Source organism: Dermacentor variabilis, unplaced genomic scaffold (assembly GCF_050947875.1).
Source record: "Dermacentor variabilis isolate Ectoservices unplaced genomic scaffold, ASM5094787v1 scaffold_12, whole genome shotgun sequence".
Taxonomy (NCBI): domain Eukaryota; kingdom Metazoa; phylum Arthropoda; class Arachnida; order Ixodida; family Ixodidae; genus Dermacentor; species Dermacentor variabilis.
In genome coordinates this window covers 5,680,722-5,752,810 of record NW_027460280.1, presented here as the reverse complement: position 1 = coordinate 5,752,810, position 72,089 = coordinate 5,680,722, and positions in this window count along the sequence as shown.

Genomic DNA, 72,089 nt, shown 5'->3' with positions numbered 1-72,089 from the left:
ACCCCAGGTAGCACACAAAGTCTTCAAAAGGCCGTAATAATGGATTCAACGTCTCAAACAGATTTTTGACCAAACTCGACGCATTAAAAACGTCGCATGCAGGATAGCTTAAAAACGAGGGGCTAATAAGTTTCCAAACGTTTCATAAGTCTGGCTGTATCCTTTCAGTTAGCTTGCTGGGTTTCCGACGGCGCCTTTCTTGGCGGGAGAATTCTCCATTTATTAAGCGGCACTCGCGTCAATTGCTGCTGTATTCACCCTGCATGAACATGAGTTTGGCTAGGAAAAAAAGAAGCCTTTTATGGTGTTGAGCTCACGCCAGAAGAGACGAACGATTGCAAACGGAGTTGACACCGCAACAGGACACGAAGGAATGGCGCGCGAGTGCAGTAACATTGACGCCGCTCTTTGTGGCGCGGACAACGGCTCCACATCGGCTTCGGAGGAGCGCTGCCAGTCAGTAGACCATGCAGGTGTTAGTGCTGGTTCTGACAGCGCATCCTCTACTTCAATAGCTTTGGCTTTTTCATCAACTTTATCATCATTAAATTCTTTCTGACGATTTCTTTCAGTGCCCCCCAGTAATTTTTTTGTCATGACCACTAGTGCAAATGTGAAGCGATCGATATGTCACTCTCACCGTTCTGCAAATGTATTCATACCGGACACTATAGTAGAATGCACGTAGGCACTGAAGGATACGCAGCCAAATTCAAAGAGCTGCTACACACTGAGCGCAGTGCCCAACCGAATTGATTTGTTTACTTTTTACGCGTTGTTTTTTCAGTTTTTTACACAATGAGATGTATTTTACCGATGGAATGTTAATCTTTCCCCTGTTCCATTTTGTAACCATTTTCATGCGGTGTATTTATAAGGCTCCATTCTATATTACGCACGAATAAAGGGATCGAGCTAAAGAGCGAACATGAATTTCGATGGCACCGAAGGAATGCATCGCTACTTCTGTTACTGTAGGAACGGTGCTCTGCAGAAAGCGTTGCGGTGAACTCTACTGTAAGCACAATGTATACAAAAACAATGTGCAGCAACCACCGTCGATGAATCTCAGTACAAGAGAATAGCTCGAACGAGAGAGCGGGCGAAATATAGTTGGCGAGAGAGCAAAAGAACGAACGAACGTGTTCCTTGGAAATCCAGTACTTACGACTGATCACTGACCTCTTAAAAACCATAAAAATAGCCGGAGACAAGCTTTTCGCTTTATTATTGATGGGACTCAACGGTATGGTCTCGGCACGCATGGTCAGACGGGCCGATCGTCTAACGACAATCATGCGGCACCGATGGTGTCCCGAATGCAAGGCCTGCGAAGTGCAAAACGAGAACGGCCAGCTCGCTGCTCTCGTTTGAGTCGGAGCGGCATATCGAGCAAGCGAGCCAACGCGCGAAAGAACAACGGAAGAGAGGGCGGCGTCTGGCTCTGCGCGACATGATTCACAGTCGATACACAGAAACGCACAACGCGCACGACATGCCGTCGCGTACACCAAGCGCTCGCACCGCGGTGGTGCAACAGCCCGTCAACAGAATCCAATCTTGCAGAAGGTGGCGATAAGATATATACCGTCGTCATACCGGTCACATGACCAAGCGTGAGGCGAAGGCGGCCGTATGGAACCGGTCTGTGTATAGTTACGCAATTGTGCTTGTTTGGGCAGTGGTGTGTTTGTTTCTCACTGTTTTCGGTCAAGTTGTCCTTTGTCAAGTAAGTATTGTACTTTCTCGTCTTACTTGGCACTGCATGTGCAACGATTTGTTTGTATGATATTAATTTGGAGAGCAGCTGAGTTTTTTATTCGAGAGCGCCGAGAGGAGGGCACTAATTTGCTATTCAAGCTCATTGTCATGTTGCTATGACTATATGAGGGCCATTTCAGTGACGTTGAAATTAAGGCGTTAAGAGCAGTATTAAGGTGAAAGTTAGGGATGAAATGTTGCTTTTGGGTGCCTGGCATCGAAATCGGTCGTCATGCTTGAAACTAGCAAATTTGGAAGGATGTGAAGAAAGACGGGAATGCCAATTCTGCGCACTTTGCCAATATCCTTTAGACACCAGTCACTGTGGTATTTCACTCTTCTGTTTAGCAAGAATGTTGCAGACAAGAGAACTGACAAACGGGCTCTATGTTAATGTTCATCACGAGTGCGGTAGCGCAAGACATGAGGTGAAGTGCCCGTCGTACTTCCGTGCCCAGGCCTACAGCGCCCTCAGATTATTGTGTGAACCACACCAGGTTGTTGCGGTTCAGCTTTGATTGTATTTTGGCCCCTTTTATCCCACGCGACTTAAGAGGAACATTGTGTCCAATATGAGACGGCCGAAGTCGATTTTCTTCGGCGCCTCGGAATGCTAGCAATATCTGTCGCAGCTTCTAAAGCTTTGTCCTTGTAATAGTTTCTGCAGTTCGTGATCCGATACCTCATATACTGTGTATAAGTCATCCCCTTGCGTAAAATATCCTGTTACTCCAGGTAGTCACTATTTTTTGCTGTTTGGACTGGTGGCGGTCTCCGCGTTGCGCCGCCTCGAACTCGGCAGACGATGAGGTCGTGCGTGTGTCATGTATACGCGCGGAGTTTCGGAAGCGCTCGCGCGGTTTTTTCTGTTTGTGCGCTATTCCTGCACTTTGTGCAACAGGGCATCCGCTGTTCTTGATCCTTGTGCAACAAACTTTCCCAGCCTACGTCAAACGGGGAAACCTCTTAGGCATTTAAGGATGTTGGTTCACTAAGAAAGTTGATGGGTAAAAATACATACCACTTGCTGCTTAGAGTTTATGTAATATTGCCATGTAATCCCGCAGAGAGCTCGATCTCCACATGCCAGTTACCAGCACTCTCGTTAGTGCGCTGGTTTCTGGCTTGGTGAGCGTGCTCTGCCTTCTCTCGCCGATCGGTGCTGGTATACGTGGCAAGCAACTGTCTCCGAAATTCCTCCCATGAAGTTAGCGCCGCTTCATGAGTCACATATCATGTCCTCACTGACTCTTCTAACGCGAAGTACACGTTGCGAAGCTTCCTTGCTTTGTCCCAGCCGCTGAAATCTGCGACTCGCTCTAAGTGTTCTCACCAGTCATCCACATCTTCGAACGTATGGCCGTGGGAGGACTCGGGCTTGCGTGGTGGGTACACGATGAGCTGAGACTATGCCACCGGGCTGGTCGTTGTTGTACCGTCGCTGGTAACTGTTGCCTGCACTGCTGCAGCAACAGGCAATCAGAGCTTGGGCGGGTCGCCTCGAAGGCAGCGGCTTGTGCGCTGGTGTACTGGAGACAGTTCTCTGGATTCCAATCCCTGAAAGTCGGTGCTCCACTCTCTTGCGAACTGGGGACTCAAAATAATACCCCGCACCTCCACCAGAAATGTAGCACTCTTCAATGAAGTACACTAAACAAATTGGTTTATTGCGGACGAATTTGTGCACGGAAACTCCGGCCTAAATCATTTCACGCAATTAGCAAGCAGAGTTAACAGGAGCCTATCAACAGTGAACCGTGTCTCCACACCGAACACACTTTCACGCGCCCTGAAGAGCAGGAGCTACGCCGTGACTTCTCATTAGACAGGGGGACTCGAGCGCTGCCGTGTGCTGCTGCACCAGGGACACGCGCTGTCTCGCCATCCGCGAGCGGTTGCTGGCGCTTTTCTAATGACGATGCGATGAGTAATGCCTAGGGGCTTCATCGATGAGGCCCTTGGAAGGGTACCGCATGAGAATGCTTGTAACCGGTGTGTGGAGAGCTGTCTGCGGCAGCATGGGTTATTTGCACAGGAATTTCAGCCTTCTATTGTGGAATATATTTGTGCATGATTAATTGCATGTATTTGTCCCTACCTGGAGGTCTTAGTTGAAAATGTGATTACAAGGTGACAGTGTGCCAATAAGTGTAGCCATATCGGACTAACGCCTGGTAACTTAGCGTGGTGTCTTGAATGGTAGGAAGCAGGTGACAGGTGACACAAAATCCACTGGCATCAACACAGTGTGCCTGGTAAAAGGGCGGGAAAATACGTGGATATACAATGCGGGACATTCCCGCATCTGCTTTTAAGGGCGTCCTTCAAAACGTTTACGAAATGGAAGCAACCAGACCGCTAGCACAGGAAAAGCGAGTGAACGCAATTTACATTGCCATTACATAGTTAAAATACATACTATACTTAATATGGAATCTACATATTAGGTGCCAATTTCATTGAAAAGCTTGTTCAAAAGAATGTGCGCAGTACCTTTTTATAGTTTGCCTTGGTTATGTTCATTTTCATGGTCTGGATACAGTGTTGTAGTTGCATATTTTGTGCTAATGCCACTTTCTTGAGTAATAAATTTAGCATCTTTCACATTGTAGCTTAAGTGTGCTGCTATATGTTTCATTAGAAGCTGCAAAATTTGAGTGTGAGGCATGCCCACGTATCTGGCAAGCACACCAAGTGGGAACATTTAAAGTTCAGGGCCACCAAGTGAAGAATCAACGCATACATATGTCAGAGATGGCATGTGGGCAAGTCGTCCTGGTCAAGCCACTGCATCTGCATTCAAAACATTTCAACAACCAGCGTAGTGCAAAATTTCGTGTCCACTTCGACGAAATGGAGCACCAGTTCAAATATCTGGGCATACCTGTCCAGGGCCGCAAGTGTGTCTACATTGAAGACATTTCAAGTACCAGCATGTACGTCAGTGCCATGGCCAGCGGAACTGTAGCGTACCAAGCGTTGTTCCCCCAAGCTGTTCATCAATGGAACTCTGCTTGGACTCTGTGCCAAATATTTTTGGATGTGAAAGTGAGGGTGAACTGGTAAAGCATTGGCTCGGGGCTACATGAGTGAAAGGTCTTTCTCATTCAGAGTGCTTTTTACAGCGAAGCTGTTAGCCCCTAATTAGTCGTCATTTTTTGTGTCTGTGTCCGTTACCGAAAATGTGGACCGATCGCGGCGGCAGTGCAGGGCCAGAAGCGATGTCTTGTACCCCGTAAATCAGAGGCTTCACTAAAGTGTCGCGTAATCAGTAGCGACGGCGATCCACTTGTTCCCTCCAGTCGTTGTCGAAAAGGGGCCAATAAGGTCAAGGCCTACGCGAAAGAACGGTCCAGAGGGAACTTCAATGAGATGGAGTCGTCTGACAGGTGCCAGGGGAGGTTTCTTCCGGCGCTGACACAATTCGGAAGTTGCGACATAACGACGCACAGAGCGGTAGAGACCCGGTCAGAAGAACCGGCGTCGTACGCGGTGTCCAAGGTGTCCCGCCGTCGTTGCAATGCGAAATTGTTCGAGAACGACGGGTCGCAGATGACGAGGAAGGACAAGCAGCAATGCAGGGCCGTCAGGGTTGATATCGCGGCGATGGAGTATGCCGTCATGCAGCACGAACATGCGGCACGGGCCGTCGGTGCTGCCAGATTTCCTCCTGCGATGATGGAATATAAGGATGCGTCGCCATCAAGCAGGTCACCGGATCGCGCGCAACAGGATTGGGACGATCCACGGGGTGACGCGAGAGGCAGGCAGCGTCCTTGTGCAGGCTTCCAGAGTTATAGTCGAAAACAAATGAAAATTCCTGGAGCCGCAAGGCCCAGTGACCAAACCGTCCTCTGGGGTCTCGGAGGGAAGACTGCCAGTGGAGGGCGTGGTGGTCTGTAACGACTGAAGTAGTGCGGCCGTACAAATATGGCCGGAACTTGGCGACAGCCCTAACTAAAGCTAAGCACTCCCGCTCGGTCATGGAGTAATTTCTCTCAGCAGGTGACAGCAGGCGGCTGGCGTAAGCCTTCACGCACTCAGCACCATTCTGCTGTTGGGCGAGAACAGTGCCGATGCCGTGGCCGCTTGAGTCAGTGTGGACTTCGGTCGGTGCAGATGGATCAAAGTGGGCAAGTATGGGAGGGCTGGTCAGAAACCCGTTGAGAGCGGCGAATGCGTGAGCTTGCTCAGGGCCCCACGAGAACGGCGTGTTCTTCTTTAGAAGATGTGTGAAAGGCCGAGCAACGTCGGCGAAGTTTTTGACGAAACGGCGAAAGTAAGAACGCAGGCCGACGAAGCAGCGCACGTTAGAAGCAGAACGTGGCACAAGGAAACTGCGTACGGCGCGAACTTTTTCCGGATCTGGTTGGACACCCGATACGTCAGCGAGGTGTCCCAACACAGTAATCTGACAGGGACTGAAGTGACACTTCGTGGACTTCAATTGGAGGCCGGCTTTTTCGGAAGACCGCAAGAATGGCAGCGAGTGCGGTAAGGTGGCTGCCGAATGTGGGAGAAAAAACGATAACTTCGTCAAGGTAACAGAGACAGCTGGTCAATTTGTAGCCACGCAGAAGAGATTCCATCATACGTTCAACTGTCGCAGGAGTTTTGCATAGGCCAAAGGGCATGACTTTGAACTGATATAAGCCATCCGGCGTGATGAAGGCCGTCTTCTCGCGGACCATTTTATCAACTAAAATCTGCCAGTAGCCGGATCGAAGATCGATGGACGAGAAGTATTTAGCTCCGTGCAAGCAGTCCAAGGCGTCATCGGTGCGTGATAGTGGGTAGACGTCGTTCGGGATGATCTCGTTTAAATGGCGATAATTGACGCAAGAACGCCAGGTACCATTTTTTTTTCACAAGGACTACAGGTGAAGCAAAAGTGCTGGCTGATGGCTCGATTACCCTTTTGCGGAGCATTTTGTCCACTTCTGATTGGATGACTCGACGTGCAGCATGATGCGCGATAGGGACGCCAACGAACAGCATTCGTGTCTCCAGTGTTGACACGGTGGTGAGCAACATATGTTTTTTCCGAAGGCTTGTCGCTGAAATCAAAGATGTGAAGGTACGATTTGAGGAGGGGACGTATGTCTGTGGCCTTTGCATTGGTGAGGTCAGGTGCAATCATCTTCGCCAAGTCATCGGTCAGGGAACCAGAGCTGTGAGCTGCAATTGGTGCTAAGAAACCGCTCTCAGCATTCAGACTTTCAATGTGAGATTCGGAAGTATTAGAAACGCTGGCCAAGAACATGCCGTCTGTAAGCTCTTGAGGGCATGGGCTGAAATTCAGAAGCGGAAGAACGATGTTGTTATTAGTAATAGTCACCAGCGTATGCGGAAGAGCAACGTTCCGATTCGGAAGCACGTCGATGATGGGGCGAAGGACATTTTCACCGTCGGGAATCTGGCTGTGCGGTCAAAGCGACGTAAGTGACTGTCCCACGTGACAAACGTACATGATGGAGCGAACACAAGTACGGTGGAGCGGTGCTCGGAGCATCGGCGACTTGAGGCAGTTCCAACTGAAGAACGCCGGTTGCGCAGTCGATGAGAGCGGAATGATGGGATAAAAAGCCTAATCCAAGGATAATGTCGTGAGGGCAGTTGTCGATCACAGCAAAGAGAACAGGAGTAGAGCGGCGGGCTATACTCATGCGCGCAGTACACATTCCAAGTACAACCAGCACGCCGTCGTCGGCCACACGAGGCACTCGGGCAGCTGCTGGGGTGAGGACCTTCTTTAAACGTCTACGTAGGCTAGCACTCATCGCGGATACATGGGCCCCAGTGTCGTTGAGTAATTGGACAGGTAAGCCGTCTATTTTAACTTCAATTACACTTCTCTTTGTGTGCACAGACAGAGGATTTGCTGCAGTAGTAGGCACCGCAGCGCCACCTCCCAGGGCTGCATTTCTTAGTTTTCCGAAAGGGTGCGGCAAAAAGCCACAGGGGACGAAAGGTGACGTGGCTGCGGCGAACGGGGAGATCGGCGACGTGTTTGCGGTAAGCGATACTGGTGTCCGCGCGGCGATGGTGAGCGACTGTACCGCGTGTTCCTAGCAGAGTTGTTGGCGCTGTTAGACTCGGCGGTGGGCGAAACATTCCGGGCATTTCCATTAAAACGGCTCAGGTTGGCCGGCATGCGAGGTGTTGAGGGCCACGAGATGCGACAGTAGCTGGCGACATGACCAATGCGGTGACAGGTGAAACATATCGGCTGGTCGTCCGTGGTTCTCCACTCATTCGGGTTACGATAACGCGGAGAGACGCGTCGGGGTGCAGCGAAAATAGTAGAAGGGCGTTAGTTGGCTCTGGGGTTGGTTATAGCACAGAGAGAATGTAGGGCAATGTTTTTAAGTTCCTGTCGAACGATGGTTTGCACGAGGGGTAGCATAGGGGTAGCATCAGGGCTATGCAAACAGAAAGCTGCGGGCGCCATCGCGTCCAGTACACGTCGAATGATTCGCACCATGTCTTCTGATGACGACGCATGCGGCTGTGCAGGCTGATCTTCACACGTCGACGTTACGGCAGTATTGGGAAGTCTGGTGAACGGGTAATGGGTGCAGGACTGGTCGGCTTTCAGCCTGCTCGAATTGTCGGCACTCTTTGATGATAGTATAAACTGTAGAGCAGCTTTTGCACATGAGAAGATAAAAGGCGTCGTCGACAATTCCCTTGAGCACGTGCCCCGCCTTCTAGGCTTCGGTCTTGTCGGGATCGGCCTTACTACAAAGCGCCAGCACGTCCTGTATATACGAAACATATGACTCTGTAGGGGATTGGGCACGAGAGGCCAGTTCCTGCTTTGCGGCAATTATACGGCCAGCTGGTTTGCCAAACGACTCTGTTAACTTTTCTTGGCACTGGTCACAGCTGGTCAGCTCCTCTTCATGATTTTCGAACCACGCCTTTGCCGTGCCTCTTAGGTAGAACAACTGGTTAGCTTGCGTGAGCGTAGTGTCCCATCTGTTGATTCCCCTCACTCGTTCGTACATAGCCACCCACTCTTCAACGTCGGCGCCATCAGTCCCGCAGAAAGTTCCAGGATCCTTGGGTTGCGCAAGCACAACCCAAGGGGACAGCGTCGTAGCGGGTGATGGTGACGTTGGAGGTGGCAACGACGTTGATCCCGAGTGCTCACCGTCATTCATGGTGAGGGCGGGGATGCGACGTCCACTGCGGAGCTCCGTTTCCGGCCGTGGTACCCTGCACCTCCACCAATATGTTACGGGAATGTTGGGAGTATAGACTGACTATATTTACAGTATATATACAAGCAAAATCAATGTGGTCAAGATGGCTGACCAGCCACAACACGCAGCAGCCAGCATCTGTCGATCCTCTTCTTCCTCTCTTTCTTCTGTGATCCTTCCGTAACAGTATAAACGCATTCGTATTTATTATGACCATTGCTCCCTTGGTTACTGAAGAGCCAGCTTGCTGTGCCTTCCAGTTAACTTCTAGGTTCACAACATTCAATTATGGGGTTTTACGTGCCAAAACCTCTGTCTGATTATGAGGCACGCCATGGTGGGCGACTCCGGAAATTTGTACCATCTGGGGTTTTTAACGTGCACCTAAATCGAAGTAGATTGGTGTCTTCGCATTTAGCTACCATCGCAATGCGGCCGCCGCAGCCGGGAAATTTCGAGGTTTATACAATTTTGTAATAATAAGGCTGGCACATTCATTTCTCGTGTACAAGAGTACTATGATAATTATAGTTATGTATAGCGTTACTCAGTCTTATCTTACTCTGTATTACAGGGCTGCTCACTTGTTACACATATTTCCTTATTTGAGTATTCTTTATGAGCATTCATGAAATTGTTTGTTAGTTTCAAGGCTCTTTTAATTCTCTCACCATTACTATATTTTATGTACTGTGCAGGTAATATTTTCAAGCTTAACATGTTCCCGTTGTTTCGTTTTTATCACAGCATTGCTTTTTGATCGTATGTGTCGTTATTCCTTTTTGTGTTCTTTTCAGTGTCCTCGATTATTGGTATCAGAGCTAGTAGGCAGATACCATGCGAATAAAGCTCGCATTTTCATTCTGCTTCTTGCAGTTGCTGTGATGTCAATATTAAATAACTCTAGTCTGTTCATCTGCTAGCATGTGCTCTTTACTGTGCAAAATAAGAAACTTTAGCAGACTTCGCATTCTTGCTGCTCGTCATTGTATGCGTACTTACGAATTTCGTTTATGCATGTTCTAGCCATTGTTGATCAATTTTTAGTTCATTAAGAATTGTTTGTGTTAGCTTCAGTGACTCTTGGTGTACTTTTAATTCGATTTACCTTGCATTTCTCTATATTTTGCACAAACCTTGCATAGGTACTATTTTTACAATCAAGTGTTGGTTTGTGATATTCTACTTTCATGTGCTCTTGGCACAAAAATCATGGCCTTACCGATTGTCAAGACGCGCCCATTTCTTAGCGGGATGTCATTCCATTTTGTTTATAAACATCATTGCTGCATACCAAAAGCGGCATCGTGAGTTCATTTTCACGGACATGTGCCTTTTCAGGTGCCTTGGTCAAGGATGCGTCGCCCTCGGTAGGCAACAGTACTTGGCACTGCACCAGGAGCTCAGTAGCACTAGACACAAACGCTTCAACTGATTTGTAAACCGTGAAAACGAGCTTCAGATTATCGTAAACATTTCAAGCCTAGAACTATACCAGCTTTTAGATAACGTCTTAAAAGCGGTTAGAAATCATATATGTATAGCCCTGGCAACGCGATTATTTGTGTCTTTCCCAACTCGATTCCTAGACCAGCTTTTCGAACACATTTTAAAGAGCTGTTCTAGATCGTCTGAAGAAAGTAATTAAGCCGGACATTAGCAAGAATATATGACACTTTACCAACGAAGTTGTCTTGCTTGTCTCTTCATTAAACCGTTTCTTTGGTCTCGCATAAACGATATAAAAACGTTATGTATCTCTTTTGTGCTACCTGGGACACGTGGGATCCAGTGTCGACGAGTGCTTGGACAGGTGCGCCGTCTATTGTAACGTCAATTACACTGCTCTTTGCGGGCACAGGCAGAGGATTTGCTGCAGTTATAGGCAATGTAGCACCACCTGCGAAGGCTGCATTCCTTAATTTTCCGAAAGGGTGCGGCCGAAAGGCAAAGGGGATGAAAGGCGCCTCTACAAAAAAATTTATTGTGTTTTGTTAGAAAGTCTTTTGAATTTGTCCTATACAACTCTATTGTGTTTATTTTGATTGCCTATAGAGTTTTTCTATGGAGTTAGAATAGTTATTTCGCCGCCGCATTCCTATAGCAACTGTAAAGACATTACTATAGAATCGCTGAATGGACTTGCTTTTAAGATCCTAAAGACAAATTTCTGTACAACATTTCTGTCAAGTTGCTCTAGTGATGCTAAAGACAAACTTCTATGGCATGTTTCTGTCGAGTTTCTTTGGAGATGCTAAAGACAAATTTATGTGGAACATTTCTATCGAGTTGCTTTAGAGAGGCTCAAGACAAATTTATATAGAATATTTCTATCGAGTTGCTTTAGAGATGCTAAAGAGAAACTTCTGTAGAACATTTCTATCGAGTTGCTTTAGAGATGCTAGACAAATTTCTATAGAATATTTCTATGGTCTTGCTTTGAAGACGCTAAAGACAAATTTCTACAGAACGCATCTGTTGAGTTCCTTTAGAGATGCTAAAGACAAATTTCTATAGAATATTTCCATGCAGTTGCTTTCGAGTCCCTACTCACAAATGGCTATAGAAGTTAGGCCGATGTGTGTAAAGTACTTGCAAGTTACCAAAGCTCTAGAGAACTGTACTGTAGGAAATAAGGACTATAGTAAATGCCGTGGCAAAAATATTCGTATTACAACTACAAAGTATTCAGTTTGAAATGTTTATTGCACTTCAGACTACATACATGCTTCATATATGACGATGAGCAAAACGTGAACAAAGTGAATGCAGGAACCAACGTTTCGACAAGTGGACTTGTCTTCTGCAAGGCGCCGTAAGCTTTCCTCGCCACAGTATATATAGGTGGGGTTCTTCTAAATAGGAGAGGGTGTGAGGCGGGATGGTGCGGAAACGAGGGAAGCTGTGTTAGCGTGTCGAATTGAGAGTAAAGGAATTCTGTGCGCAAGGCCAAAGCCAGGGCCACCTCCCCCCACCCCCCCACCCCGGTCTGTCAACGCACGCGTGTTAGCCGGCGTGTCAAGGGCGTCTGACACGCCGGCTGAAAAAAAGAGGAATGGAAAAAAAGAAGGGGGGGGGGTTAAGTATGGACAGCTGGGCTAGTTGGTTATGATTAGCATTATGAAACATAGTTCCAGCGTACATTTGGACACGGACGAGGAGAGAAAGGATACGCCAAGAAATCAAACTAAGTGTTGTTGCCTATAGCTTGAAGTTTAGCATAGCTAATAGATTCTAAAGCTCCCTTTGAAACGTTTATGCCTATTGGTTGCAATGTCTTGAACTTATGGATAAGGTATGATTCTCTGTATTTTATTTCTTGTTCAGAACGGAAATTTGACTGTAAGATGTAGAGTTTAAGTTCATCAAAGTGATGTGATTGGATGTGATTTATTTGCTTGAATGTTCCTTCTGTAAGAAACAATATAGCCAAGAATTTGTCTTCCCTTACCTGGTAAAGGACGCTGCACAAGTAGTCGAGTACTTGTCAAGACAGACAAAAGCAGAATTAGAGGCCTTTTCTGTAGATCTGAAAGATCTATATTATAGCATGCCAAAAGCAGAATTGCTTCAGTGCGTCCAGGAAGGCATTGACAGTTTCGGCTCCCTGGCTTTTCAGAACGAAACTGGTATTCCGGAAGACAAATTGTTTGCTATGCTAGAACATTACCTGGCTTCCACCTATATTGAATGGGACAGTCGTTTGTACCTGCAAAAGAGCGGCGTCTGCATAGGGTCGTGTTTAGCTCCGATCCTGAGTGACTTATTTTTAGCTCGTGCTGGCAGAACCATTTCTAGCAGTCTCGAGGGTAGTAGCGTAGTCAAAGTTTTTAGATTTGTTGACGACTTCCTAATTTTGGTAGATAAAAATTGCAGTGACGCCGACTTGGTCGTTAGTCAAACATTGACAACCTTCAGGCAGACTTTATGCCCCATTGAAGTGACCCACGAACTTTCGGTAGATTCCTCCATCAGGTTTTTAGATCTTAGATTGTTTTTAGCAAGTAACCACGTCTGTTGGCAGTATGAACCTCGGGCTACTAAACCTCTGCTGCCTTTTATTTCCTCTCACTCTTAGCTAGTTAAACGCAGCATTGCCAACATGTGCCTGCTGAATGTTTTTAAGAAGTCCTGTCCACATCGAGCTGCGGCGAGTTTTCTTAAGCAGATTGACCGCCTGGAAGAGGCAGGCTACCCGCAACCTGTTATAGTGTCCGTAGCGGAAACAATCCTGAAGAAGTCGCGAATCCGCCAACCGGACCAGGAGTCACCCCGCGAAAAAGAAAAAGTTGCTGTCATACCCTACATACACCGCATCTCACATAATTTGAAAAAGATTGAAAAGCGAGCTAACGTAAATGTCGTGTTTTCTGCCCCGTGCAAGCTCTCTAAGCTCTGTCGAATGACCAACCCTCATTCCCGCAAGGCACCGGCCTGTGATACAAAACACGATAACAAATACGTAGATTCTCAGGCAGGAGTTGTTTATGAGATTCCTTTAGATTGTGGTAAAAAGTACGTGGGCCAAACAGAGCAGTGCCTGAATGACAGGCTGAGGCAACACAATAACAAAGTGAATAATGGGAGGGAGGGCCACCTGGCAATTCATTGTAGAAATTGCAGATGTAAGCCAGACTTCCACGCCTGCGCTGTGGTTGCCAGAAGCCGTGACAAATGGGTTAGGTTAATAATTGAGGCCAAAAGAATCATTGAAGCAGCTGATAACTGCGTAAGTGTTGCATCCATATCACTGTCACGCAAAGAACTGCTTTACCTGAACGCGAATGCGCCCTGAGAAACTGTGATTGCGCTCCTAGTATAAATCGGTGGCGTTTTATCCTGATTAAACATTGTTGGAAGTGGCGCCCTGTGTGTGTGTGTGTTTCTTCTTTGTCCTCCGTCATTTTAGCGCCTTCACTTCAGAAATCATGCTTAACCAACACGCCCAACTATCCATCCTAACGTTGGCTCCTGCATTCACCTTGTTCACGTTTTGCTAATCGTCTTGAATTTCCATCTCCCGCATTCCCCGTGTTTTCCCTGGATGCTTCATATATGTTACATACGCGCTTCAGACTAGAACATGCAGCACACAAACTGTAGCTGCCATCATGCTTCTCGGGTCAAGCTGGTGGTGCTCACGCATGAAACATGAGGTAAAAAAATGAGTGGCAGACTTGATTACAGTTGATACCTGGCAATAACACGCTTCACTATTACAAGTAACCTTACCGTTAAGACTGCAAAATGACTGTCTGTTCCAGCAGTGCACATTAAATGGTTGGATACTAAAGCCTGAAAATAGACTGATATGAATGTGCACTGCAATGTTGTGTCAGGCTGACGAAACAACACCGCATTTAAGTCTGTTTAAGTGCAAAAAAACACCTGCAGTCCCTGCATAAATGTGCCAAATAATGGGCTTCATAGATAAGTACACCATCACCATCACTGCCAATGAAAAAAAAAGTATGTGCAAACGACAACAGCCCAGTCACGCATTATTATCATTTTGCAATGACAAAACATTCCCGTTTATAACATAAGCAAATAAGAACACCCATGAGCTAAGAGTCCTATACAGATGTCACACTACACATAGCAAACAAATTTTTTCAAACGAAGGGAATGACCTACGGGCTTCTATCGTTGAGCGGTAGACAAAATTAACATTCTATTCGCTGTTAGCCCTAATTGGTATTTACTATGCTTCATATGCCAGTAATAAATTCCTGACGTGGAGCTTGTTATTGAGCAATCATGATAATGCATGTAAGTATCCACTGCATGGGGACCAGTAATGTTTCAGGGTTGTTCTCCCAACTTGTGTTGGATAACTGCCAATTTGTGGTATTTGGAACACAGTCGCAGTGTCACTGTCAGATACAATGGGCAGTGTATATTTGTGCTTCTTGAATTATCGAAACAAACAGTTTCTAATCTAGTACGGCCATAGAATAAAGAACCAACTTAAAGAAGGGAAACTGTACCTTTCGCAGTGGTTCGAAAATAAGCAGCGGCAGCGCGTGGAACTTACTTAGGTGGACGCCAGATGACGTAGCTCAATCCGGAAGCGGAAGCGCACTTTTCTTAAGAGCAAAATCCAATATGGCCGTTTTTTGTCGGTCGCGTACGCCATAGAGTTTCCTACAAAATTACTAGAGGGAACTCTGGCGCTGCAGTCGTTGTCCTACCATGGGAATGATGGGAAGTACATGGATTTGTCTGATCTTCGTGCTTGTGGATTCAGACGTTCTTGTGGCTTTGTATATTACGCTATATAAGTCTTATTGTCGTATATTTCAGCGCAATCTATATTCTTCGAAGTGTAGAAGACGCCGGGGAACGCGTACAATTGCTATTAATTGCAATGATTGAGCTTGTTTATGTGCCCAAATCGAAACGCACCAAGCGTCTCAAAGCACTGGCATGCCCGCGATAAATTCATAAGTGCGTTTCATTCGCTTGTCGATACATGCATCCGTGGCTTAATGGTTTCAATATCAGGCTTCTGTACTAGAGTCCCTGTGTTCGAATCCTGCAGTCGGGCAATTTTAATGATGTTTATTTAATTATTTATTACGCAATAAACTGTTGAAAATGACGAGTTTACTAAGTCTCAAAGCCGTTTGAAGCCAAAAAGGACGAAGTTTAGGCAAATCCATGTACTTCCCATAATTCCCATGCTGGGACAACCGCTCCCATTGTAGCTCACGTAGACACTAGCGCCAGAGTTCCCTCTAGTAATTTTGTAGGAAACTCTATGGCGTACGCCATAGAGTTTCCTACAAAAATTACTTGGGGGAACTCTGGCGCTGCAGTCGTTGTCCTACCATGGGAATGATGGGAAGTACATGGATTTGTCTGATCTTCGTGCTTGTTGATTCAGACGTTCTTGTGGCTTTGTAGATTACGCTGTATAAATCTTATTATCGCATATTTCAGCGCAGTCTATATTCTTCGAAGTGCAGAAGACGCCGGGAACGCGTAAAATTGCTGTGAATTGCAACGATTGAGCTTGTCCAAGTGGCCAAATCGAAACGCGCCAAGCGTCTCAAGGCACTGCTATGCCCGCGATAAATTCATAAGGCCGTTTCATTCGCTTGTCGATACATGCGTCCGTGGCTTAATGGTTTCAATCTCGGGCTTCTGTGCGAGAGTTCCTGTGTCCGTGGGGCAATTTTAATGATGTTTATTTAATTATTTATTACGCAATAGACTGTTGAAAATAACGAGTTCATCATCATCATCATCATCATCATCATCAGCCTAGTTACGCCCACTGCAGGGCAAAGGCCTCTCCCATGCTTCTCCAACAACCCCGGTCATGTACTAATTGTGGCCATGCCGTCCCTGCAAACTTCTTAATCTCATCCGCCCACCTAACTTTCTGCCGCCCCCTGCTACGCTTCCCTTCCCTTGGGACCCAGTCCGTAACCCTTAATGACCATCGGTTATCTTCCCTCCTCATTACATGTCCTGCCCATGCCCATTTCTTTTTCTTGATTTCAACTAAGATGTCATTAACTCGCGTTTGTTCCCTCACCCAATCTGCTCTTTTCTTATCCCTTAACGTTACACCTATCATTCTTCTTTCCATAGCTCGTTGTGTCGTCCTCAATTTGAGTAGAACCCTTTTAGTAAGCCTCCAGGTTTCTGCCCCGTAGGTGAGTACTGGTAAGACACAGCTATTATATACTTTTCTCTTGAGGGATAATGGCAACCTGCTGTTCATGATTTGGGAATGCCTGCCAAACGCACCCCAGCCCATTCTTATTCTTCTGATTATTTCCGTCTCATGATCCGGATCCGCCGTCACTACCTGCCCTAAGTAGATGTATTCCCTTACGACTTCCAGTGCCTCGCTGCCTATTGTAAATTGCGTTCACGAAGTCACAAAGCCGTGTTTGAAGCCAAAAGGACGAAGTTTAGGCAAATCCATGTACTTCCCATAATTCCCATGCTGGGACAACCGCTCCCATTGCAGCTCCCGTAGACACTAGCGACAGAGTTCCCTCTAGTAATTTTTGTAGGAAACTCTATGGCGTTTGCTGGTACGCGCCGTGCTTGCCCTGCCGGCTATGCAGCATGCCTCAATGCCTTCGCTGTCGCGTAGCTGGTGCGTTCTAATTGCCAAGAGCCTCTACTGACGCCCATACAAACAAGCCACAAGTGAGTGAACAGAACGTGCGACTTTATTGGCAGAAGACAAGCAGTGTACATTCTCGTGCAATAGCAGAAATAAAATTTGCGTGTCGAGATGCGCCTAAATCATTGACGCGAGCTCATAAACGGCTCACCGTCGTCGTCGCACGTGGTGGTCAGGTTAACGAGCGACAACCAGCGGCGCAAACAGATTGCACAGAGTGTACCACCTGTTTGCAGCGACAGTCGCCGTTAAATATGCCTAAATTGCATTGCGAAGCAATCGGGTGACGCAGGCATCTGCTGCCGCAGCCTACACCGCGACATGGACTACCCCGGATTTTAGCCGTTCACTCCGTTCCAACCTGCACGTTTCTTTTCTTTCGGGGGCCGCTAATGTGTGGCTCACACTTGATGTCTCACATTATCTCAATATGGACAAGTCGCTTTCGTGGGCATCGCCTTCATCAGCTACTTTTGGGGGCCTTTGCAACCATCTGGCTATCAACTTCATAGGCATCGGACTATGTAAGCACGTATGCTGGTCTCTGTTCATGCTTAATCCCGGCCGAGAAAGGCCAGAGGCACAATTTGCCCATTGCTGCAGCAGGAAAGGGCGAACGGGGAGCACGAATCACGGTGCATGAAAATTGGGAGTCTATGTCGCTGTGCAGGCTGCAGAAGCGAATTTCTTCGAGAGACTGCTTCCCAGTGCAATCGACCAGGCCGCAATATTCGAAAAACGTAACACTGCGACCGTAACCAAGTGACATAACAGCAAAATTAAACAGCAATCAATCACCACATAAGGTTCAGACAATACGTTATATATTGGCTACGAACCATATGACAACAGTGAGCATTCACATACACGGGTCTCTTACGGTACATTCAGCGGCCTACCTACAGGCGTAATGCTTGCCTTCATCGCACGTGGTGGTCTAGTAACGAGCGACAACCACCAGCAGAAACAGATTGGACAGAATGTCCCACCTGTTTGCAGCGACAGTCGCTGTTAAAGATGAGCAACTTGCAGTGCGAAGCAATCGGGTGACGCAGGCATCTGCTGCTGCAGCCTACGCAGCGACATGGACTACCCATCATTTTAGCATTGACTCCTTTCCTACCTGTACTTTCTTTTCTTTCGGAGGCCGCTAATGTGTGGCTCACACTTGGTGTCCCACATTGTCTCAATATGGACAAGTCGCGTTCGTGGGCATCACCTTCATCAGCCACTTTTGCGGGCCTTTCCACCCAACTTCATACATGTCCGACCGTGTAAGCACGTATGCTGGTCTCCGTTCATGCCTAATCGCAGCCGAGAAAGGCCAGAGGCACAATTTGCCCATGGCTGCAGCAGGAAAGGGTGAACTGGGAGCACAAATCATGGTGTGTGTAAAGTGGGAATCTATGTCGCTGTGCAGACTGCAGGAGCAAATGCTTACTTCGAGAGACTGCTTCCCAGCGCAACTGACCAGGCCGCAATATTCGAAAAACATAACGCTGCGACCGTAACCAAGTGACATAGCAGCAAAATTAAACAGCAAGCAGACACCGCATGAGGTTCAGACAATACATTATACATTGGCTACGAACTATCTTACAGGCATAATGCTTGCCTTTGTCGTATGTGGTGGTCTGGTAACGAGCGACAACCAGCAGTACAAACAGATTGGACAAAGCCTCGCACCTGTTTGAACCAACAGTTGCCGTTGAAGATGAGCAACTTCCATTGCATAGCAATCAGGTGACGCAGGCATCTGCTGCCGCAACCAACACAGCGACATGGACTACCCGGCATTTTACCGTTAACTCCTTTCCAACCTGCACATTTATTTTCTTTCGAGTGCCGCTAATGTGTGGCTCACACTTTCTGCCCCACATTGTCTCAGTGTGGACAAGTCGTTTTTGTGGGCATCACCTCCGGCAGTCATTCTTGTGGGCCTTTCCACCCATACGGCTATCAACTTCATACACTTCGAACCATGTAAGCACATATGCTGGTCTCCGTTTTGAGCAAATCATGGCCGAGGTAGGCCACAAGCACAACTTGCCCATGGCTGCAGCAGGGCAGAACGAACGGGGAGCACCAGTTATGGTGTGTGTATACTGGGAGTCTATGCCGCTTTGCGGGCTGCAGGAGCAAATGCTTACTCGAGGGACTGCTTACCAATACAACTGACCACGCCCCCACATCCGAGAAACGTAACACAGTTACCACAACCACGTGTGACAGCAAAACCACATTCTGCAATCAATCACTTCAGTGTAGCTTGCGCAAAGACCCAGGCTATCGAGGAAGAAGAGCAATCATCAACGAGACTAGGAATATGGAAAATGAGAAAGCTTGCATTCAAGAGAGAAGCCACTCTGCTCTGCAAGCATTGAAGGCTAAAAACATCAAGAAAAGTAAAATGGTGCATAGGTTAATGCAAGACACATGCCGATGCTGCATCAGCTATTTCAGGAGAGGAATTGTGCATGACAACATACACTAGAAGATACTGCTACAGATATGTTAGGCTACTAGACAGTGACTGGTATTAAGTATCAGCGAAGAATCGGTTCACCTTTATGTTTGCATGAGGATGAATGATCTCTAATAAAAATGGGCAATGAAAAAGCTTGCATTTATAGAAGAAAAATTACACGTGGCACAAATGGAATTGACATGGCTAGGAAGCTGATTAAGGGCAAACTGACGGAACTCAATCTTTTGGCCAGCGTCGTCCGTGCTTGGTCAGATGTTGCAGGTGCATTTGAAGACGAATAATTTCTAGAAAGTACTTTTTGAGTTACCTGGATGACTCAGCCAAATGTTCGTGCTGGTGGAATGGTGGCTGAAGCTCTTTTCAGTCTTGACACAGTCCTCTGCAGACTTGATATCTCATCAATATTCTTCTGCATGCGCTTCTTTGTTCTTGGTGTAAAAGCCTTGCAAATGCGGCTCCAGCCCCTTCCTGTTGGCGCAGATAGGAGCTCCTGTGATGACCAAGATGTGCTTGGCATAGACTCTGTTGGGGCAGAACGGTGACACATGAGATACAGCACAGATACAGCACAGATACAGCACAACTCATGTGTGTTTTCTTTTATGTTCGAACCAATTATACTGAACCATAAATATGAACAAACATTCATATCTGCTGCAAACAGCAAGCCAATACACCATATAACAAACATATTTATTTCTGAACCATGTGTTGTTTACCTTGAAGTAGCCAACGTCCACACAATGACCTTGTTGTAGCAGGCAGCAGCTTCTGTTTAGTGCGTGGAGTGTGTTGCTTTATACTGGTGCCGTCCTCATTGCTGCATGTCTGGAACAGAAATTTTGACTGAATCAGAAATTGAAAAAGCAAAATTTTACAATACGAAATGCAAAAAGCTGTGACATATATATTGTAATGGTTTGCTACTACAGAACACATGCAAATGTACACTGTCTATTCTAGGGTGCTGAAGCAGCGTGTTAAATAAATATTGCTATTGTCCATAAAATTGATGTCTGCCTAACTACAATGCATGTCAACAGCTTAAGTATTATTAAGATCACAAATGAGAACATTTGTGCGTACATTTATACACTAGAAGAGATCACACTGCTGGTTCCACAAGCAAATGCATGAAAGTCATGAAGCTATTAGAACTGATGCATTATTTTTCTGCACGAACGTGATGCACCGCTTCACTACTGCAAAAATAAATGCTCTACGGTAGACCAAACTCAACAGCAAGAACATTTGGAACCAACAAGTACTAAATATGGGTGAATTATCTTGCTTGCAACTGTTCAATACATTAAATTCTGTACTTTCACTTCATTTTACCAAAGGATTACTCGGTTTTGTGGGCGAAAGAGGTTGCCGGTGGACTTGAAAAAAAAGTTTAAAATATATATTGATAAGGCTCTCAGTCACCTAGGGCCACGGCTACAATAAGTTGAAAAATGAGACGCGCGTTCCGATATCGCTCTTTCTTTCCTTGTTGTGTAGAACGACCGCCTCGCAAGTAAAGGTTTATTTAGGAAACAGCAACTGAGATCCTGACTGCCCATATGTAATGCAGGATCTAGTTCGTTAGCTTGTGCCCGCCTGGAAGGTAATGAGACGGATGTTATATTACGAATCAAGCAGCGGTGTTAAACGACTCACCGTTATTGCCGTTGTCAGCCGCAGCAAAATCCAGCTCCCGTTTCGATGCAGACGTGTTCCGAACGGCTCACGACCGAAACCGAACTTCCGGGTTACATGTCCGCTTGCAAACACGTAACTTCACCCCAAGTTAAATAACGCGAGACATCGAAGCGCAAGAAACTAGCTTTAGAAGCAAAGAAGCAACCAGTCTTGAGTGAACGAACGAATGAATCCGTGCCGCCGTGCACTCGAAAATACCGGTAAAAGTTTTAAATCCAGGCCAGAGGTCACGTGAAAGATCGATGAAGCTGAACGCTATGTGCGTTTATAGTGACGAAGAAAGAATAAACTTACTAACAAAGAGTACAATATCTAATTAGCAATGATAATTTTGCCCCGTTTTTTATGTAACAAAAATGCTTCGGTAATTGTAAGAGAAAGTTTGTAAGATAAAATTGCGCTTATTACGACACCTCTACCGGGAAATATTGGAACTAACATAGGCATCCCGAAGTGATTCTATTACGCTAGTTTTGTTAGCAGCGGCGCGTGGTCGATTATTTCGCCCTCTGTGGCCATTTGTTGAACTTGAGAGTGTGCTACCCCTGGTACGGGTATGTACATTGATGTGTACCCTAAACGCAATGATAAGACTTCCCAATTGTAATTGAAAAGGTAATTTAGCTTTAATTAAAAAGGCAACTTCTTGCGACATAGCATTTGAAAAACACAAAACAAAAATTGTACTCAAGAATTACGTAAATTTGAAAATTGATTGCATAATTGCTTATAGGTCAAGCAGAAGGTTTGGCAAGAAATAAGGTGCCTGAAACTAGTTGCAGCGAACAATTTTTTTACTACTGGAGCTTGCGGAGAACTCAGTAGATTGTGACCCACTGTTATTATGTGGTATTTCTCAGTGATCTTTTTGGTCAGTTGGTTGCCGTAGGTGAACATATCAGATTAACAGTCTAAATCCGGCGCACAGCCCCAGTACCATCGGTGCATGGTCAAGTGGGAAGAGCATACTGGTCCCTTGAGTTAATTATGGTGCTGTCCTAGGCACATGTTGAGGCATCGGCCAGTTTGCCGCATGTGCATTTGACCAAATATACACATGGTCGCAGTGACAGACTACACTACCCCTGACAGACACAAGACAAATTTAGGGGTAGGCTTAAAAAAATTAAATTCTGTGGTTTTACGTGTCAAAACCATGTTCTGATTATGAGGCATGCCGTAGTTGGGGACTCCGGAAATTTGGATCATCTGGGGTTCTTTGACGTGCCCCTAAATCTAGGTACATGGGTGTTTGGCGCATTTCGCCCGCATCAAAATGCCACCCCTGTGGCCGGAACTCGATCCCGCGACTTCGTGCTTAACAACCTAACACCATGGCCACTAAACAACCGCGGCGGGTTCAGTGGTATCATTAAGTAAGCCTTCCTTGTCAGGATGTCTATATATCCAGTGAAAAAGAAAGTATTCAGAATATGCATGACACTGTGCAAGTGAATTGAGAAAGGCAAGCAGGCAAGGGAGGCGTGCTCGGTGAAAGATACCACCAAATTTGTCCAGTGTGTGTCATAACGAGTGTACTGTATCCCTTTCACACGTGGTCAAACATACATAGGGCAAACTGGCCGGTGCCTTGTCATGTGCCTAAGAGATCACCATATTTCATTCAAAAGACCAGTATGGTCGCGCAACTTGGCCGTACATTTCCAGAACGAGGCTTCATGTTTTGTTACAATCGTTCATCTGTTTTCATCCAGCGTAAAAATTGACAAGTTAAATCGATGAGGCATACCACATATATAGCAAGGCATGTGGGCGAGCCCCCGTATTTAATGCAACAAAAAAGGCATCCTGTGTAGGTCACAAGGGATCCAAGTCAGTCTGTGCCTATTTACTACTGAAGTATGTGCAGCATAGAAAATACTGACCTTCATATTAATTTCCAAGAAATTCAAGCTCATCAAATGTGTATTTGCCAGTGGCTGTTATTATGGGAACAAGACAAAAGTAAAAGAAATAAACATGTCAATGATAAAAAATGGTGTGCACACTACATGCTTAGACCTGAGACACATAATAACCCTCTACACTGCGAATTCTTAGAAGCACAAAAAACAGCATGAGTTTGCAGCACAAACAGAACAGAAATACGTAAATAAAATATACAGCATAGGAAGTAGTTTTCAATGAATAAAATCATAACAAAAAGTGATAGATATACTATGTACAAAGCAAAAGTAAAATTTAACTTGCAGCCAAGCAAATTATGCAAGAAAAATACTAAACATCAGTTAAGGTTAGGTATAGTTTTGTAATGTGTTGATAAACTTCACCATGATTGATACCAAGCCAACTTTTCGGAACATCTACATTTCATACACACCTGACACGGCCATCCAGACCACATGCGATGCTGCTGCAGCCTTATATCCACCGGGTCTGCATTCCTCGGGGTCCTCGATCTTGTGGTTTATGTTGAGGGTCACGGTCTAACACAACAAAATGACTTCTTTGTTAGCTTATAGTAGTGACACAATAATGCTGTCATATCATGAACACATGCAAGCAGCACCTAAAGAGTCACGAAAACAATGTTTGAACTAATGTGGCGAGAGAGAAAAAGGTTGAAGTCATCGAATGTCATGATAATGGGGACTTCATAAAAGCGATATTTTGGACACGCCGCCCCAGCACATGAATATGTTATCTTGTTTTTTCCATTACTTTCTACACTCATGTTTCGTTAAGCCAAAGTTATGTCAACCCATGTTGTCCTGAAAATGAAGCTGTAGTAGTAGCAAGCTGTGATTAGCTTACATTTTATCCCTAGAACTGTTCATTAACCGAAAACCTCGTAAGCAGAGATTGTGCACAACGTCGAAGCATTTATAAGCGAGGAAACGTCATTGGGGAAAGAATTGGTCAAGAGGTAGACGGTTCGTTACTATCCAACTTTGAGAGACAAGCGGGAGCTCATTCACAGGTGCACAAGGTGAACATGATTTCCCAAACCTTTCTCAGCGGAAGGAAAGGCTTATCAGTATTATCAATCCCGCATTGTGGCAACATATTTACGTAACAAAATTCTTACAACCAGTGCGCAGGAAGCATCAGCACAGGTTTTACTGTTGTCGTGAGTGTTCCATTTCTTACGTTCACAAGGCACTCGATGCACAAACTAGAAGCACGCACAACACGCATGAACGCACGTGTAGTTGGCGAGCACAATTGCTTACCGTTTTAACAGCAAGATGAGGTCGAAAGGCGCTCTCCAAGTTCCCAGTGCTGCGTCGACGATATCACTCGCAGCGTACATGCCGTTGGGTAGTGGACGAGCCGAGGCACACTAGTAATACGCTTTATTTCATTGCGACGTCCACCGAACTTTCCACAACAACCTGCAGAGACAAAGAGAACGCACAGAACGATATAAAAATCGTTAGTCTACATTTAGCTGGCCCGCCACACATACGGCGAGCTTAAAGCGAGACGCAAGCCATCTGCTGTCGTGCACGCGGACTGCGTCTTATTTCATTACAGTAAACCTAAAAACACACGATCAAACAAACACATCGAAGCAGCTCGCACTACCGATTGAAAACGGAGAAATAACAAGCCTTATTTTACCGGTCGCGTGGATGGATGAATGGATGGACGGGTGGATGTTATGAGCGTCCCCTTTGGTACGGGGCGGCGGGTAAACAATAAAAAAAAAACACTATGAACTCCCACAACCAAATTTTCTGATCCCCTATTGCGAACTGTGCTTATGTACGTATCCGTTTTTTGTCGTTTGCCTACTTTTATTCCACCAACACTCCAATCGCCTCCTACTAATTCCTATTGCGGACGTGTTTACTTTTCCACTGCTCTCGCTGAAACCAAGGGCTTCAAGGAGGCCAGTGTTGCCTAAATTTACCGCTGGGTAGACGTCGTCACATTCTAATAAAAGATGCCCAATATTGACACCTGTACTTATCTTTATCGGGCGACCACATTTCGCCGCCTAACAAATGTTATCGTACAGCGCGGGACGCGCCTGCATGTATCCGAAGTTTCAGGAAAGGACTCGATGCTTCTATCCGATGTTTGCTGTCGCCGAACCTTGTGTTATCTGATTTCTTCGCCTGACGCGAATGGTGTAGAACTTTGTGGAAGGCACGCGGGTCCAAACAATTAGTCTGGAACATTTGACGACTGCTGTATAAAGGGTCGACGCGCTTGACCTGCTCATTAGATTTTAGACGATCGGCGAGTGCGTTCGCCGCTACCGTTGTTCTTCGAGCGTAGCCTGTTTTTGAGGGCGCAAGTTCGCCAAATATAACGCTCGTTTCGTTAATGACAGTTTCGCTGCCTTCTTAACCGTCTCTACCACGTGACATATGGTGGAGCTGCTAGTGCGTTCATGTACCGAACGCCCCCTCAAAGCCGCGATCCAAGCATGAGGACAAAACCAGCATCGCCCAAGACCAGCGTGCTAGCCTCCGACTGCAAAGACTGCCCCCAGAGCGCGGACTTCTACCTGAGTCGACAAAGAAAATCGTGGTCAAAACAACCCCAATGCCTGCCCCAGCGTCCCCCGTTATCCTACAACAACCTCTGGTCCCACCGACCTCCCATGGAGCAGCGACTGAAGACCCGGAATCCTGGCTGGAAACCTACGAACGAAACGCGACCTTTAACAAGTTGGACTCCGACGACAAGCTGCGGCATGTATACTTTGCCTTAGAAGACGCCGCAAGAACATGGTTTGAGAACCGGGAGTCGACCTTGACAACATCGGACCTCTTCCGTAGCGGCTTCCTGCGCACTTTTACGAGCGTCGTGCGCAAGGAAAGGGCCGAAGCCATGCTGGACGCCCGAGTGCAGCTACCTAACGAGAACGTTGCCATCTTCACGGAAGAAATGAACCGTCTGTTCCGCCACGCCGACCCAGATATGCCCGAGGAGAAGAAAGTCCGCCTTCTTATGCGTGGTGTGAAGGAAGAACTTTTCGGCGCAATGATACGAAGCCCACCAAAGACCGTAGAAGAGTTCCTTCGCGAGGCCACCAGCAACGAGAAGACACTTGAAATGCGCAACCGGCAATTCAACCGCCGCACGAACGTTACCAACTACACAGGAATTCAGTCACTGCCCACCGACAATCTGCGCGAAACTATCAGAGCGGTCGTACGTGAAGAGCTGCAGAAGTTGTACCCCAGGTCGCAGCCTCCAGTAGCCTCAATCGCCGAAATCGTCAAAGATGAGCTTGAGCGATCCTTTGGAGTTCCTGCGGTGCTGCCAGCATCACCGCACCCCCAGCCAGAAGCGATGACCTACGCCGCTGTTGCCCGCCCTCAGGGCCCCCCTACACGAGCGCGCCAGGGCTCGTTAACGCCACAATTCCGCCGTGCATCGCCACCACCGCCAGCACGCCCGCCCGTCACCCAGCGCCGCTACGCGAGGAATACGGACATTTGGCGCGCTCCTGACCACCGCCCGCTCTGCTGCCACTGCGGAGAAGGGGGTCACGTTTACCGCCGATGCCCATACCGGGAGACGGGACTGCGAGGATTCGCCGTTAACGCGCCGCGACCACAGATTGGCGAACGACCTCGCGATATCGCCGACTACCTTGCCGCCACTCAGTGGAGCCCCGACGACCGTCTCGTTCGCCATCACCAGGTCGCTAGCTGTCGCCGCAGCGCCGAACATACACTGGCCCAACCCGGGGCCGGTCAGCGAACCCATATCCTGAAAACTAAAAGCAGCAACCGATGGAGGTGCGGTTGCTGTTCGTCGAACTGACGAAGATCCTCCGCCGCCGACGAAGACGCCGAAGAAACTACCTCGACGACATAACAACATGCCGTCCTCCCAAGGAAGTGTGGAAGCAAAGAAAACGACGATGAAACACGACCTGACGGCGTCACATAAAAGCCGCAGGTTAACGCGACGCAGCCGTGATCCTACGCCAAGGCCGTACTGTAATGCAAGACAAAGAACCACCGACCTCGACGTGCTTCTCGACGGCCACGGAGTCACCGCCTTAGTCGACACAGTGGCTGATTACTCCGCCATGAGTGGACACATCGCCTCCCAGTTGAAGAGAGTTGGAACTGCATGGGAAGGCCCCCAAATGCGGACCGCTGGAGGACACCTCATCACGCCGACTGGAATCCGCACGGAAAGAATTACCGTTCATGACCGGACTTAACCTGCCACCTTCGTTATCCTCCAACAGTGTTCACGAGACGTCATTCTCGGCATGGACTTCCTGAACCAACACGGCGCAATCATCGACCTGAAGTCGAAGTCGATAACGATGTCGGGAGATGGAGTGATACCGCCGTAGAGCTCTCGTAGTCACCATGCCTTAAGCGGGCTCGAAAGTCAAGTAAGCATCCCGTCTCGCTCCAGCATTGTCATTTCCGTCGGCACCAAAACACCTGCCGACCTAGAAGGCGTCATCGAGGATGACCATCGTCTACTGCTCGACCGTGAAATTTGCGTCGTAAGAGGGATCGCTCGACTGCAAGGAGGGAAAACTGAAGTGTTGCTGACAAACTTCAGCCAGGAGTTCAAGGACATCAACAATGGTACTACGATCGCGTAGATCGAAGAAATTCTGGGAATTAGTAATACGTTTCTCCTCTCGGACTCCGCCGCCTCTACCCCGACGACCATGGTTCCCGCCAGACTGCAACATTAATCTAAGTCTCCCCATGATTAAGCAACAATAGCTCAGAAGTCCCTCTGACGATACAAAGGCTGCTTTTCGACGTCATCAAGGATTCGACAGACACCAGTCGCAAAGCATCGCATAATCTCTGAGGAGTGCGCTCGACCACTCCGCCAGAGCCATTACCGAGTTTCGACGCGAGAACGCGAAGCTATAAGACAACAAGTCGACGAAATGCTGGGTGACGACATTATCCAACCGTCGAAAAGCCCGTGGGCATCCCCTGTTGTCTTGGTGAAGAAAAAAGACGGAACCTTACGTTTCTGCGTCGATTATCGTCGACTGAACAAAATCGGAAGGATGTATACCCCCTACCACGGATGGATGACGCATTATATCGGCTCTGCAACGCAAAATACTTCTCGTCGATGGACCTCAAGTCTGGCTATTGGCAAATAGAAGTCGAGGTAAGAAATCGCGAAAAGATCGCCTTCATCACCCCCGACGGCCTCTACGAGTTCAAGGTCATGCCATTCGGACGGTGCTCAGCGCCTGCAACGTTCCAGCGCTTCATGGACTGAAGTGGCAGACCTGCCTTGTTTACTTGGATGACGTTGCCGTCTTCGCCGGAAATTTCGACGATGATCTTAGGCGGCTAGCGACAGTACTAGAGGCCATCAAGTCGTCAGGGCTCACTCTTAAGCCAGAAAAGTGCCGCTTCGCTTACGATGAACTTCTGTTCCTAGGCCACGTCAACAGCAAGTCTGGAGGCCGCCCCGACCCGCAGAAGACAGCTGCCATCGCACAGTTCCCGCAATCCATCAACAAGAAGGCAGTGCGTAGATTCCTTGGCATGTGTGCCTACTACAGGCGCTTTGTCAAGGACTTTTCACGCAGCGCTGACCCGCTGACACAGCTAACTAAATGTGACGTCGAGTTCAAGTGGGAAACCCCGCCGGCCGACGCATTTCAAGAACTCAAACGACTCATGCAGTCGCAGCCCGTACTTGCGCACTTCGACGAGGACGCCGATACCGAAATCCACACGGACGCCATTAGCCTAGGCCTCTGTGCCGTCCTAGTCCAAAGAAAAGATGGACATGAACACGTGATAGCATACGCTAGCCGGTCGTTGTCAAAAGCGGAAGGCAATTATTCTACAACCGAAAAGGAATGCCTCGCCATCGTTTGGGCTACAGCGAAATTTCGTCCTTACCTATATGGCAGGCCATTCAAAGTCGTCAGCTACCATCACGCCTTGTGTTGGCTAGCGAATTTAAAGGATCCGTCAGGACGGCTGGTGCGGTGGAGCCTCAGACTGCAAGAATATGATATAACTGTAACCTATAAGTCCGGACGAAAACACTCTGATGCCGATTGCATATCATGCGCCCCCATTGATTCGCCGCCGCAAGATGACGAAGATGAAGACGCCTGCCTTGGCATTTTAAGCGCCGAATACTTCGCTGAACAGCAGCGAGCAGACCCGGAGTTGGAAAACCTCTTCGAGTATTTGGAAGGGCACACCGACGTTGTCCTTAGGGCATTTAAGCGAGGATTGTCTTCGTTCTCGCTTCAAAACAACCTACTCGTAAAGAAGAACTTCTCACCAGTGCGCGCCAACTACCTTCTTGTTGTCCCATCAGGACTGCGTCCAGAAGTACTGCACGCCCTGCATGACGATGCGACCGCTGGACACCTCGGAGTTTCCCGGACACTATCGAGTATAAAGGAAAGGTATTATTGGCCGCGCCTGACCGCCGACGTCGCCCGCTATGTCAGAACATGCCGAGACTGTCAGCGACGCAAGACACCACCGACACGGCCAGCGGGATTACTACAGCCAATCGAGCCTCCTTTCCGACTATTACAGCAGATCGGGATGGACTTGTTGGGACCTTTTCCGACGTCAACAACCGGAAATAAGTGAATCGTCGTGGCGACGGACTACCTCACCCGCTTCGCTGAAACTAAAGCACTGCCGAAAGGTAGCGCAGCCGAAGTGCCGAAATTCTTTGTCGAAAACATCCTGCTGCGACATGGTGCCCCAGAAGTCTTCATTACCGACAGAGGAAAGGCCTTTACAGCGGAGCTCACCCAAGCCATTCTGCAATACAGTCAGACAAGGTACAGGAGGACAACGGCCTACCACCCACAGATGAATGGTCTTAGGGAGCGGCTGAATAAGACCCTCGCCGACATGCTAGCAATGTACATCGACGTCGAACACGAGACCTGGGATACCGTCCTGCCGTACGTAACATTCGCTTACAACACGGCGGTGCAAGAAACAACACAGATCACGCCGTTCAAGCTGGTTTACGGCAGGAACCCGACGACGACGCTCGACGCCATGCTGCCGCACGTCACTGACGAGGAGAATCTTGACGTCGCTAGCTATCTCCAGCGCGCCGAAGAAGCCCGACAGCTCACCCGCCTACGGATCAAGAACCAGCAAAGGACAGACAGCCGACACTACAACCTCCGACGGCGCTTCGTCGAGTATCAGCCCGGCCACCGTGTTTGGGTGTGGACCCCGATACGCCTTCGAGGACTCAGTGAGAAACTACTGCGACGCTATTTCGGACCCTACAAGGTCATCCGACGTATTGGCGCACTGGACTATGAGGTCGTGCCAGACGGCATTTCAAATTCACAGCGGCGCCGTGCACGATCTGAAGTGGTTCGCGTGGTGCGCCTTAAACCCTGTTACGGACGCTGACGAACTTCATGATTTTGTTTGTTTTACTTGCTACGTGTGCTTTTTTTGACACGTGTGCTTATCTTTATCGGGCGACCACGTTTCGCCGCCTAACAAATGTTATCGCACAGCGCGGGGCGCGCCTGCATGTATCCGAAGTTTCTGGAAAGTTTTCGATGCTTCTATCCGCTGTCTGTTGTCGCCGGACCTTGTGCTATATGATTTCATCGCCTGACGCGAATGGTGTAGAACTTTGTGGAAGGCAAGCTGGCAGTGGAGGGAAACTCCCCTGTTTCGGTGGCAGAGGTATTCGGCGCCATCTCTGTATTGGGCGAACCCGAAAATCCGTTTCCCTTGCATGGCCTCGTAGATCGTCGCGCGCACGCGCGCCGATGCAGTTGGCCGAGCCCTTCCCCCACAACTTCTGTCCAATCACCCTCCCTAGTTACTGCCTCGCAACTCCCTCACCTTCGACTGTCTCCGCGCCCACGCCGTGCGGCCCCGTCGGCCCAGCGCCAGATTATCTGCTGTTATCGGGAAGCGTGCGCTGCTGTGCGTTCACCGGCGTGGATAGTTTCGTCAGTTTCGTGGTCCTCGGTAGCTGTGTGCTTGTGCTCCGCGATGTTTCGCCCGTTTCACGATTCGTACCGCTCGTGCATCGTGCAGTGTTGCACAAATACCTCAAAAACAAGCCCTGCAAGCTTGTTCCGGGTGCCTAAAGACAACAGGTGAGCGCTCAGACTGAAGGACATCAGAAGGCGTATGTACACGAACACAGCGCTGTCCATGTGCTTGCTCCATGAGGCTCCGGACGTCGTTGCGCCTTGATTATGTGAAGTTTGCCTCTTCCCGGTAGAGAAAGCTGACAAATAGATGTTCCTCCTCATTGTCACCTGGTGTATGAATTGTGTTTTTCCCTGGCAAGTCTCATTCTGCAACTTCAGTAACTTGTCCAGCTTTCCATACCACCCTCATTGCTTTTTCTGTGAGTCACGTTCTACAAACGTACTAACAGCTGAATAATTCGTGTTCGTATACTATCCCAGTAACCGCCGATGGGAAAACCGCGCGAACAACCTTCATGTGTAGGCATGATACGCTTTTCTTCTTCTGGAAAGCATGATCATTGCAAGTGTCCTACATGGAGATTTTTGCAGTTCGTGCTTATTATACAAACGGGTGCCAAGTAGATACGAATTAGTGCCTTAAGTGACGTAATTTTATTGCTAAGCATTGCATTTGGGTCGAAAGAAAAGTCTTGTTGTTGGCTTATTTTACCTGGTCTTTGATTGAGTAATAAGCCTTTCTGCGAATGTTTTCTTTGTGCTGCTGGAAAAGCCGACTACCTTTTGTTCCCTTTGCCACCGTTACTCTAGTTGTGGCCAAGTGCAAAATTATGTGATATTGTGTATTTCAGTTTTTAGTACAATGTTATGTTTGTTCTACCATGTCTTTTTCAATTTGTTCAGCAGTAATGAACATGTCACGCATTTCATATATTTTCGTGCAGATTTATAAGTAAGCAATATTTTTTTTTGGTGTGGCTCTCATTCAAACAATGTTAGCATTTGATTGCACATTTTAGGTATTTTGCGTGTCATTGTTTTTGCCCTTACCAGTGAGTTTTCCCTTTTTATAGTTGTCATGACTATGTCATACATGTCGTCCAGTTTTGTGCAATATCTTAGTGCATATATCAGAAGCTCGTCTTTATTTCAGCCTTGAAGGCGTTACATCAAAATCTTGCTTTTTATGTGTGTGTACATGAACCGTCCTTCGCACCCGCCGTGGTTGCTTAGTGGCTATGGTGTTGGGCTGCTGAGCACGAGGTCACGGGATCGAATCCCGGCCACTGCGGCCGCATTTCGATGGGGGCGAAATGCGAAAACACCCTTGTACTTCGATTTAGGTGCTCGTTAAAGACCCCCAGGTGGTCGAAATTTCCGGAGTCCTCCACTACGGCGTGCCTCATAATCAGAAAGTGCTTTTAGCACGTAAAACCCCATAATTTTTTTGAATGAAACGGCCTTCGCGTTTTCGAGCGCTTTCTTTTGTTATTTCACGGTCTGGTGAACTTTTGTGTTTAGTACTCTTGTATATGTCATGCACCTTTCACTTTTGCTCATTTTTTGAGCGTAAATCACTCCACGTTATCAGGAAAATCTGTTTTCGGAGACGAAGTCAATAAAGCGATACTAAACGTCTGTTGTGTTGGAAGTGGACTTTTTTATATGTCCCGGCACATGCTGATATAAGTGTGGGCAAGACTGTGTGCGTGCCAACGCATAGCCCACGGCGCACCACGCGCCACCACCACGATAAAAAAGAAAAAAAAAAGTGCGCACCGCGTACAGGTAAGAACGAAAAATAAGGTAAGCGGCGCGCGCGGCGTCGGGGGAAAAGGTGAAAGTGAATCGAGCGGGTCGGCATAATAAAACAAAAAGAAATGAAAAACGTTTGGGAGAGTAGGAAGTGCGGCGGCTATTCCTGTTGCCGTGACAACGTGAACAATCGTGTGCGCCGCCATTTTGCTTCTTCGTCGCCCATTGGTTAGGGCCGTAACTGAAGGGGTCCTTGGCGCTAGCGTCGAAAGAGCGTCTGCTCCAAACCAACCAATGGCAGCCATGCGGAGATTCACCCCCCTAACCCCTCCCCCCCCCCCCTGACGCGGGTCCCAACGATTAGTCTGGAACATTCCACGACTGCTGTATAAAAGCCGACGCGCTTGACCCGCTGATCAGATTTTGGACGATCGCCGAGGGTGTTCGGCGCTACCGTTGTTATCCGAGTGTAGCCTGATTTAGAGGGCACCATTTCGCCCATTAAAACGCTCGTTTCGTTAATCCCAGTTTTGCTGCCTTCTTAACCGTCACTACCACGTGCCAATATTTTCCCGAGCTTTACCGCAGCAAGCACAGGCTTCTTCTTCTTTCTTATATCTCGCTTCATAGGTTCGTGTTCTAAGGCATCCCGATCTCGCTTCGAAAAGCAATGAGCTATCTTTCAGTTATCATAAATTGTTTCTTTCATAATTTTGTTTTTTTCTCTAAAGTAGTTACTCATGGCACGTTTCTTTTCCATTGCCGCCACCCATGAGATTATTTCGGCCTCTCTGACTTTCCGCTTAACGTTCTTTGTTCAAATTCAAATTCCTTATTTATCCATGACAACACAATAAAAGTGTGTCTAGTACTGTTTGGACCCGTAGCCGTAGGCTAGTTATGTGTCCAAGAAATGAAATTCTATAATGCAGACACTTCGTCACATGCACAATAAAACTTGGAAGAGTGGAGAGGGGTATATATGCATAATACAAATTACAAAAAGAAAGCATAACAAAAAACAGTCGCTGGAATTCAAAAACATTGTGCATGTTATATTACAATAATAAATAGAATGCAAATAGCGGATAGATGTCTTTTGACATGTTTAATGCATGCGCTGAAAGAAATTTTTAGCTGTAAGTGCAAAATTTTGAGCGCATTTTATTTCTTTTGGAAGAGTGTTCCATACCTGAACACCAATAAAAGAGAGCTGTCGTTCTCCATAAACGTTGTGCGTGGGAGGTAGATTAAAATTGCCTACTAATACATTTCTCGTAGTACGCTATGATGTATGGAAGAGCGACATATGGAAGCGGTGGTTGTTTCTTACGATACTGTTTACGACAGTTGCTGTTTTTAGTAGGCGTAGTGAATCGAAAAGTAATATCCGTAGATCATGGAATAATGGGTTGCTGGGGTGATTCTGCTTAGATTGCGTTACGATTCGTAATGATCGTTTCTGCAATGGTGTTATTGGCTGGGGATAACTATTGTAGTTCCATCCCCATGATTCCAGACACTATGAGAGATGACTCTGGATAAAGAAGAAATATAAAATACGTAATGTACTCGGGTAAAAAAGTGTTGAAGCAGTTTATAGCACCCCGATGCCACCTTCTCCCCAACTGCTAATAAAGGGTTTTGCCAGTGCAGGTGTCTATCAAAGATCACGCCAAGATATTTAAAACACGGAGTATATTCTAGTAGAGAGTTGTCAATACTAATGTTTACAGAGTTGGCATCAACTTGTTTCTGCGGGAGTGAAATATAGTATATTTTGTTTTCTTGACATTTACAATAAGTTTGTTGGCTGAAAACCATTTAGAGACGTTTGCGAAATCTACGTTTGCTTTGGACTCGATTTCCTTGATGCTATTGCCCGTAATTATTATAGCAGTGTCGTCTGCATACATCAGCTGTTTTCCGAATTTTAACACACGTGTAAGGTCGGAAACGCATACAGAAAAATACATGGGTCCCAAAACAGAGCCTTCGCGCACGCCTGTATGAATGCGTTGCGGTGACGATGAGACATTATTTATGACACCTATCTGATGACGTTCATTAAACTATCTAGAAAACAAATCGAAAATCCGTTCCCCAAAAACCGTAGTGCTTTAGCTTGTACAAAAGGGTGGAATGGTCTACCTTATCGAAAGCCTTTTTTAAATCGAGAAAGACTACCGCTACAAGTTTGTTGTCATTTGAAGCACAGTTTATAACGTGGGCTAAAGACTGCACCGCTGAGATGGTTGAATGGTTTGGCCGAAAACCATGTTGCTGTGGGCAAGTTATGTTGTATTTGTGTGTAGAGCTATTGATTCGATTCGCAAGGATTTTCTCGAAAAGTACATTAATGGCGCTGAGCACGGATATTGGTCTGTAACTGGAAGGGCTTGAGCGATCACCGTCCTTGTATATTGGGACAACTCGGGCTGTTTTTAGTGACGTTGGGTATGTGGCGCTCTCAAGTGAGTGATTGAAGACGTGGTATAATATTGTGCACAGACTATCAATATTTTCTTTTAACATACGTACTGTAATTTCATCTATACCTGCAGCTTTATTACTATTCATGGTTGCTAATGTTGAGTGTATCTCGTCAAGTTCAATGTCATCCTACGAAAGGAGTTTGGGAGTGGGCTTGGTAACAAAGGGTTTATATCTGTGTTATTTACATTGGTACCTGAAGAAATTCTAGCAGTAGTAAAATGTGTATTAAAGCTGTTTACAACATTCTGATCAACCACGTCTGGAAACGTCTGTTTATGTGGCTTGCCTATAACACTATTCACGATTTCCCAGAGTTTTTTAGAGTTACCGGAGCTCTGTTCAATTAAACGTGTATAGTATTCTTTTTACGTGTACGGATAACTGCCGCAGATCTATTGCGTACCATTTCGTACAGACCCAAATAATAGCTGTTATCCTTATGCTGTTTCCATTTACGATAAAAAAAGTCCTTCTCCTGCAATACTGCTCAAATCTGCTCCGTCATCTAGGGTGAGACGGGCAACTTATTGGAGCGAACTGATGTCTTAATACGGCTGCAATTTTGAACGCATCTCAGGATGTCGACTAGATTGGAGAATTCTATGTCGACGTCATCGTGGTATATGGTACTAGTGTCGATTAACTGAATATTAGATTTTAGCAACGCGTAGTCACTCATCATACTTACTGTGGCGTGCGTTCATTTCGGTTTTATCACGTTTTTGACCGTTACATAGGTGAGGAGATCGTCTGAGATGGGTTGGCCGCATACCCTGGCATTAATATTCGAGTTTATATTAGTTAAAACATGATCAATGACAGTTGCAGATGTACTTGTAATTCTAGTGAGGACAGTGATCAAATTTTGAAAGTGAAAGGACTCTAGCAGATACGTATAGTCACTATGGTTTGTATGACTTGTGTCTATGTTAAGGTCACCACGAATTATAACCGTACATTTGTGTCGTGACACTAGAGTGAAACATATAGATTAAAGTTTTTGAAGAAATAAAGCTACAGGTGGAATTAGGTCGTCGATACACAACACCTATGATAACAGAGTTGTGCAGTCTGATAAATAAGGCTTCGATATCAGATGTGCTGCAGGAGGCATTGGGCAATGCTGAGTAGGTGCGACTGTTATGAGCAAAAAGGGGCTACACCACCACCGCGCGAAAGTGAATCACGTGGATGAGAAATTGTGAGATAATCGGGAATAACAACATCTTCACTTTTTTAAGCCAAGTTTCGGATGTTGCAATGACATCATGATGTTTTTGGTACTGAAAAAGATAAGCAAGAAGCAAGTTCCTTCCTATAGTGCGTGTATTTCTGTGGAATATGTGCAAGCTACTGTTGTCCGTCTTCGTGAACGCCATGTCTCTGCCATAGGTAGCTGCGGCTAGGAATGAGTTGCTCGACAATTCTTGAAAGACCATCATCGCATGTGACATGTACGAGTTTCGAATTGTCTGCTTTCCTCGCCAGGATTTTATCATTTGAAACCCAGGCGAATTTCCAGCCTTTTTTTTTCAATTGGATGGTCTTGCTTAGCAAGATTTTGTTTTCAGGGCAGAAGTGGTCATTCACAAAGATTGGGTCGTTATCCTCAAAGCCAAACATCTTTGTGTTCAATCGGTTTTTCTTGGCTGCTTGAAAGAATTTGTCCCTCGCACACCTTGAGTTGAACTTCATAATTATATTTGGAAGCCCTGATCCTTTAACCCGAACTCTATGCGCGACATCTATATCGCAAGCAGACAGATCCAATTTCAGGCACTTCTCCACCTTCTGGAGTGTGTCGTCTAAGTTCTCGTTCTCTGTCACTCCTTTTAGTTCAATGTTGTTGCGCCTACTGTACTGCATCAATTCAACAAGATCATTTTTTAAGCCCCCCAGGCTTTTCCTTAGCCTCTGGCAGTCTCCTTCACTGTCTTCACTCCGCTTCTTCACCTCAGTGAGCTCCTGGCGTAAATTCCGGATTTCGCTTTAGAACTCGTCGAAGCTCTCACTGTTGAACCCAACGGATTGTTTCGTAGTCATTACGTCTGTCCCAAGTTCGGCTACGGCTTCGATAAACTTCGCTGTCCGTTCAATGAACAGCTTTGTTTGTTCCTTAATAGAATTTGGCGCCTTTTCAGACATGGATCTGGCAAAATCCTTCCACACATCCATAGTCTGCAGAATCTCGGAATCCGGCTCGAAAAGCTACAAAAAGATGCAAACAAGTAACAAATGGCATAAATTTCAAACCATGTGCAGAGCAGGCCGGTAGCTACGCCAATAGATATAGCATAACAAGGTATCTGAAAGGCCCACCTGCGATGCGTAAAAGCAATGGGTTAGTAGTCGTTGCAGAACGGCCACCAGCCTGCTCTGACGTGGGTTCCGTCGGTGTCGGTGCAGTTTTATGGGCGTCGGAAACGCCCTCCGTTGCGTAGATATCCCGTGATAAATCCCGTGGTAGATATGCTGTAGTCGATGACGGCACGTGCTGAGAAGCAAGTGGTAGTACGCGTGCGTGCAGTCGGTGAGCCTTTTACCCCGCCACTATTTTGGGCTGTTGCCGGTAGCTATGTTTTGTCAGGAAGGCCTGCGATGCGTAAGAGCGATGGGTTAGTAGTCGTTGCAGAACGGCCACCAGCCTGCTCTGAAGTAGGCTCTGAAGTTGCTGTGTTGCCCACCCTACAGGCCGCATACTTGCTGATAAGCTTCCTAGTTCTTTTCCTCCACTGTGAATTAATGTTTTTCCTGTACAGATACCTCAAAACTCTCCCAGCCCATTTACTTTCTTCCATATTCCTCAGTCGTTCTCCATACTCAATTTTACTTCGAGCTTCCCTCACTTCAAAACTAGTCCAGCCCATATCACCCTGCACAGCTTCATTTGTAGTCTTCCCGTGAGCGCCCAATGCGAGGCGACCCTCTGACCTTTGGTTCACATCGAGTCCTGATTGTACCCTTGGTTTAAATCAAACAACCGCATTTCCAAAAGTAAGTCCTGGAACCATTGCACCTTTCCACATGCCTCGGAGCACCTCATACCTATTGTATGCCCATAGCGCTCCGTGCTTCCATTATGGCTGCATTTCGCTTCCACCTCGCTGTTATTGTTTTTTACTGTGTTTCCATATATCAATTGCCTTCGTTTATCCATATACCAAGGTATTTATACTCTGTTACCCGAGGTATATCCTGGCCCTGTATCGTCACTGTCTGTTCACTGTTTTCATTGTATACCATAACACCTGCTTTTGTAACACTATGTTTCAAACCTAAATTGTTGCCTTCCTGTCCACAGATATTAGCCAGACGTTGCAAATCACTATGCTCGTTAGCTAGCCGACGTGGGACCGGCGCCGACAGCGCGATCTTTATACTTTTGCTACCGTTGTGGCCTCCGTGATGCCTGCAATAGTAACCCCTACAGCAGGCCTTGTGCCATATACATGTGTTGCACGACAAAAGGAAGCATTGATTTGCTTATATCGCACGCTATAGCTTTGCACACAAATATATTACATGACGTATTCTTCCTTTTTAACCGCTTATGCCGCATGCAGTCAGCAAATACGTAGCCTTGAAACCATTGAAACCAAAAACAAGCTAGCTTTAGAGAGCTATCGCTGGGCTGCGATTTGAACGATTTTAACTTCGGTCATTGGCCTTAAAGCCCTAAATGACCTAATGCGGAGCTGTTACCTGCACTACTTGCGGCGTCACTTCGTTTCTCTTTGAAGTAACTTCCTACTGTCGTTTAAATGTAGCCCGAAAATCGTTGGCACGATCTGGGAGGTGCACGTGTGCAGTGTATGATGTTTCCGTGCGGTTTGTAACTGTGTCCGCCGCATAGCAACGGATATACCATGGTATTTTATTTTGCTCCTGAGGCGCAGGTTACGCTTATGTGTTCCGTATCTTGCTTTTGTGGCGGTGTGCTATCGTGCGCGGATCGCGCTCATGTAGTTCATGCCTTCTGTGTGCATTCAGTGACCCACCAAGATTCCTCGAAAAAACAAAACTGCACGTTTCTGCAGCGTGCATTTGTCACATTTACGTGGTGTGTTCCAGAAATGTGGAGCGGCGTTCGATGTGTTTCCACCCCAATTGCTGCAGTCACTGCATTCCAGCAAATAGATAGGACGCGACTGCTTACACGCAGTTTTGTTTTGTGTTCTTGGTCATCTTTGTGATTTACCTGCATATACGATGGAAACCACAACGCGTGCTTCCATTACATTATTTAGGTTTTTGTAATTTCAATTAGTGTCTTGTTCGCCTTCGACTATGAGTGCCTTTTTAAAGACGCTCTTGCTTGATAGTAAAAACCTCTGAAATGGGGATGAAATAATCGGATTTTTATTCCTCGAAAAGTGCATGAGTTGTAATTTTACAAGTACTTAGTGATGTAGCTCTGTACATCGAGCTAAAAAGCAAAATCTCTAAACATGCTACACCGCGTGAATCTTACTATGATCTGTCAATATATCAGTACGCTCTCAGTGCGGTACGCCTCGCACCATGTTAAGGGCAAATGCAATTGTCCAAATCACTATGAATTAATGTACATAACTTTTACATATCATTTGTCCAATGTACAAAATTTTCTATCGGTGCACTGTTGCCTTTCCGAGTTAGAAAGACAACTTGAGATATTATTCAACAGTATTGAACGTCTTCTATTGAAGGTTTATGGAGTGCAGTTACAGAGCCGTTCTTAGACAGGCCGCACTTTAGCTCCTTCATATGTCCTGTAAACGTTCGTTTATTTTTTATAATTATAGGCACATTTTAAAACGGGAATGGAGAACCAGTCTATAGACAGGCCGCATTAGAATGCGCGCCTGCTACTTGCTCACCTTCTACTTGAAATCAACATACATCTCATGGAATGAACAAAATTACATACAAAGGAATGGTGTTTGTATAGGATCATGTCTGGCGCCCGTACTAAGCGATATTTATCTAGCTCATCAAAATCGCAATATTCATGGTCACCTAGCCGCGTCCCCTGTTGTCAAAGTGTGCAGGTTTGTGGACGACTACCTGATATTTATTGATTGCACTAATTCCGCTTTTGAGCCTGGTGTGTCTGAAGTCTTGGAGATCTTGAAGAAAGAGCTGGAGCCTCTAGAACTTACGCATGAGGTCCCCACTGATGATTCCTTGCGCTTTCTAGATCTCAGGCTGAGCCTTGCTAACAAACATGTGTGCTGGTGCTTCGAACCGAGAAGTAAGAAGCCACTCTTGCCCTTTAACTCCGCACACTCAAAGCTCGTTAAACGAGGTATTATGAAGTTATGTCTCGTTAACAGTCTCAATAAATCGTGCCCACACCAGATGCAACATGGTCTTACTGCTCAGGTTGATCGCCTTTCTTAGGCTGGTTACCCTTTGGCCTTAATTTCAGCCATAGCGGAACAGCTTCTGAGGCACACAAAACGTGATGATCCCGCTCAATCAGGGAACCAGCTGGCTGAAAGACGCAGGTTTGCAGTGCTACCATATGTGCATGATGTCCCCCATAGGCCAAAGAAAATTGGGCAGCGTGCAGGAATCACAGTCGTTTTTTCAGCCCCGGAAAAACTGGCAAGGCTCTGTAAGCGTGTAAACGCGCCTAAATCGCATCAGAGTTGTTGTTCTGTCGGGCACAGAAAACGTTTTCTGACGTGCGCAACAAATGTAGTCTACCGAATTCCCCTGTCTTGCGGCAGTAAATATGTTGGACAGACAGGCAGGTGCTTAAACGATCGACTAAGAGAGCACTGTAACAACGTGCACAGCACTGTACAAGGCCACTTGGGCATCCATTGCCGAGACTGCGGCTGCATGCCCCTCTTTGAACATACTGAAGTTTTAGCTAGACAGCTCACAGCTCAGCCGGGAAATTTTGGAAGCTGATTTCATCAGAAAACTTGGTAGTATTTGCGTTAGTGCCCCCTCTATCGCGCTGACCCCTGTTGAAGTCACGCATCTAAACAGATAGAAATCGCAATGTTTTTTAATTTTTTAATTTTTTTTATTTTTCTGGTACCATGCTCTTAGTTCAGTGACTTGCTGTAAGAACACCCCATGTGACTGCCTTTCATTTTCTGCGCATGCCCTTTGTTGTATATATACACACGATGTGGCAACGCAATTACATATTGTTGGAAGTAAGCGCTGTGTTTGTTGTCTTCGCAGTCCTTGTCCTTCGTGCTGTACGTTATTTTTGATCATGAATTACCGACTAGCTCAAGCAACCACCCTAGTTGGCATTAGAAATTCTGGAAACGTTCTATCAACATTCTTTTATAGAATGTTGTACGTATGATGACAATAAACTCTCTATAGACCGCTTATAGAGGGTTAATGGAGAGTCAGTCAATAGACAAGCCGCATTAGAAGTGTTAAAATGTTCTATAGACATTTTTTATAGAATTTAGTACATATGATATCAATACACCCTCTATAGAACATCTATAGAGGGTGAAGGGAGGGCCATTCTATAGACAGGTCACGTTAGAAGTTTTAAAGACATTCTATAAAAATTGCTTTATGACACCCTCTATTGCACATCTATTGTCTGTGAAAGGACTTGTTTCTATATAGACAGGTTTCTTTAGCCGTCTTACAGGGATTCTGTGCAGAAGATTTTAAAGATCGCGAGTTCCAATAGAGTCCCTTTTGACCCCATAGGAACTCATTTGGAGTTCTAAAGGAACCCTAAACCCATATCTATAAGGATGACATGGCTGCGGCGGACGGGAAGGTGGGCGACGTGTTTGCGGTGAACGAGACTGTTGTCCGCGCAGCGATGGTCAGAGGCTGTACCACGTGTTCCTAGCAGAGTTGCCGACGCTATTAGACTCGGTGGTGAGCGAAACATTGCGGGCACTTCCATCAAAACGACTCAGGTTGGTCGGCGTGCGAAATGTGGAGGGCCTGGAGCAGCGACAGTATCGGGCGACATGACCAACACGGCAACAGGTGAAACATATTTGCTAGTCGTCCACAGTTCGCCACTCTATCGGGTTGCGATAACGCGTAGAGAAGCGTCAGGGTGGAGCCAAAATAGTAGAAGGGTGTTCGTTGACTCGTGGTTTGGGAAGAGCGCAGAAAGAATGTAAACCAATGTTTTCACGTTCCTGGCGAACGATGGCTTGTAGGAGGCGAACTGAAAAAGGGTAGCATCAGGGCTACGCGAACAGAAAACTGTGGGAGCCATCGCATCCAGTTCACGTTGAAGGATTCGTACCACGTGCTCTGATGGCCACGCATGCTGCTGTGCGGGTTGATCTTCACACGTCGACGTTGCGGCAGTATTGGAAGTCTGGCGAATGCTTGCAAGACGCATCGGCTTTTGGCCTGTTCGAAATGTCCGCACTCTTTGATGATAGCATCAACTCTCGAGCAGCTTTTGCACAAGAGCAGATTAAAGACGTCGTCAGCAATGCTCTTCAGCAGGTGCCTGACCTCAGCTGTCATGTCGTGATCAGCATTACGACAAAGCGCCAGCACGTCCTGGATGTACGAGACATAGGACTCCGTGGGGGATTGGGCACGGGAGGCCAGTTCCTGCTTTGCGGCGATTTTACGGCCGGCTGGTTTGCCAAACAACTCTGTCCACTTCTCTTTGCATTGGTCCCAGCTGGTTAGCTCCTCTTCGTGGTTTTCGTATCACACGTTTACCGTACCTCTTATGTAGAACAGCAGGTTAGCTAGCATGAGCGTCGGGTCCCATCTGTTGACTCTACTCACGCGATCGTACATCGCCGCCAACTCCTCAACGCCGGTGCCATCGGTCCTGCAGAAAGTTCCAGGATCATTTGTTTGCACAACCATATTCTAAGGTCACGCAAAACCCCATAATTCAATATTTAAGTTAACTCCTGCGGGGACGGTAGAGTATCCGTCTCCAGTGCAAGAGGACCGTGATTCAAATCCCGGTGCCGCGCAATTCTCCACCGGAAAATACAAAAAAAAAACCATGTGTTGAGAAAATTGCAGAAACAGGCCTGGAGTGCGGCCTGATCCCGGTGACCAGAACCGGTAACGCACTCTCTCACCAGAGCAGGATTGGCCACCCTGGTGCAGTACTTGGCCACAACCTCCTACATGAAATGAACGACAATCTCATGGGCATCATTAAGGAGTGCGCAATTGAAGTCGGTGGTAACGCCGTTAGACAGGAAACCAGTAAGCTATCGCGGGAGACGAAAGATCTGATCAAGAAACGCCAATGTATGAAAGCCTCTAACCCTACAGCTAGAATAGAACTGGCAGAACTTTCGAAGTTAATCAACAAGCGTAAGACAGCGGACACCAGGAACTATAATATGGATAGAATTGAACAGGCTCTCAGGAACGGAGGAAGCCTAAAAACAGTGAAGAAACTAGGAATAGGCAAGAATCAGATGTGTGCGTTAAGAGACAAAGCCGGCAATATCGTTACTAATATGGATGAGATAGTTCAAGTGGCTGAGGAGTTCTATAGAGATTTATACAGTACCAGTGGCACCCACGACGATAGTGGAAGAGAGAATAGCCTAGAGGAATTCGAAATCCCACAGGTAACGCCGGAAGAAGTAAAGAAAGCCTTGGGAGCTATGCAAAGGGGGAAGGCAGCTGGGGAGGATCAGGTAACAGCAGATCTCCTGAAGGATGGTGGTCAGATTGTTCTAGAGAAACTGGCCACCCTGTATACGCAATGCCTCATAACGTCGAGCGTACCGGAGTCTTGGAAGAACGCTAACATAATCCTAATCCATAAGAAAGGGGACGCCAAAGACTTGAAAAACTATAGACCGATCAGCTTACTGTCCGTTGCCTACAAAGTATTTACTAAGGTAATCGCAAATAGGATCAGGAACGCCTTAGACTTCCGTCAACCAAAGGACCAGGCAGGATTCCGTAAAGGCTACTCAACAATAGACCATATTCACACTATCAATCAAGTGATAGAGAAATGTGCAGAATATAACCAACCCTTATATATAGCTTTCATTGATTACGAGAAAGCGTTTGATTCAGTCGAAACCTCAGCAGTCATGGAGGCATTACGGAATCAGGGTGTAGATGAGCCATATGTAAAGATACTGGAAGATATCTATAGCGGCTCCACAGCCACCGTAGTCCTCCACAAAGAAAGCAGCAAAATCCCCATAAAAAAAGGCGTCAGACAGGGAGATACGATATCTCCAATGCTATTCACAGCATGTTTACAGGAGGTATTCAGAGGCCTGGAGTGGGAAGAATTGGGGATAAAAGTTGATGGAGAATACCTTAGCAACTAGCGATTCGCTGATGATATTGCCTTGCTTAGTTACTCAGGAGACCAATTGCAATGCATGCTCACTGACCTGGAGAGGCAAAGCAGAGGGGTGGGTCTGAAAAATAATCTGCAGAAAACTAAAGTATTGTTTAACAGTCTCGGAAGAGAACAGCAGTTTACAATAGGTAGCGAAGCACTGGAAGTGGTAAGGGAATACATCTACTTAGGGCAGGTAGTGACCACGGATCCGGATCATGAGACTGAAATAACCAGAAGAATAAGAATGGGCTGGGGTTCGTTTGGCAGGCATTCTCAAATCTTGAACAGCAGGTTGCCACTATCCCTCAAAAGGAAAGTGTATAACAGCTGTGTGTTACCAGTACTCACATATGGGGCAGAAACCTGGAGGCTTACGAAAAGGGTTCTGCTGAAATTGAGGCCGACGCAACGAGCTATGGAAAGAAGAATGATGGGTGTAACGTTAAGGGATAAGAAAAGAGCAGATTGGGTGAGGCAACAAACGCGGGTAAACGACATCTTAGTTGAAATCAAGAAAAAGAAATGGGCATGGGCCGGACATGTAATGAGGAGGGAAGATAACCGATGGTCACTAAGGGTTACGGACTGGATTCCAAGAGAAGGGATGCGTAGCAGGGGGCGGCAGAAAGATAGGTGGGCGGATGACATTAAGACGTTTGCAGGGAAAACATGGCCACAATTAGTACATGACCGGGGTGGTTGGAGAAGTATGGGAGAGGCCTTTGCCCTGCAGTGGGCGTAACTAGGCTGTTGATGATGATGATGATGATTCTAAGGAGACAGCGTCGTAGCTGGCGACGGTGACGTTCGTGGCGGCAGTGACGTTGATCCCGCGTGCTCACCGTCATTCATGGTGGGGACGGTGATGCATCGTCCACTGCGGAGCTCCGTTTCCAGCCGTGGGACCCAGAATCTCCCACCAGTTTGTTACGGGCATCTTGGGGGTATAGAAAGACTGTATTTAAGATATATACAAAAGAAGAGTCAGTATAGTTAAACATGGCTGACCAGGAACAAGACGCAGCAGCTAGCGTCTCGCGATCTTCTTCTTCTTTCCCCTTCTTTTAGCCTTGAGTAACAATATTAATATTATTAATTGGAATAATGTTAATATATATATATATATATATATATATATATATATATATATATATATATATATATATATATATATATATATATATATAGATGCGTCGGTTGAGGTAAAACACCCCAGCCTTGCTGGTCGCCCTCCTTCGCAGAGTAGATGGGCTGGTGAATTTCTTCTTCCATATGCATTGCAGAACAATAACCTTATAATTGTTAGCCGCCCAATCCCACAAACGTATCCCGTTGAATCGGTTTTAAATCTCCACGAACTATGATTGCAGTTCAAGTCCCCGGCAAAAATTATTTCCTTTCTACAGGACGTAATTACTGAATCAAGAACACTAATATTTTATTAGCTGCGGGGAAATAGACATTACCTAATGTCAGTGTTGTGCGGCCTGGAATAGAAATAAACTTTTTCAAGAAATAAATAGCTAAGGTGGCACCGCAACAGGCATGTTCTAAACGAAATGTGTGACAATTCCCAAGGGGAAATGGTTTTTCTGTTGACAACTAAGTTTCTTGCAATATAGTAATACAAGGGGAGAGTTCAGTACAGATGTAATGTAAGTCAGTACCAGCGTGATAAATGGAACGGCAATTCCACTGTAATATTTTTAGTGTACTTATGTTGAGGTAAGACCTGCAATAGTAACTGCCTTGTCTAAAATATGAACCTTCAAGAATTTTTTTAATAATCACAATCTGGCGCCTTCTTTTCGGGCGCGGGAGTCAAGCTCCGTGTGTGTGTCTTGTGAGCCACAATCTGAGTTTCACTCTGATTCCTGTTCTGCATGATATACAGGAGGGGTTTCGTTAAGCCGAATGTTAGAAGGACTTAAGGAGAGCAGCATTCCAGGCAAGTTGGTAATCCATTACTGAAGTATTATTGCACAAAAAAAGACACGGACGTAAGAAAAGAAGACACACCAAGCGCAAATGTGATGGGTTAGGATCGTGACGTTGCAAAGCGTGTGACGCGAGGCAGATGGAGGAGACGGTGCATGATGAGCAAACACACGACAATTATATTACACGGCACGTAAACACGAAAAATATCTTAAACTAGACCAACACATACAAGGTTGTTCGCAAACAGAAAAAACGGAGTCTCACGACGTTGCGGTTGAAGTCCAGAGTGTGGTGAGACGTAGAGTAGAGTCCTTGAGGTAGAACACTCGCTCGTATAGTGATGACCGGCGTGGAAGAGCAGACGCACCAGCACGGGGCCGGAAAAGGTGGACGCGTCCCCGAGCTCCGCAATCGGGAACAGGCCACTCGGTCGCCCGGTCACCCGAACCTCGCGCGTAGAAGCGGGTTCCCAGATGCCGGCAGGCCGACCTGAGGCCTCGTGCAAGGCAACGGCCCGCGGCGCTCCTCGTCTCGATGACGGACGCTCGCTCTCCCGAAACTCGCGCGTAGATGCGGGTTCGAGGCTGCAGCAGGCCGTTCCGAGGTCTCGTGCCGTGCAACGACCCGAGGCGTTCCCTGTCGCGAAGACGGACGCCGGGTCAAGTGAACCTCACCGGTAGATGTGGGTTCCGTAGGCCCGGCGGCCCTAGTCGTGCCGGCGTTCCAGCGATCCCCGTTGCGCGAGCCCCTTTCTCATGCGCTGCACGAGCCTCCCTTGTCTTTCTTTTCCTCTTGTTGAGGACGGCCGCAATGTCGTCTGCTCTTGCGCTCGGTACAATGTGCGTACTTCTTCACAATCACCCCCTACTTAAGAGGAAGCTTTAGCTCGGGTGCTCCTATCTAAATACATGTAAAAAGAGAATTCGTTTTTCTCGGCAACCACTGCACCAGTTTTCACGAGGTTTGTTGCATTTAAAAGAAAAACTTAAAGTCTAGTGACTGTTGGTTTCGAATTTTTGAGTTAGGTCGTCAATCTTTTATTAAAAACTACCGAAAATCCGAAATTTTCAAAAAGCCAAACTGTCAAGTTTACAACTCCGTAACTCCTAAAAGAAAAACGATAATACAATTCTGTGAAATGCATCTAATAGTACATCCAAAGCTGACAAAATTGATATATTACACATGAATCTCAAAACATTTAGTAACATGGAAATACAGCTTTTGCAGAACCCTTGTAAACAACGTAACAAATTCACGTAAGAAGTAAAATGACCTATGGAATTTGTCCGCTTTCAATGATCTAATGGATGCCGTTCACAGAACCGCGATATCTGTTTTTGATACAGAGCTATCAATTCTTAAAAATTGTGCTTCTATTTTTTCAAACGGTCAAATATTTGAAAATCGTTTTAAGAAAATTCAAGGCCTAAATAGAAATTCCGCTTCCAAAAGTCACGAGAATTCAACTTTCTCTTTAAAATGCAACAAATTTCATTAAAATCGGTCCCGGGGTTACCTCATAAAAACGTTTTTGCGTTTTACATGTATTTGAATAGGCCGCGCCGGAGTTGGGCCCGAGCTAAAGCTTCCTCTTAAGAAAGTTCTTTCGTTCAAAGAACTTGAGGGTACTCGATATCTGCTGGTCCACCGTAGCACACATCCATCACAAGAGTATTACCACTTCACCACAGTTCCGAGCACCGCACACTCGGTATGTAAGAGTACACATAAAAATTACTACAACACTATAGTTTCGAGCACCGCACACTCGTCATGATGACAATATTAGGAAGTCACAACACCACGATAGAGGGAAAAAAATCCACAAAACTAATATGCCAGGAAATGTTCTTCGACATTAAAGTTACACTGGTTTGAAGTTCGTGCTTTTGAAATACCACGTTTCCGCAGACACACTCTTTATGTGCTTGGCAACCGGCTCATATAGTCTGCGCCCACATTCTCGCTGCCTTTAATATTGTTACGGAAAGGAAGAAGCGTGCGTCTATTTACAGATGGCTTTTAATGGCTGGGCCAACAAGCGTAGAGCAGCGATGCAAAACTACCCTCTTCCTCGTCATCTCTCAGACCACCATCATAGTCCTCTTCTTCACGCATTACCGACTGTGATATCACCCCCATCGGAAAAAGCACCTTATTGGTGCGGCTCATCTGTCCGAGAAAGGTAAGGTTTGAGACGGCTGGCGTGGATGATGTCACAGAGAGGTGAAGGCACCGTGGCATCCAGCGGAGACACTTCATATGTGACAGGGCTCACCTGGCGAAGGATGCGGTAAGGGCCATAGTATCGCGAGAGGAATTTCTCGAAAGACCAACACGCCGAGTTGGATACCAGACTAGCACAAGAGCACCTGGTTCGTAATGCACGTCGTGATGGCGCTGGTCGTAACGGCACTTCTGGCGTGTCTGTGAAGCAGAAAGGCGAATGCGGGCAATCTGGCGTGCTTGGGTCGCTGCGGTTATGACATCCCGAGTGTACTCTGTCGGCGAGTCGAGCGTGGTCGAGAGGAGTGTCTCGAAAGGCAAAGTTGGCTCACGGCCGAAGAGGAGATAGAAGGGGGAATAGCCTGCTGTGTGGTGGCGCTAGGAATTGTAGGTGAACGTGACAAATGGTAGAGCAATGTCCCAGTCGCGATGGTCGGAGGAAACATACATTGCTAGCATGTCTGTTAATGTGCGGTTCAGGCGTTCGGTAAGACCGTTAGTTTGAGGATGGTAAGCGGTAGTAAGTTTGTGTTTAGTAGCACATGATCGAAGTAGGTCGTCTATGACTTTGGAAAGAAAGTATCTGCCGCGATCGGTGAGAAGTTGACGAGGTGCACCGTGGTGCAAGATAACGTCGTGAAGCAAGAAATCAGCGACGTCTGTAGCGCAGCTGGTCGGTAGGGCTCTAGTAATGGCATAGCGAGTTGTATAGTCGGTTGCGACGGCAATCCACCTATTTCCGTCATTCGATATAGGGAATGGTCCGAGAAGATCAACGCCAACGTGAAAAAAAGGGTCGGCCGGTATATCCAAAGGCTGCAGCAGTCCGGCAGGAGGCACAGCTGGTCTTTCCCGGCATTGACACGACTCACACGCGGCAACATAGCGCCGAACGGAGCGGTTGAGACGGCGGCAGAAAAACCGTCGCCGAATTAGGTCATAGGTCCGCGTAACGCCCAGGTGTCCAGCGGTGGGAACGTCGTGCAGTTGCTGCAGTACAGTCTGTCGCAGATGAGACGTAATGACGGTTAAGAGCTTGGGCCCGTCGGGGTGCATGTTGCGGCGATACAGGATGCCATTTTGTAGTACGAACATGTGAAGGGATGGGTCAGACGGTTCAGAGAGGAGGCGTTCGATAATGGGGCGTAACGACTCATCGCGTCGTTGTTCAGCGCCAATGTCTTGCAAGGCAGACAGCAAGAGAACGCAGATCGGTGCGACATCCACTAAGCCGTCCGGTACATCGACGGGATGACGAGACAGGCAGTCGGCATCCTGATGTAGACGACCCGACTTGTAGACCACAGTGTATGTGTATTCCTGCAGCCGTAGGGCCCAGCGACCCAGGCGTCTGGTGGGATCCTTAAGGGAGGAAAGCCAACAAAGGGCGTGGTGGTCGGTTGTAACTGTAAATGGCCGACCATATATATAGGGTCTGAACTTGCCCACCGCCCAAATGAGGGCGAGACACTCGCGATCAGTAATCGAGTAATTGCGCTCGGCGGGAGAGAGGAGGCGGCTGGCGTAGGCGATGACGCGGTCGTGCCCACATTGGCGTTGAGCTAAAACTGCGCCGATGCCGTAGCCACTTGCGTCAGTGCGGATTTCTGTCGGAGCGGAGGCGTCAAAATGGGTGAGAACAGGAGGTGTGGGGAGCAGCGTGATGAGCTGTGAGAAAGCAGACGTTTGTCCAGAGCCCCAACAGAAAGGAACGTCTTTCTTCAGGAGGTCAGTCAGGGGACGGGCAACATCGGCGAAATTTTCCACAAACCTGCGGAAATACGAGCAAAGGCCAATAAAGCTGAGAACATCTTTGGCAAAAGTTGGTACGGGGGAAATTCTGCACAGCATGAACTTTAGCGGGGTCGGGACGAATGCCTGACGAATCGACGAGGTGTCCGAGCATGGTTATTTGGCGGTGACCGAAGTGGCACTTGGACGAGTTGAACTGCAAGCCAGCGGTGCGAAAAACAGAAAGAACAGATGAAAGTCTTTCAAGATGAGTCGGAAAAGTTGAAGAGAATACGATGACGTCATCCAAGTAGCACAAACAGATGGACCATTTCAAACCACGCAAGAGCATGTCCATCATCCGTTCAAAGGTCGCCGAGGCATTGCGCAAGCCAAAAGGCATTACCCGGAACTGATATAGGCCGTCTGGTGTGACGAATGCGGTCGTTTCACGGACCATTTCATCCACGGCAATTTGCCAATATCCAGAGCGAAGGTCTATAGATGAAAAATAAGTGGCACCGTGGAGACAATCCAGAGCATCGTCAATGCGGGGAAGTGGATATACATCTTTCTTGGTGATCGTGTTTAGATGACGATAGTCAACGCAGAATCGCCAGCTGTGATCCTTCTTTTTGACGAGAACAACAGGGGACGCCCACGGGCTGGAAGAGTGTTCAATAATCCCTTTGGCATGCATCTTGTCAACCTCGCTCTGGATAACGTGTCGCTCAGAAGGCGACACCCGGTATGGGCGTCGGCGAGCAGGTGCTGCATCGCCGGTTTTTATACGATGCTTCATGACCGTACTTTGGCACAAACGGCGATCGTTCAGGTCGAAAATGTCGGAGTAGGACTCGAGGAGGCAACGGAGCTCTGCGGCTTGTTGGGTCGAGAGGTCCGGTGCAATCATCATTGTAAAGTCGTCGGTCGGGGCTGATGTAGACGGCGGAGAATGAGCATTGGTCGAAGACGGCGCAACAGATAGAGCGGAAATGTGGCACTCGTGCGTCGGTGACAACGTGGCAAGAGACATGCCTCGAGGAACTACCTGTGGGCACTGTCCGAAATTTAGGATGGGAAGACATGTCTGATTGTCCGCAACAGAAACGATGGTGTGTGGGAAGGAGACATTGTGAGAAAGCAGGACTGAAGTCGCGGGAGTAAGGACGTAGTCTCCGTCAGGTACAGGTGGGCAGGCTAAGACAGGGATGCAGGTTGCTGCAAGAGATGGCAGGCGTATAAAATCCGCTGAACAAAGCTGAGTTGGAGCTTGAGCAGGAAGGTCAACGGGAAAAGGTAGGGGTAGGTCAAGTTGTACAACGCCGGCGGAACAGTCAATCAGAGCAGAATGGGCGGCCAGAAAGTCGAGTCCGAGGATCACATTGTGAGGGCAACGTTCGAGCACACTAACAAAACGGACGTGTGGCGACCGGCGACACTGACGCGAGCAGTACACATTCCAAGCACAACCGGAGTTCCACCGTCGGCGACCTGGAGCAGTCGAGTCGGAGCAGGAGTCAGTACTTTCTTCAAGCGCGTTCGAAGCTCCGCACTCATAATGGAAATTTGGGCTCCAGTGTCGATGAGTGCTGTAACGGGCAAACCATCCACGTCCACGTCCAGAAGGTTCCGATTAGTAGGCAGGGTCAGCAGAGGAATTTCAGGCGGGTGTTCTGGAGCAGCGTCACCTCCAGGAGCTGCCCCAGTTAGTATCCCGTCGGAGAGCGGCGATGGTAAGCTGAGGATGGAGAGCGACGCAGCTGGGGCGAACGGGAGCGGCGACTATGGGGTGATGGTGATCGGCTGGTCGCGGTGGCTCGAGCGTTGTCAGGTGCGTCTTCAACCTCGGTGGAGAGGGATGGCGGGCGGGGATTCAGTGGGGAGCGGCGGTAGGCGGGAAAGCTTGGTCGAGAGTGGGCTGGCCAGGAGCTTCGACAGTGGCGAGAGATGTGGCCCACACGTCCACAGTAAAAGCAGATGGGTCTATCATCATGGGTGCGCCATTCGGCCGCGTTGCGATAGCCCGGATATGGACCGTATTAGCTCCGGCAAACAGGGGCAGAGGCAGCAGACGAAGCAAAGTCAGGACGGCTGGCGGAGCAGATGGACGGAAGATCTACATTGGCAAGTTCTTGGCGAATGCCCGACTGAATGAGTGACACAAGCGGCCTGGAATCGTCAAAGCACTGCGTCACAGGCGTGGCAGGAGACGCTGCTTCAATTTCTCGCCGAACGATACGTACGACGTTCTCGGAGGAGGTGGGCTCACGCTGTGGACAAATGTCTTCGCACGTCGATGAAGCTGCGGTATTGGGTAGCCGCGTAAACTGCTGAACTATGCGGCGACTCTTCGCGTCTTCAAAGCGGCGACATTCGATAATGATCTCATTGACCGTTGTTACGTTATTATAAACAAGCAGCATAAACGCGTCGTCCGCGATGCCTTTTTAGACGTGGCTGGCCTTGTCTGCCTCTGTCATATTGTTATCTACTTTGCGGCAAAGAGCGAGGACGTCCTGGATATACGCCACGTAAGATTCAGTGGACGTCTGTACACGGGTCCCAAGGTCCTTATTCGCAGCACGTTGGCGGCCGACGGGCTTCCCGAACAAATCTCTAAGCTTCTGCTTGCACTGGTCCCAACTCGTAATCTCTTCTTCGTGTGTTTCGAACCAGACCCGTGCCGTTTTCTTGAGGTAGAATATTATATTGGCCAGCATAAGCGTGTTGTCCCACCTGTTGTGTGCGCTGACCCGTTCGTAATTATGCAACCAGTCATCGACGTCAACGTTGTCGATCCCGGAAAGCATGCCAGGGTCGCGAGGCTGGGCCAGGATGACCGTCAGTGGCGACGACGGGGCCGTGGTTGAAGTCTCTTCTTCGGATGACATGGTGGCCAGGTTACGCCCGCTGCGGAGCTCCGTCTTGCGCAAGTGATTACCCCGCACGTCCACCAATGATGTTACGGAAGGGAAGAAGCGTGCGTCTATTTACAGATGGCTTTTAATGGCTGGTGTTACGATTCGCCTGCGACACGTGGTTTTGCCGGCGCCAACTGCGGCGGGGCGGCAGACATTTTGGCCCGATCGTCGTCGCCGCAACACTCATCGCCAGGTGTTTCCAGGCGCGTCTGCGGCGATGCGACCGCCTAGGGATCCCCCTCGCATTCCAGTCATTGTGCCCGAAACAGGCGATGCCAAAGCAGGGATCTCATTCCAGTTATTGGGCCCGAAACAGGCGATGCCAAAGCAGGGATCTCGTTCCAGTCATTGTGCCCGAAACAGGCGAAGCCAAAGCAGGGACCATCTTCTCGTTACAGTCATTGTGTCCGACCGGCAGCGCCACGACAGTGTGCTGCGCAGCGCCACGACAGTGTGCTGCGCAGCGCCACGACCAGTTGCTACGAGATCTTGCGCAGCGCCACGACAGTGTGCTGCGCAGCGCCACGACCAGTTGCTACGAGATCTTGCGCAGCGCCACGACAGTGTGCTGCGCAGCGCCACGACCAGTTGCTACGAGATCTTGCGCAGCGCCACGACCAGTTGCTACGAGATCTTGCGCAGCGCCACGACATGGTGCTACGGCATCGCTACGACAGTGTGCGTCACCATTAGCCCATTGTACATTCACGTGCTCGTCTTTTGAGGGGTTCCTTCTTGCCCTCAACTGCGAGAGTATAAAAACAGCTGCCCCCGGACGCCAGGAGAGGGCTCCGATTTCTTCCGTTGAGTGAAGTGCTCTCCCGTCTCTCTACTTCGGTCAAACCTGACCGCCAACTCTTTGCGATGTTAAAATAAACAAGTTGTTTCGTTGTTACCAGTCGACTCATGCTTTGCCGGGACCTTCGGATGCTTCGAGTTGTACCCCAGGCCGCCAGGCCAACGCTACCCTTGGGGCTTGCGACCCAGGTACAACCACGGGCGTCAGCGCCGAGTTCCCATCCGATCGCTCCAGCGTCGCGATCCAAACATCTGGTTGCCAGCGGTGAGATCGCCTACGACTTCAAACAACTGTCTGCCAGCGGCGAGATCGCGACAACGGAGGCCAGCAGCAAAGAGATGCAGTTGACAGTATGCTGAGCAGCTCAACGACGATCCGGGAGCAGTGCAACGAGCCCTGTGTGACGACTGGTTGCCTGCAGCGGAACGACTGCGCGGAATTCCTGCCTGCGAGGTTTGGTGAGTGCGGGACTTTCTTCTTCTGAGCGTTGCCAGGCTTTTTGTTAGTGTCAGAAACAGAGCTGGTAATTGTGGTTGTCGTTGCTGCCGGGTTAGTTTGCGGCAAGACAATAGTAAGCAGTAGAGAAAGCAGCATTCAGAGCAGCCATGGATTTGAAGTCGTTGCGCAAACCGAAATTGTTGGAGCTTGCAAGAGAGTTGGGTCTGGATGTCTCAGACAAACTAAGAAAACCGGAACTGATAACGGCTATTCTTGAGTTAGAGGCTGAGGATGACGAGCTGTCGGAATGCCTTGAGACTATTGAGGAGAGGTCAAAGAAACAGGAGCGCGAACTTAAAGAGCAAAAAGAGAAACAGGAGCGCGAACTTAAAGAGCAGAAAGAAAAAGAAGAGCGTCAACACGCTTTGGAAATGAAGCGTCTTGAGGTAGAGATGGAACGCGCTCGTAATGGAAGTCAGGCACACGGTGCAGGAGAACGCGTATTGTTCAAAATGACTGACCTGATGCGGCCGTTTAAGCTTGGAGAGGACATTGGTTTGTTCCTGGTTAACTTTGAGCGAACGTGCGAGAAGCAGGGGTTCTCTCGGGAAACGTGGCCACAGCGCTTGCTCACTTTGTTACCCGGCGAGGCGGCCGACGTAGTCGCTCGCTTGGATAGAGAGGAGGCAGAGGATTTCGACAAAGTAAAATCGAGTCTGCTAAAAAAGTACCGGCTGTCTGCGGAGGCGTTCCGTCGGAAGTTTCGGGAAAATGAGAAAGGCAGAAGTGAGTCATATACAGAGTTTGCGTATAGGCTTATGTCGAACATGCAGGAGTGGCTCAAAGAAGAGAAAGCGTTTGGTGACCACGATAAAGTTCTGCAGTGTTTCGGGCTAGAACAGTTTTATAGTCGGTTACCGGAGAACGTGCGATACTGGGTCTTGGATAGGCCAGACGTGAGTACGGTGGCTAGAGCCGCTGAGCTAGCCGAGGAGTTTGTGACGCGTCGAGCTCGCGGAGCTAAGGACGGTCAAAAGGGTGAATTTGGCTCCAAGTCTGAGAGGCCAAGGTTCACGCCCATGAGATTTAAGGGGGACACGCGTAGTGAGGATGCGAGTGAAAGCAATCCGACCAAACGTAAAGAGACGGCAGCCGAAGCCGAACGCAGAAAGCGGTTCGAGATGAGGCGAGCGGGCGTTTGTTATACGTGCCAGAAGCCGGGTCACTTTTCGGCGCAGTGTCCGGAAACAACACCAAAAGTTGTGTTTTTTTCAATAGGCAGCACTGACGAGAACATGAAGCTTCTTGAGCCTTACATGCGAGACCTCCTCGTAAACGGGAAAGAGTGCCGAGTGCTTCGCGATTCCGCAGCTACGATGGATGTAGTTCACCCATCTTACGTAGAACCCCATATGTTCACGGGCGAGTGCGCGTGGATCAAGCAAGCCGTGGAAGCTCATAGCGTGTGTCTGCCGGTAGCAAAGGTGCTTATTGAAGGACCTTTCGGAGCGCTTGAGACGGAGGCGGCAGTGTCATCTATGCTGCCAACCCAGTACCCGTACCTATTTTCAAACAGGTCCGATCACCTCCTGCGCGAGAAGGGGCTTTTGTTTGGTGAAGCTAGTGTTCAGGCCTTAACCAGATCGAAGGTTCGGGAGCTCGCTGCAAAGGCGGTAGTTGCGGGGCCGACGTTATCAAACAACGAAAAAGGGTCAGAGGCGCAGCAAGCTGATATTCAGAGCACGCCCGAACAGAATAAAATTGAGTCTGTAGCGTTGAAGGCGCCAGATACTGGAGAGCAAAATCCCGACGCGGGAAAGTTAGAAGAGCTATCTACTGATTTGCTCATCGCGCCTACGTCAGACGGACTTGATAGGTTGCTAAAAGTCAGCCGGACGGCTTTGATAGCCGAGCAAAAAAAGGATGGCAGCCTGGAAAACGTGCGCTGCAATGTCAAAGAAGGTATCGCCAGGAAAACTGCGCGTTTTGTGGAAAGAGGTGGAGTCCTGTACCGGAAGTATCTAGACCGCCGAGGAGTGGAGTTCGATCAGCTGGTCGTGCCTCAATGCTATCGTCAGGATCTGTTGCGCTTGTCACATGGGGGTTCGTGGTCCGGACACCTAGGAGTTAAGAAAACTAAGGACCGTCTCTTGCAAGAGTACTATTGGCCAGGGTGTTTTCGGGACGCAGACCATTTCGTGAGGACATGTGACACTTGTCAGCGGGTGGGCAAACCAGGGGACAAATCGAGGGCGCCGTTGAAATTGGTACCTATCATTACGGAGCCTTTTAGACGGCTCGTTATTGATACAGTGGGACCTCTGCCGGTAACAGCCACGGGGTACAGACACATTTTGACTGTGATCTGCCCAGCGACAAAGTTCCCTGAAGCAGTGCCGCTTAAAGAACTCAGCTCAGTTGAGATGGTCAATGCACTACTGTCCATATTTGCGCGAGTTGGTTTCCCTGCAGAAATTCAATCAGATCAGGGCACAGTGTTTACTAGCGCTTTGACGACAACTTTTCTCGAAAGGTGTGGGGTAAAGCTGCTACACAGCTCAGTGTACCACCCACAGTCGAATTCCGTTGAGAAGCTCCACTCCGTCATGAAGCGCGTGTTGAGAGCGTTGTGTTTTGAACATCGAACTGACTGGGAGCTGTGTCTGCCTGGGGTGATGTTTGCTTTAAGGACCGCGCCGCATGCGGCTACGGGGTTTTCGCCAGCTGAACTGGTGTACGGTCGCTCGCTTCGATCTCCGCTTCGCATGCTTCGAGAATCATGGGAAGGTAGGGGCGACGACCCAGTCGTGGTGGAGTACGTGCTTAAGCTCCTCGAACGCTTAAGAAGGGCACAGGAGTTGTCAGGTGAAGCAATGGCAAAGGCCCAGCAGAGGGCCAAGGTTTATTATGATCGGACAGCCAGGGCCCGTCGTTTTGAGGTTGGCGATGAGGTCATGATATTGCGCACATCGCTAAACAACAAACTAGACGTGCAGTGGGAGGGCCCAGCACGAATTGTTCAGAAACTGTCGGACGTTAACTACGTGGTAAGTCTGCCAGGAAAGCGGAAAGCACAGCAAGTTTACCACTGTAATCTGCTCAAACCTTATAGACAAAGGGAAGCAGTGGTGTGCATGATGGTAAACGTTCCTGAAGAGCTTCCAGTCGAGCTTCCGGGACTAGGCTCAGTGACGAACAGGGAAGACACCGGTCAAGTCATTAGTGACCTTATCAGTAAAGCACCGCTGTCGCCCGAGCAGAAAACCGAACTACACCAGCTATTACAAGAGTTTCAAGGTCTGTTCTCTGAGAGGCCTGGTAGGACTTCGGTACTTACTCATGATATAGAACTTACCTCCCCAGAGCCAGTACGATCCAAGGCGTATCGGGTGTCACCCCGCCAGAGCGATATTATGGAGGCTGAGGTAAAGAAAATGCTACAGCTCGGTGTTATTGAGGCAGGTGAGAGTGATTATACCTCCCCTTTGATTTTAGTTGAGGTACCGGGCAAGGAACCTCGTCCTTGCGTCGACTACCGCAGGCTTAATTCCATCACTAAGGATCAAATTTATCCGATCCCTAACATCGAGGAGCGCCTTGAGAAAGTTAGTAGCGCTCAGTTTATTTCCACCCTAGATCTTGTCAGGGGTTATTGGCAGGTTCCACTTACAGAAGAGGCTAGTAGGTATGCGGCGTTCATTTCACCAATGGGAACATTCCGTCCTAAAGTGTTGAGTTTTGGTTTGAAGAACGCGCCATACTGTTTTTCAAGTCTCATGGATAAAGTGTTGCGGGGACAGCAAGAATTCGCTTTACCGTATCTAGACGACGTAGCGATATTCTCCGCATCCTGGTCTGAGCATATGACACACTTGCGGGCAGTGCTAACCCGCCTGCGCGAAGCAGGCTTGACAGTAAAGGCTCCTAAGTGCCAGTTAGCACAGGCCGAGGTTGTCTACCTCGGTCACGTGATTGGTCAGGGTCGTCGCCGCCCCTCTGAAATAAAAGTGGCCGCTGTGCGAGACTTTCCGCAACCGCGCACAAAGACCGATATTCGGTCGTTCTTAGGTGTCGCCGGCTACTATCAGAGGTACATCCCTAGGTACTCTGATATCGCGGCTCCCCTGACGGATGCTCTAAGAAAAACAGAGCCTCAAACAGTCGTCTGGGACGAGACCAAGGAAAGAGCTTTTAGCGCCCTAAAGAGTGCCCTAACAAGCCAGCCTGTGCTACGATCGCCAGACTATACAAAAGGGTTCATTGTTCAGTGCGATGCTAGTGAGCGAGGCATGGGCGTTGTACTGTGCCAACGGGAAAATGGAGAAGTAGAACACCCCGTCCTGTATGCTAGTCGTAAGCTGACCAGTCGTGAGCAGGCGTATAGCGCCACCGAGAAAGAGTGTGCGTGTCTCGTATGGGCCGTTCAGAAATTGTCATGCTATCTAGCCGGCTCGAGGTTTATCATTGAGACGGATCACTGCCCTCTCCAATGGCTGCAGACCATCTCTCCCAAAAATGGCCGCCTCCTGCGCTGGAGCCTCGCTTTACAACAATATTCCTTTGAGGTGCGTTACAAAAAGGGGAGTCTCAACGGTAACGCCGATGGCTTAAGTCGAAGCCCCTAACGTAGGAATCAGCCTCAAAATTGTTTGTTACTGATGTTTTTCTTCCTGAGGCAGGATTTTTTTTAACATATTGCTTTTGTTTAGTGTTTCAAAGTGATGATATGCTTTCTAGTGCAATTTTTCAATTTGTGGACGCGTTCTGAGTGATGCTAGACTACTGTAAGGAACTAGGCATTGGTATAAAAAGGGGAAAGAGCCTGGCAGGGCTTAGTGAGGGTTGTGCCGTGCTTGCTGACTGAGCGGTTGAGTTTTCAGCGTAGTTCTAACGCTTGCCGGGAACGAGAACAAAAATGTGAACTCTCCCGAAGTCACTTTGCAGTGTCCCGTGCGAACCTGAACGAGAGAACGAGGCCTTCTCTGTGCGCTGCGCTCAAGAAACGTCAAGGGACGCCCGACTTCGGTTATGAGCATCATCGAGCGACATCCCTCCGGACAGCGGATGCAGTCCCCTGTCCATCGGGATCTCCTTCCCCCGGCGGGGCGGTCTGTTACGATTCGCCTGCGACACGTGGTTTTGCCGGCGCCAACTGCGGCGGGGCGGCAGACATTTTGGCCCGATCGTCGTCGCCGCAACACTCATCGCCAGGTGTTTCCAGGCGCGTCTGCGGCGATGCGACCGCCTAGGGATCCCCCTCGCATTCCAGTCATTGTGCCCGAAACAGGCGATGCCAAAGCAGGGATCTCATTCCAGTTATTGGGCCCGAAACAGGCGATGCCAAAGCAGGGATCTCGTTCCAGTCATTGTGCCCGAAACAGGCGAAGCCAAAGCAGGGACCATCTTCTCGTTACAGTCATTGTGTCCGACCGGCAGCGCCACGACAGTGTGCTGCGCAGCGCCACGACAGTGTGCTGCGCAGCGCCACGACCAGTTGCTACGAGATCTTGCGCAGCGCCACGACAGTGTGCTGCGCAGCGCCACGACCAGTTGCTACGAGATCTTGCGCAGCGCCACGACAGTGTGCTGCGCAGCGCCACGACCAGTTGCTACGAGATCTTGCGCAGCGCCACGACCAGTTGCTACGAGATCTTGCGCAGCGCCACGACATGGTGCTACGGCATCGCTACGACAGTGTGCGTCACCATTAGCCCATTGTACATTCACGTGCTCGTCTTTTGAGGGGTTCCTTCTTGCCCTCAACTGCGAGAGTATAAAAACAGCTGCCCCCGGACGCCAGGAGAGGGCTCCGATTTCTTCCGTTGAGTGAAGTGCTCTCCCGTCTCTCTACTTCGGTCAAACCTGACCGCCAACTCTTTGCGATGTTAAAATAAACAAGTTGTTTCGTTGTTACCAGTCGACTCATGCTTTGCCGGGACCTTCGGATGCTTCGAGTTGTACCCCAGGCCGCCAGGCCAACGCTACCCTTGGGGCTTGCGACCCAGGTACAACCACGGGCGTCAGCGCCGAGTTCCCATCCGATCGTACCAGCAGTCCGATCCAAACACTGGGCCAACAGGCGTAGAGCAGCGATAAAAAAACTACCCTCTTCCTCGTCGTCTCTCAGACCACCATCATAGTCGTCTTCTTCACACATTACCGACTGTGACAATATACTCAACTAAGTCATACTCCATAAGTATGAGGCTCCAACGTATAAAACACGGCTGTTGATGTGCTTGGCCGACTTGATGTAAACAAGGGGCTTATGGTCGCTCTGTAATATGAACGTGCGTCCAAACAAGTAGATGTGGAACTTTAGGACGGCCCACGTAAGAGCTAGGGCTTCTCGCTCAACTGTCGAATATGCAATTTCTCGTGGTTGTAGTCGGCGGCTTGCATATGACACCGGGTGCAGAATTCCTTCATGGCGCTGCATAAGTATGGCACCTATACTTGTTGATGATGCGTCAGTGTGGAGTACAAAAAGGTTTGGAAAAATCTGGTGCTCTCAATATAGGTGGTGTAGACAGGATGATCTTGTGTTCATCAAAGGCTTTCTGTTCCCGTTCTCCCCAAATTACTTTATTAGGGCCTCTTTTCTTGGTCAGTTCAGTGAGTGGGTAAGTTACTTCGGAATAATTGTGGATGAAGTCTCGGTAATACCCCTTAAGTCCGAGAAACGAGCGTACTTCTTTTTTCGTCTGTGGACGCTTCGCAGCCTGTATTTAGTCTAGTGTTTCGACCTGCGGTTGCATGACACCGTTTCCAACAAGGTGGCCGAGGAATTTCACTGATCTTTAAACAATTTCACTTTTTGTTGGACGAATTGTCGACCCAGATTCTCTCACTCGTTGTAGAAATGACTCAAGTGTACCCACGTGTTCGTCCCACGTTTCAGTGGCAATGAGCACGTCATCGAAGTAGTAGTAAATATGTGGTATGTCTGCTACTACTTTTCTCATGAGGCGGTTGAAAACAGCTGGCGCTGTTTTAATGCCAAACGGCATGAAGCGGAACTGATATGGGCCTGATGCCGTAGCAAAAGCTGTCATTGGTTTCAACTCTTCATCCATGGGCACCTGCCAGTAACCCTTAGAAAAGTCAAACTTTGAAAAGTACTGTGCGTTTCCCAGTCTCCCAAAGATAACATCCACCCGAGGTATAGGCTCGTTGTCATTGACAAGTATCTTGTTGAGTTGCCTGAAATCAATGCATAGACGCATTGTCCCGTCTCTTTTCTTCACGATAACTATAGGTGATTGGTAGGAGGACTCAGATGGTTCTATGATGTCTTGTCGTAACATTTCTCCAATTTCTTTTTGTACCACTTTTTGGGTAGCAAATGGTATTGGATAGGGCCGCATGTTTACGGGTGTATTCGCGGTAAGTTTCAGCTTACACTGGATGAGGTGTGTCTTGCCGGGAACCTCGGCGAATACATTCTCGTATATGCTCAGTAGACTCGTGACTTGAGCGCGCTGGTCAGGAGAGAGCGATTCCGATAGACTTACGTCGGCCACCGATTCTTTTCCTTGAAACGGCACACGTGGTAGATCGTAATTTTCGGTATCATCAGTCTGACAGACAGCTGACGCTTCCGGTAATGGCGGTGATATAGGTGGCCGTTCCCCATACTTTTTCAGCAGATTTATATGAAACAGTGTCGTCCTGGTCCCGAGGTCAATAACGTCATCGACGTCATTTCTCCTCTCAAGTACAGTGAATGGCCCTTTCCACGTAAGAATCAATTTGTTGTTGCCCGATGGCAGCAGTAGCAAAACCTTGTCTCCAACAGCTAAATGACGTGGTCTGGCCTTCCGGTCGTAGTGTTTCTTCTGTAAAAGTTTAGCTTTTGAGGCTCCTCCTTGGCCAAACGACGAGTGTCTTCAAGACGCTTCCGTAGCTCAACTACATACCCGTATGAGGTTTTTGCATCATCATCAATATGGTCACCTGTCCATAATTCTTTCAATATCGCCATGGGTCCTCTGACATAACGGCCATACAACAAGTCGAAGGGTGAAAAACCCATGCTTGACTGAGGGACTTCGCGATAAGCAAAAAGCAATGGTGCCAAGTACCGGTCCCATTTTTTCGGGCTCTTTTGACGCATTCGTCTTATCATTTGTTTAAAGGTGCCGTTGAACCTCTATACAAGGCCATTTGCCATCGGATGATATGGAGTTGTTGGCAACTGCGTAAAAGAGAGAAGACGGCTTAGCTCCTTCATCAGGCGTGACGAGAATGATGTGCCTCTGTCACTGATTATCTCCTGTGGGACTCCCACACGAGAGAACATCTCTAGAAGTGCCTCAGCTATTTTTTCTGTTTGAATGCTAGGCAGTGCTATAGAGTCAGAATACCGCGTTGCCATATCGACCATTGTCAAAACGTACTTATTGCCTTTCTCTGACATGGGAGTTAATGGTCCCACAATGTCAATGGCAACTCTCTTAGACGGGGTGTCAATGACGGGAGTGTTTCCCAATGGTACTCAGCATATTAAATGTTTGGGAAAAGTCCTCTGGCACGTCTCGTACGATTTCACAAATCGGGTGATGTCTGATTGGAATCCAGGCCAGTAGAACTCTTCGAACACAGGGTCTGTGGTTCGCTTTATTCCTTGATGTCCTGCAAGGATCCCTTCGTGAGCCATTTTCATCACAAAATGACGACGGCTTCTGGGCACGACAAGCTGTTCCATTTGTTTCCTTGACCGCAGTGTGTATTTTCGGTAAAGAATTCCCTCCTTTACAAAGAATTGGACGTCGGCCAACCTAGTCTTTATCTCTTTGTCCACTGCTTCAAAGAATTTACGTAGACTGCTGTCCTCCCTTTGCCTGTTTTTCAAGTCGATTGGGCTGATGTCTAGGAGGTTTATAGCTGGTACTGGTTATGAATGCGAACCTGATCTTGTCTGTCTGGTTGTCGCTGCCACTTCCGACTTGTCCCTGGTTTCTCTAGCAGCCGATGATAAAGTGTCAGCAGAGATGGATTCATTGGTAGAACAGTTTCCACCTTCTGCTATAAATGATTCATCCGCAGCGCTCGGTGTATAAAGATGTCTTTTCCATTCATTGTCAGGATTGGAGGCGTTCCGTACACCTTTCACATTTCCCAGGACAATATCATATAAAGGATTGTCCATGCATAAAACCCGAGTCTTGCCTGTGAAAAAAGGTGACGCGATCTCCACGGTTGTTTCAGGTAGCTTCAACAATCTTCTGTCCAGAAGACAGACCGAGGAAATTTTTCTTGTCAGCTTACTGTCTGGTACGAGGGACCTTTTGACAATAATAGAGTCGCATCCTGTATCTCGCAAGATAGCAGCGGGATTTCCTTCAAGCACACCTTCCGCAGTAGGCATAGACTTTTCGTCTCGTTTATGCGTTTGCGTTCTCCCGCGTTCCGAACTTCCGGGCACTCGACGCAAGGTATTCGTCTCTTCGTTAACAGCCTTGGGCACGTCTACTTGCTGCATCGAGCACGAAGCCTTCTCGGTACTGCTGGGTTTTTTTGGGGTAGTAACCAATCGTATGCCCAGAGCGGCGGCACTTTCCACAGAAAGATGTATTTGTATTTGAACCCTTCGTATTGGTCCAGCAATCAGCAGCTCTGTGACCGCGTTTACCACAAAGAAAGCAGCGTGGTCTTTCCTTCTCTTCTTGTCGCTCAGGAGTTCGAGCTTGACCTGGTGGCTTGCTAGGATCTCTGTCGGTTTTACCTTTGCCAAGGTTAACTAACCTCTGCGCCTCCATGTAATGATCAGTAGCTTCCGCTAGTTGGTCAAGTCCTTGACAATTCTTTTCTCTCAAAAACGCTGCCAGTTTCTCATGGCAAGTCATCAGGAACTGTTCTGAGACAATCTTGTCCCGCAGAGCATCATATGTCCGGTCCGTATTGGCCATTTCTTGCCAGTGATCAAAATATTCCAATAGACGACCGGCAAACTGCCTACCAGTTTCGGAATTCTCGGGTTTCGTCGACCGAAACTTGCTTCGGTAGCCTTCCTCCGTGAACTTGAAGCGTTGCAAAAGCGTCTGTTTTAGTGTCGCATAGTTCATGGCATGATCCGGTGCCATTCTGCCGACAACACTTAAAGCTACGCCTGTCAAGGAGAGGCTTAGCGATAGGGCCCATTTGTCTTGTGGCCAGCCCTGGCTCGTCGCGACGCGCTCAAATCGTTGAATGTATGCATCCAACTCATCGCGTTCTTCGTTAAATGCTGGGATTAGTTTATGCGGACTTTGGTAGGTCTCGGTAGCACCTGCGTGCACACACTCTGTAAGATGCCCAGTAGTCATGCTAGCCGCTGTCGCATCTAACTCCCTCAACTTTAACTTGAGCTCGAGCATTTCCCTTTCTGCCTTTAATCTAGCTAGCGCTTCGGCATCAGCTTTTTTTGCTGCATTGCGTCCAGCCAGACGTGCTTCACGTGCGTCTCTTTCGCGTGCGCGCTCTTCGTCTACCCATTGTTTCAGTGCCGGGCCAGTCAACCCCAGTTCTTTTCCAATTGCTGTAAGCTTGTCTGTCTCCATCTTCACCCATCAGACACGCATATGCAATGTGCTGCTCTTCTCGATAGCGTAAGAGCGGTCCTCTCGCGGACGCCAGATATGTGATGGGTTAGGATCGTCACGTTCCAAAGCGTGTGACGCGAGGCAGATGGAGGAGACGGTGCATGATGAGCAAACACACGACAATTATATTACACGGCACGTAAACACGAAAAATATCTTAAACTAGACCAACACATACAAGGTTGTTCGCAAACAGAAAAAACGGAGTCTCACGACGTTGCGGTTGAAGTCCAGAGTGTGGTGAGACGTAGAGTAGAGTCCTTGAGGTAGAACACTCGCTCGTATAGTGATGACCGGCGTGGAAGAGCAGACGCACCAGCACGGGGCCGGAAAAGGTGGACGCGTCCCCGAGCTCCGCAATCGGGAACAGGCCACTCGGTCGCCCGGTCACCCGAACCTCGCGCGTAGAAGCGGGTTCCCAGATGCCGGCAGGCCGACCTGAGGCCTCGTGCAAGGCAACGGCCCGCGGCGCTCCTCGTCTCGATGACGGACGCTCGCTCTCCCGAAACTCGCGCGTAGATGCGGGTTCGAGGCTGCAGCAGGCCGTTCCGAGGTCTCGTGCCGTGCAACGACCCGAGGCGTTCCCTGTCGCGAAGACGGACGCCGGGTCAAGTGAACCTCACCGGTAGATGTGGGTTCCGTAGGCCCGGCGGCCCTAGTCGTGCCGGCGTTCCAGCGATCCCCGTTGCGCGAGCCCCTTTCTCATGCGCTGCACGAGCCTCCCTTGTCTTTCTTTTCCTCTTGTTGAGGACGGCCGCAATGTCGTCTGCTCTTGCGCTCGGTACAATGTGCGTACTTCTTCATAGCGAAGTTTCAATTAAATGTATTGTACCACTGAATCGGTTTATACATGTGAAGCAGTATAGATTGCGCATGCGCTTACATGAAATCGAACAGCGCATTCGCGTAACATAGATATGAGTCATGTGATGCCACCTCGAAGAAACTGAGTTCTTTTTCTGTGAGATTAATAATATTTGGGGTTTTACGTGCCAAAACCACTTTCTGATTATGAGGCACGCCGTAGTGGAGGACTCCGGAAATTTTGACGACCTGGGGTTCTTTAACGTGCACCTACATCTAAGCACACGGGTGTTTTCGCATTTCGCCCCCATCGAAAATGCGGCCGCCGTGGCCGGGATTCGATCCCGCGACCTCATGCTCAGCAGCCCAACACCATAGCCACTGAGCAACCACGGCGGGTTTTCTGTGAGAGCCAGTGAAGGGAAACTAACTCACTCATCGCCCAATTTCGCTATCATCTGCGCTTCAGTTATTTCACGGATGAGCTGCGTCCTGCCACGGGACACAATCGTGCATTCGTCCTCGATAGGTTTGCAGCCAAGATCGCGGCAATGAATCGCCAAGAACCTACCGGTGCCATTTTTTGCGTTGTTGCGGTGTTTGCGGAGCCGACCATTGAGGCAACGCCCAGTTTGCCCGATATATTGCTTCCCACCTGAGAGCGGGAGGTTGTAAACCACCCCGTGAATACACTCGGCGAACTTTTTGTGGTGATGCTTTGTGCACTTATCGGACGGGACGGCATTTGGATCCGTCAACCTTCAACGCTTGCCGAGCTTGTTGGGAGAAGAAAAAACAACCCTTACATTTGCCCTTTGGGCCATGTTCTTTAATTTATGGGATATCCCGTGCATGTGAGGTACAACATTTACTTTGGGGCGTTTGCCGGGAAAGGCATAGGCAACTGACTTCTGCGGTATTCAGTTGGGCGTGGTCAGAAGGGCCTGTTTTCAATGTATTCGTATCATTTGCATCTGAAGGCAATGAAAGTCTACGCGCCGCTGTCGGGCGGGAAACTACCTGAAGGGGTTGAGGCATTTGTGCAGTCACCATTTGTGCCAACAGCTCCGACAGGCTCAGATTTTCCATTGCTCTCTTCATTGACATCTCTACTGTCGACGCTATGACATCTGAATGAGATGAGCCCAACGCCTGAGAGAGACGATTTGCTCTACGGACATACCTGCGAGGCAGGGGCGTAGCCAGGGGGTGGGGGGCGGGGTTTATGGGGCTACCGACCCCCCCCCCCCCCCCCCGAAATTTTCTCGTGCTGTCATGCACTACCGACCAAAACAACTCTCGGCGTCGGAAATCATTCTGGATTTTGTCTATAATGGGGGTCTTTTTCACGCTCGAAAATACATTTCAGCGCTAAGATTGCGAACTCGGGCTGGATTTGGTGGCAACGCCCATGCACCTGGAGTCGCAAGGAGCCCGTCCAAGCACAATGTTTTAAGGGCGTTTATATGGCGAGCGTGCCCGTCGCGGCATCTGGCGGAGGCCGCGGTATCTACGGAGCGCACAGATTTCAACTCCGAAACTTTATGGGTGTAATGTTCTCATGAACTTTTGATGCAAACGGTGCATTGACAGTTCGAAAGTCGTGTTTTAGATTTTCAATTCCGTAACCCTGTGGGTTTAATGTTGTTAAAACATTTGACACCAAAGCTGAATTGACTTTTCTAAAGTCGTACATCGAACCATACAACGAGACAAGCCAAATCCACACACTACCAGAGAAGTTGACAAATATCGCAGCGAGGTCTGATGTGACAAAGAGTTGTGATGGTTCATTTGTGCCGTCATGCAACAGAAAAGAATATCAACTTTTTTCCCCTGCGCAAAAGCATCCATGCCAAGACACTGAAGCCAGCAAAGGTAACTACGTTCTTATTTATCTTTCTACTTTGACTTTCATTCGCGATGACACATTAAGCGTCTTCAGTTTTCTTGTTCTCACTACCCGAGGGCTGCCAGAGCAAGCCAGATCGAATGCGTTTTAACGCAATAGCCTGAAGGAGCCCGTGTCGCAGAAACTCCGGTGTCGGCGTCACACGTCGTTTCGCAAAAAGATTTTCGAACCACGCATACCCAGGCGCTCTATGTGACACAAGGAATTCTGAACAAATTGAATTTCCCAATAATGTGGAAAGTTTGGCGAGTTGGTGATTAACCATCATACCTTGGTGGTGAAGCAGCGCACTGACCAAGAGACGGCGAAGACTCACAAGTGTTGTGCAGCGAGTGGCGTGAATTTTTGTGTATCTTCGGCTTGTCCTTGTCAGTGGGCTACTTCACCACCATGGTATGATGAAATTATCAAGCTAAAATACTTCCAAAAATCGTATACTACGACTTACACACAACCTGTAGACATGATAACTCTCGGATTGCAATTTTACTATAGGAGAAAACATAATTCTGTTACACGAAAACTAAAAAAAAACATTTTCAGCGTTTCTACAATTCACAGACCAGTCGCGGCGTCCGCGATTTGCACGCGCCGGCGCATAAATATCTTGGAGTCCACCAAGTGGTACGCCCATTTCCTTGAAATACTTCCAGATGGCGCTCACCTCCGCCGCATCGCTTCCCAGGCAAGAAGCCGCGTTTCTACCAGAAAGCACTCCTTCAGGCATAGCGTTCGCGCCCAGCGCTTCCCGGTAAACAGTACGGATACATACGCTCCAGATGTCGGCAAGCGTGAAAAGTTGTCAGGGATCTTTGAATGTTAGCGCGCTCCACTCTTAAAGGCGAAGCTTAAGCATCCTCCAATTCTTTTCTCGCGGTTGCCCCGGCCACCGCGCGGCGTACTTCAGTGCGCCTTCGTTTTTGTGTCTGAGTGGATTTTCGTGTGGCAGAGTTTTGGGCGCTTTCTGGCTAGCAGACAAGAAAAAAGAAACAATGCTAGCCGCTGTCACTGTCAGGACTCGACGGATTTCCACGCGTTCGCTTGAGCGCAACCTCTCCGGAAAGTATTGCCTCGCCGGCGTAGGATACCGAGCAGTATGCGTATGGTTCTCTGTGGACCAAGCGTCTCACGTTTTATTCGATGTTCGTTCGGCAGCCACATTAGGTGCCCAAAGTAGGCATTCGGTTGTCACCGATATGCCATTCTTTGCGTTTCTTCATGTAGATGCCCCCGCGCCACACACACACACACACACACACACACACACACACAAACATTGTTACCACGAAGCGAATTGTCGTATGGTGAAAGTTGGATTTTGTTACTTCTTCTTTTGCGGAAAGTAATGGGCCATGGGATGCTTCAGCTGCCGGATACTCTTACTATATTATTAAGGTAGCAATTATGTGTACACTCCAGGCGCATTCCTGCCGCCGCCGTCGCCCTCATGTTCTGTATGAAGATGACGTCCACGGGCAATAAAAGCGTAGGGGAGGGGGGGGGGAGTGGCATGGGTGTGCCGGTGATGGCGGTTCAATCTTGTGTGCGGAAGGCAGAAAAGCGGGGAGGATGCACGCTGCCTTGCGTCGCGCGCGATACGCCAGGGGAAGTAGATGGAGGGGGGGGGGCGTGCCTTAGGATTGTGTGATCTGTGAATCTGTGATTGCGCAATATGTTTAAATGGCTTGTTACGTAGTTTTTCTTAGTAACGTAAATTTATTGGAGACTTTTTACGCATATTTAAATATCTTCCTGCGAGGTTTTGTGTATACGTGATGTGAACTTGTTTCCAATTACAGTTTATTGCTTTTATCGAGCTGTATCTTCGCGTTTGTATATTTCATTGTAGCTTCACATTTCTGATGTACGAGGGCGAGTAAAATGAGAGTCAGCCAACCCATCCCGCACAATAATGGTTCGGTTCATTATCTGCGAGGCATGCGTGTAGCACGCAGGCATCTCTCATATGCAAAAGGGACACGCAGTTGTGAGGATAAATCTTATTAATGCTCTCATACTCTGGTTTGTAGACGGTTGCGTAACGTAATGGACGTTTCCTAAGTTAAGAGGGTGGTGTTGTGACGTTTTTGACAGCTGAAGGTGTTTCCCAAAAAAGAAATTAGTCGGCGTATGACTGCCGCGTACGTTGAACGCTGTATTCCATTGGCCACTGTGAAGCGTTCGAGGAAACTGTTCAAAGGAGGACATGAAAGTCGCAAAGGTTATCCAAGACCGGGCCAAAGCCACCGTGCAATCACCCCCGGAACAATTTCAAATGTTGACCAGCTGATTAGGCAAGAACAGAGGATAAGTATCGGTGAACTAGCAGAGCGTGGGAACATCAATCACGGTTCGGTTCACACCACAACTCATGAACAACTCGTTTGTCGCCTCTTGTGTGCGCAACGAATGCCCAAGATTTTCAACCACCGCCAGAAGACGGAGAGATATTCCTCACTGCGTTGACTCATCAGATCCGGTGCCAAACATTTGGAGGACGCTTAAGCTTCGCCATTAAGAGTGGAACGCGATAGCATTCAAAGATTCCTGACTGCTTCTCACGCTTCCCGGCATCTGGAGCGTATGTAACCGTAATGTTCACCTCGAAACGCTCGCCGCGAACGCTATGCACAAAGGCGTGCTTTGTGGTGGAACCCCCCAAGACACCCATCGCGCCGGCGCGCTCAAAATGGCGGGCGCCGCGGCCGGTTTGTGATGTCAAGGGTTTTCTAGAGCGCAGCTCTTTGGCGTCCGTTCCTGGGTTTCGCGTCGTCGTCGTCGTCGGCCTCGTAACCAGCTCCGCCCCCCTTTCATCCCCCCAGCGCTAGCACCGACCGACTGATACCGCTGGATGCCGCTGACGCCGCTAGAGAGTCAAGATAACGTGACTGCATAGAACACCGTCGCCGCCATGCAGAAAGAGGAGGAAAGGGTCCCCCCCCCCCCTGTTCTTCTGTGGCGGATAGGGTGCTCTTCAGTTGCCGACGCACCGGTTATTCGTTGTCCCTGAAACCAACTCCGCAGCTGGGGTTGACTCACTATCGGCGTCAGCGGCATCAGTCAGTCGCTGCTATCTCTTCCCTCCTCCCTTTATCGTGTTGTCCGCTTGCTGCGCGCGCTTCTGCCCCCATCGTTTGCCGCTGGGTGTACACGCCGCCCCCCTCCCCCCTCTTCCTGCGAGTCTCCGGTTGTCAAAGCGCCGGCTCGAACTTAATTCCTTTCTTCGCTCCTCCTCCAATGCAACCCCTGTGCGGTGGCAATCAGAGAGCCAGATCGGTGGCGGCGGATCTGTATATGTGCACCGCCCGAGCCGAAATTGCCGCTGCCGTTCGCCCTGTGCGGTGGCAATCAGAGAGCCAGATCGGTGGCGGCTTGACATAAAGACAAACAGCAATTTCCTAACACTTATGCGGGAGAACATCCCGTTCCTCTCGCTCGTAACGCGTCCCACGGCTGTGACAACCTCGCGAGGCACTTGTATACATCTCGTCTTTGAGAATCAAGCATTGGTGTACCAAGTAGAACATATATCAGTCTATTTCTCCGACGACAAAGCTTCCTTCATGACTGTCAAGAACTGTTAGTGGAGTCTTTGTTAAAGGAATACGTGTGAAAAATAAAAAAAAAATTCTGTGATAGCGCATACATGTGTTGCTCGATTTCTTTGCCTCAATCTATCGAAAAGGTGAAACAGCTTATTTGCTGCGCTCAAACTTCGCATTAGGAAGTAACGTAATCGTCGGTAATTTTTTTTTTAGGCTTCGCGTAAAAGAATTATGTTATCTCGTATAGTTAAATTACAGTGCGAGAGCTATTATGTCTCTAGATTGCGTGCAAGTTTTCATTTACGATTTTTCTACTGATTTTAGCTTGAGAAATTCAATTGGTTCAGTCAATTTCTTGCTTCATATGGAAGGCCTTGGTATATGTGGTTCGAAAATCTTGCCGCTGCAATGTTTGACGTCGACGCCAGACGCCGGATTTTT